The sequence below is a fragment of the Aristolochia californica genome, unplaced genomic scaffold (assembly GCF_029961685.1).
Source record: "Aristolochia californica isolate CCGP_79_NKW_82.1479 unplaced genomic scaffold, dmAriCali1.0.hap1 SCAF_10, whole genome shotgun sequence".
Taxonomy (NCBI): Eukaryota; Viridiplantae; Streptophyta; class Magnoliopsida; order Piperales; family Aristolochiaceae; genus Aristolochia; species Aristolochia californica.
In genome coordinates this window covers 27,511,653-27,579,153 of record NW_027181771.1, presented here as the reverse complement: position 1 = coordinate 27,579,153, position 67,501 = coordinate 27,511,653, and the positions used below count along the sequence as shown (strand labels likewise).

At 36.3% G+C, this 67,501-nt stretch overlaps 4 protein-coding genes across 7 annotated transcripts in view; 1 reads left to right on the top strand and 3 right to left on the bottom strand.

The window, feature by feature from the left end:
* Nucleotides 1-9,330: 9,330 nt before the first annotated feature.
* On the top strand, nt 9,331-12,570 carry LOC137934981 (receptor-like cytoplasmic kinase 176). Of its 2 annotated transcripts, none has more exons than XM_068779598.1 (7): nt 9,331-9,574; nt 9,694-9,906; nt 10,485-10,810; nt 11,098-11,233; nt 11,318-11,460; nt 11,572-11,695; nt 11,817-12,570. In XM_068779598.1, exons 2-7 carry the CDS (start codon nt 9,846-9,848, stop codon nt 12,278-12,280), a joined length of 1,254 nt encoding a protein of 417 aa, XP_068635699.1. In that variant the 5' UTR covers nt 9,331-9,574; nt 9,694-9,845; the 3' UTR covers nt 12,281-12,570. The 2 variants fall into 2 exon arrangements, with proteins under 2 accessions (XP_068635699.1, XP_068635693.1); XM_068779592.1 differs by having other exon boundaries at nt 10,461-10,810.
* A 15,614-nt stretch (nt 12,571-28,184) lies between these two features.
* On the bottom strand, nt 28,185-32,364 carry LOC137941723 (serine/arginine-rich SC35-like splicing factor SCL30). Of its 3 annotated transcripts, none has more exons than XM_068787266.1 (9): nt 32,208-32,330; nt 30,940-31,101; nt 30,746-30,823; nt 29,546-29,710; nt 29,420-29,457; nt 29,148-29,226; nt 28,853-29,029; nt 28,571-28,714; nt 28,185-28,468 (listed from the first exon to the last, which is right to left on the bottom strand). In XM_068787266.1, the coding sequence occupies exons 2-8, from the start codon at nt 31,092-31,094 to the stop codon at nt 28,579-28,581; spliced, it is 828 nt and encodes a 275-aa protein (XP_068643367.1). In that variant the 5' UTR covers nt 31,095-31,101; nt 32,208-32,330; the 3' UTR covers nt 28,185-28,468; nt 28,571-28,578. The 3 variants fall into 3 exon arrangements, with proteins under 3 accessions (XP_068643367.1, XP_068643377.1, XP_068643385.1); XM_068787276.1 differs by having other exon boundaries at nt 32,227-32,271; XM_068787284.1 differs by lacking the exon at nt 28,185-28,468 and having other exon boundaries at nt 28,633-28,714; nt 28,820-29,029; nt 32,208-32,364.
* Nucleotides 32,365-49,987: 17,623 nt separating this feature from the next.
* LOC137942778 (flowering-promoting factor 1-like) lies at nt 49,988-50,521 on the bottom strand. The gene has a single exon (XM_068788518.1). It carries the CDS (start codon nt 50,519-50,521, stop codon nt 50,156-50,158), a length of 366 nt encoding a protein of 121 aa, XP_068644619.1. The 3' UTR covers nt 49,988-50,155.
* Nucleotides 50,522-66,683: 16,162 nt separating this feature from the next.
* Nucleotides 66,684-67,501, bottom strand: part of LOC137966024 (elicitor-responsive protein 1-like) — a 1,579-nt gene continuing 761 nt past the window's right edge. Inside the window, exons 3-5 of the mRNA XM_068812468.1 lie at nt 67,480-67,501; nt 67,233-67,368; nt 66,684-66,737 (exon numbers count right to left, since the gene is read on the bottom strand). The exon at nt 67,480-67,501 is cut by the window's right edge and continues 117 nt beyond it. Coding sequence (XP_068668569.1) covers nt 66,684-66,737; nt 67,233-67,368; nt 67,480-67,501 — 212 coding nt within the window. The remainder of the gene's footprint in view (nt 66,738-67,232; nt 67,369-67,479) is intronic.

The following is a 67,501-nucleotide window of genomic DNA, read 5'->3' as shown; positions in this document are numbered from 1 at the left end:
ATAGAAGTAAACTATATGCTTGGTCTAAGCAGCCCAAAAAGGGTCATGCAAATACCAAATTATTTCATTTAATCAGGACTATGAGACACTCTCTTGTACATTCAAACCTTTGTATTGTCTCTTAGGTCAATTATATGCCTTAATACATATAGGGAGACAAGCTGAAAATGATAACAATGTCTTTCTAAGTGCATTCTTAGCTAAGTTACAAAAGTAATGAGAGTGTTTGGATAAGTTTTAGTAAGGTTATGATAGTCTTTGTTTGCTTTTGTCTACATCTGCCTTGTTTTGATTTTCCAATCTTCAGCACGACTCCCATCTATCTTTTCAATGCTTTTTACGATATACTTTTATAAGGGTTGTAGAAATGCTAATCCACCATCACACATGGCCTAGGTGATAACTCCATCTTTTGGGGTCTTCATATGATATCCTCATTTAATATGCAAAGAGATAGATATTTCATCCACAAAAGCACATGTCTCTTCTCAAAAGACATTATCGTTCCTTCTGCACACCCCCAATTAGGCCAATTTTTACTGGTCTCTCTTCTTTTTCAAAGTGTTTGTTTGATTGCTTAAAACGACCCCTCATCAGATAAGCTTCACTACTCTTTCTTCTCATCAATGATCAGCGCCCACTAATTGCATCTAATCAAATGACATCATGTGCGGCCTAAGCATTCTTGTAGCTTCTCAGACCAAACTCACCTTCCTTCCCAAGCGATTACGGAGGACACGTACATGTAAAGAAGCTCTCTATGGCATCAGTTAGTGCATGATAAATATTAACCTATGGCACAAGCAAAAGATCATCCCGTATATTCAGAGACTCCTCGATGGAAAAGTCACGAATGCTTTACCGGATCCGTTGTTCCCATTTTTTCCATTAAAAGAGAGAGGTCACAAAATGCCTATCTTATCTACAAGAGATAATGGGTCATTTATGAAAAGCAGAACTGTTATCTCTTAAAGGGATAAGGGTTATCCTTGAAAAACAATGAACCGCTAACATTCTTCCACTTGATCCATTTAATACTTTATATATATTATTTAATATTGATACATTTTTAACACCTTTTCCCATAGACATAATATTCTCATACCCAAACAAAAGAATTTAAATTGCATGATTCGTGATAGTAAGTCATTTAGAGCAAGTATTACTTTCCAGTATCACAATGCAACAATTTTTTTGTTTTTTTGAATGAGAACCATATGTGCCATATATATTTATGAATAAACTTTCAAATTCTCATTAAAGATCATTAAATTTAAATTGTCATTCTCTCAACTATATGTATGCAAGTAAATGAGATAAGACAAATATAAAATTAATGCAATTTTTCGATTGACCAAAAATGCAATACATAACATAAAGGGAATTTCAATTACCTAGTAAAACTGAGTCACATGTGTTCAATATATCCCTTATAAGCAATGGGTGGTAGACCTTTTGTCAACAGATCAACAATCATTAATCTAGTGTTGATGTGATGCACAACCACTTTGTTTGTTTTGACATGTTCCCGAGTAGCCAAATACTTGATGTCATTATGTTTAATATGACTTCCACTCTTATTGTTCTTGGCTCAAAACACTATAGTAGAATTTTCGCAATAGATCATCAATGACTTGGAAATTGTGTCAACAATTTCAAGTCCAAAAATAAAACTCCTCAACCACATAGCATATGATGTCGCTTCAAAACATGTTACAAACTCTGCCACTGTGGTAGAAGTAGCAATGAAGGATTGTTTTGCACTTCTCCAATAAATGACCCCTCCAGCTAATAAGAATACATATCTTGATGTTGACTTTCTTGAATCAAGGCAGCCAGTAAAATCAGAGTCTAAATATCCAATCACTTCCAGATGATTAGATCGATTGTATATAAGATTGTAGTCTTTAATCCCTTGAAGGTATCACGTGACTTTCTTTACAGTTTTCCAATAGTCCAAACCAGGGTTACTTTGATATCTGCCCAACATTTCCAATGTATATGCTATGTCAGGTCTTGTGCAAACCTGAGCATACACTAAACTCCCAACTGCAGAATAATATATAATGTTTTTCATTTATTCCATTTCTAATTCATTTCTTGGACTTTGTTCCAATATTAATTTGTCACCTTTGACAATAAGTGCAACACCAGATGAACAATTCTTCCTACGAAATCTCTCTAAAATTTTGTGGATATAGGTTTCTTGAGACATACAATCATAATGTCCCTTGGGATCTGTCTCTATCAATTTTTATGCCTATGACATAAGAAACTTCACCCATATCTTTCATATCAAATTGAATCGAGAAATCGTTTAACCTCATGAAGTAATCATAAATCACTTGAAGTAAGTAGAATATCATTTATATACAGAACTAAGAAAATGATTCTACTCCCACTGACCTTATGACATATAAATTGATCCATGATATTCTTCATAAAAACAAATGAAGAAATAACATCATGAGATTTTAAATATCACTGACGGGAAGCTTGTTTCAGTCCATATATAGATTTTTTAAGTTAAAGACCAAGTGATCATTCCCCCTCTTAAATGAAACCTTCAAGTTGTTTCATGTAAACATCTTATTCTAGGTTCCAACAAGGAAAGTGGTTTTCGCATCCATTTGATGTAACTCCATATCAAAATGAGCTACTAATGCCATGATAATCCGAAATGAATCCTTATTTGAAACAGGAGATAAGTTATTGTGATAATCAATTCCTTTTTTTTTAGTAAATCATTTGGATAATATCTTTCAATATTGCCTAAAGAGTCTCTTTTGGTTTTAAAAACCCACTTACAACAAATGACCTCCCCCCCTTTAGGCAATTGAACAAGATCCCAAACTTGGTTTAGCCATTGAATCGAAATCTACATCATTGCATAAAGATGCATATATTGTGTATATTGTGTATAGTCATCAGTAAAAGTAATGAAATATTTTTGACCATTTAAATATGCATCATAAACACCCGAAATATCAATATGTATAATTTCAGAAGTTTTCCTGGGACCTTTCTTGTATTTGTTAGTTTGCTTTCCCTTAATGCAATCTACACAAATACTAAAATAAGCAAAGTCAAGTGCCTCGAAGACTCCATCATTTACTGAAGTTTTAATTTTATCAATGAAGATATGACTTAATCTCCTATGCCATGACATGGAGGATTTTTCAATTATAACACTATGCTTAATGCCAACATTTGAACCATGCATAGTTGTAAGACTACAATCGATGGTAGTGTTTAAAAGAAATTTAAATAATCCTTCATCCAAAATTTCATTTCCAACAAAAATATTGTCTTTATACAATTGAAGGGAATTTCCAAGGAAATTGAAGCTGAATCCAAAAGGTAAACGTCTAGAATCTAAGATAAGGTTTCTAGAAAAGGATGGAACATAAAAGGTTCTTTCAATGTCTAAAACAAAACTAGTATTGAGGACAAGTTTGTAAGTTCCAACCGCCTCCACATGTGAACCCATCTTATTTATTGAATAGATGGAAGATTCACTTTTTGTCGGTTTTCATTGGTTTAGGAAACATTGCATGGTGATGGCATCAAGGATTGTAGTACCAGAATCAATCCACCAAGTGTTATAAGAAGCATGAGTCATATTAGATTCAAAATGATCCTTAACAGCTTGAAGATATTCATTTATTTTGGCACAATCGGGGATGGATCCACAGATATTCTTCCCAATATGAGACTTGATAAACATCAAACTTAAGCGATTGGATCGTTCCCAAAGATTAAATGATGTTTTCTTAATTTGGGTACTGGATTCCATGGGCCTTGGAGGTCTATCCAGTCGAAATACCAAGACAAGGTCCATGCACCCAAATGATAGGAAAATATTTTCCTTCCACTCAATATAATTTTCTCCATTCAGAGGAATAATAGACGAATCAAATTTTAGGACAGACAAAGTTTGAAGAACTAGAAAGTAAACAACAAGCTTACTAAAACATGCAATAAAGCCAATTTTTGAATATTTACCTATGTAATTAAATTCAAACAAATAAATCAGCGTGTCATTATAATATGTCCTATGGGCTTAGATTATAACATATATGCTATTTATGTTACTTTATGTGGGGATAAAAAATTTGTTCGTAAAGGAACATTCTAGGGTTGCGGGCAACTATATTTTTTTTGAATATTTCTACCATATCCTGATTAATCACTTAAATATAATATTTACCCAATGGGGTTAAATTATTATATCTCCATGATTAATCGCAATTTTTAATGTTATTAACTTTATGTGACTAAGCTTAATGTCACTAGACATTTTCATAATTAAGAATGTTGTGGCAATTACTCAATTATTTAAATGTAAACCAAAATTATGACATCAAAATAATTGACTAAAATTGATGTCAATTATTAATTCCTTATATTTAGGTTAACCTAAAATATGCATGAAAATTAAGTATGCATAAAACCTAAATAAAATTTTCACAATTGAAAATTTTAAAATATATGCACATTATACGACTATATATGCATGCATAATGATTTAATTCATATGAATTAAAAGAAAAAATTGCATGAAAAATAATTATATTGATTTTCTAGTGATTTAAGCATCAATCAAGTGTATCCAATGATAACACATAAGGGTGAGATGACTTAATGGTCATTTTACTGAACTTTAAGTTGAGTTTGCGGGTTCAAATCATGCCCTCAATAAATTTCTTTTATGAGAATTGACTCAACCCATCAAAATGGACTTGCCATTTAAATGTCGATTTTACCATATGATTTCGATTTTTTTTATGTTCCTATGCATTGGAGGTTGTCTTCAACCTCCAACCACATGTAGAGAGGGAGAGCCCTCGCTGGCCTCCATTCCAACCTCGATGTTGGTGTGATGGCTATCTCTGACGCATGACACCTGTGCATCCCGTGCCAGCCAGTGCCACCCAACATTGGTCGGCTTCAACGCAAAGAAGGTAGCGATCGATCTCAATGCTAGCCTCTTTGCCTCACCAATCCTTGAACTTGGAACCTCATGATCAAATGCACATCCTTAGCCATCTGACCCTCGATGGATTGGCTAGAACCCAGCGCACCGACGTCCTTCATGATGGTGACGTTGTCGCACCTGCTTCCTCCGATGCATGACGATGGTAGAGAGCACGGTTAGGATTGTTGTAGAATGCAAAAATCGGTGCTCCCGGCCTAGTTTCGCTCTTCCGAGAGCCTACCTAATGTTGGCGCACACAATGCCAGTCAGCTTCGCACACTGGTGCATTGAACCGGTGTGCCTCCGTAAAGCGTCATTGCGCCACTTCTTTTTCTTTGGCGCAACTGTGTGATAGGTGTGCGTCTTATTTGCAATCAACGGTGCATTGGTGCCTCCATCGATGTCTCACTGCCGAGGGTTTGACTTGCGCTACCAAGGTCGATTGGTATGGCAAACTAGTCGCATGTTGTGCCTAGAATAGCGTTGCAAAGAGAGCTTGCTCAATTTCTATAATGAAATTTATAGAAATTGAAAGGCAGGCTAGAGGTATCGCTCTGATACCAAATATAAGCCTAAATATGAATTTCTATATCATTATGAAATTCATAAAAATAGAATTAAACGGAAGTGTGAAAGAACGCTTACCTCTAGCCATGTCGATCAAATTCCCGAAGCAGAAGATCGACTCGTTTATTTGGAAAAGTCGCATGCACTCTGCTAGACCAGATCCGTAGTTCTTAAATCTATTTTTTTTAATAAAAAAAGAGAAGTTGCAAAATACCTATCTTCTCTACATTAAGGGATAATGGGTCATCCATAAAAATCAGAGAATGTAATCTCATAAAAAGAGATGGGTTATTGTGTAAAGTAGGTACTGCTAACTGAGGATCCCAAGTTACCAAAGTAGATTCGGAGCCTTCAGAGTCACCATAGAGTGAGTTCTTATTTGATCAGCACATATACACACTTGCTCTCCGTAGTCAAAGAGTTTGTCTCGAATCACACGCCTTAATGAATATTTCAAAACCGAAATGCAATTTTTCTCACCTTCTTCACCGAGCGGGCATGACTCCCCCCGGTGAAGATAACTCCGTACGAGGTTATCAGGAACACTGTAGCATTTCATCTGCAAGCTTACCTGGAAAGAAAGAAATCAGAATGAGACCACTAGAGAAAATAAACGAAATTTGAACAATTTGCAGATTCAGTAATTCATTCGGGCACGTGAAAAACTAGCTGTCAGCGCCCTTACTTCTTGGCAACGCCACTGTTTATTAAACCAAAGACGTTCAATTTGGTATCCCCGACTTGGAGAAGAGAGCCGAAAGAGAATTCCTTGCTGCCATCAATCGTTTTTTAATATAAAAAAGGCATACATTAATGTTCCCAAGAGACGATACAACGATGTTATCCACCAATCTAAATTGAAGATGGGCATGGAGGGCGTCAGCCGTCAGCCTCATGCATCTCGACTATCCTAATAAATTGTTGTGTGGTTGCCGACTTTTTCAGCCAATTCCTAATGCCAGGCTTGAAACCAAATTTCTCTGCCAAATCTTAATATCTTTTTCCCAATTTCATGCATTTTCTACACCCCTTCACCAACCAAACCACCGTAGCTGGTTTCACTTTCTACACCGGACACTGAAAGAGATTGACAAGAAAAACCTGAATTTCCTCAAGGGTCTAACACTAGTCATTACTGTCTCAGCTTGCTTTCAAAGAAAACACAGTTTGCTTGATGGCAACAAGCAATTTTAATCCAAGTTTTTGTTTTTTTTTGTTTTCTTTAATCTCTGAATCGCCTAACCGCTACTAATTCGGAAGAGACGACGTTGTTAGGGTTTGTTTCGTCTGGTTCCAGCCATTGTTTTGACCTCATCCATTTTGATTCTGACCATTTAAAACCCTGTTTCTTATGAAAAACAAATAAAGAAATGCATTTTCGGTTTCCATCATTACATCCCTGTCGAACAACAGCACGAGGCAAAGGTATTTACAGAGATTGAAATGGTGGGATTGTGAAAGAAACGAATTAATTATTCGTTCTACCATCAGTTGTCCGCGTGGGATGTTCGAATGCACTGTCAGAATGAACATGATTTTTAAAATATCCGGGACTGTTAAGAAGATAAACAGATTTGAAGAAGATTCTTTGCTCACCGGTTCAGGGAACGTAAGTACGCAATAAAAGTCTGAGCGGTCAGGACTGCGTAAAGAAGAAGAGAGCTAGTTTCTTGCTCTGAGTGCAAATCGACCGACTTGCTGCTGCATTTGGCAGATTTCACATTTTCACAAATAGGATTTGGACGGAGTGTTTTAGTGGGATCAAACATACAAACTGACTTCGGATGGATCTCCATTAACATGATAATATAAGCCTGGAGAAATTAACAGGAAGAAAAGCAGGTAACGCGCCGTATCTTTCTATCAAGGTTATCAATGACAAGAATCAATGGCGCCTGCTGCTATTTAAGGGTCAGGATCGCCTTACAAGCTCTCCCCTTCAATGGGATTAAGAGTCGTAAAGTAGCGAATAGTCAAAAAGTGTTGCTGCTGCCTCTGCCTAACAAAGAAGCAAAAATACAAAAAATAAATAACGATCAAACTCAAAAGGTTTCAACACCAGACCCCTTTTACGTCTGCCATGACTTCCACCCATCTAGAAACCCTGCAATCAAAGCTCCAAACTCCAACAAAGTCAACACTCATGGGTGTCGTAGGTGGATGCCGCTTATCCCTCTCAACTTGATGGCATCCCAATACCAGAGAAATTAATTAAAAACAACACCAACCACCCGTTTTTTTGGGTCCAGAAAGGCAAAATGATGATCAAAGACAGTTTTCTTACGCTCCCGATTAGCAAAAAGAGAGGGTTCACACTAATTGACACTTCACACCTGGTTGCTTCGTCGAAGACACCTGCTTCAGATAGGGACTGAGCGCAATTTTTTGCCGATCAGAGGAAGAAAAGAAATTCAAGATCCATGTAGCCTTTCCTTTCACGGGAAGAGCAAGGTTCAAACAGTTGAGAGTTGAGTCCATCTCCAGATTTCGTTTCCAGGAATTTTTTTTTTTTTTTCTTTTTCTTCTGGGCGACTCCTGCTTGCAGCTTGCTTCACATTTATGGCAAGAAAACGAGCCATTTTCTAAAATATTCGAACAAATTTATCAGGCAATCTACTGTAGAAAAAAAAGGTGAACGATCTCCATCACTCTTTCTCTCTTCGTCGGCTTTGACCTTTTCATCGTCTTGCTTTTACGCGTGTGGTGGTTTCCATCTTTAAACAATGATTAATTACCAAATCAGCAATAGTTTCCATTAACGTGTCCCCCGGAGACGAAGCGAGGTACGGCAAGACACACGTGTCATGGTATCATGAAGGTGCGAAGTGAGAAGCCGCTGGTGCCTCGCCCAGGGCATGACACCTGAAGAGCCGTTTAGCGCGGCGCCGTCTGCCGAAGGCTTGCTGGCGAAGGACCCACATCCTTAATTAACTGAAATTTTTTATTATTTAACTAAACCTCTTATTTAATGCGCAAGCAGGGTCGGTGTTGGGAAAGATTAATTAGCCGAATTAGTAGATCAAAATCGATGGTCAAGTCAGTATATCTTAAGAAAGGTCAAGTGGACCCACACTAAGAACTCTTTGACCTGGGGGAAGGTTCATTGCATCTCTCAATAAAAACCACAAAACCACTTTTGTGGCTGTCCTTTGGAGCCGTTTGGACAGTAGTCCAAGCTGCGGAAGGAGTAGGATTCCAAACGGCGTCACGTCACGTCATGGTTGGACACGGCGGTGCAGGATGCGGGATCGTTTACGCTGTTCCGGTCGTCTCTGTGGTCCATTAAATGGATAGGGCGGATGCCTAATCTTTGACCGCTGAAGTAGCGAAATGCCTCCAATAATTGATGACGTCATTGGGTTAGATGTGATGCGTCAGCCATGTGGGGGCAGGATACACTCGGTCAAAGAACCATCCAATGAGGAGCAAAATACTCGCACCGACTGTTTGAAACACGTGTGTGCGTGTTTCTAGAGAGAAAATGAGGATAAGAAGTAAGGCTAGTAGACAGAAAGCGAGTCCAGAGAGAAGCCGAGCCGCAGCCGGCTCCTACATAAAATTATGGGGAAAGTTCTGTCCGTTGGATCATGATCGAAAGGCTGTGATGGTGTATTTTTCAGCCGGCGTCTAATCTGTCTACGTCAAAAACTGTGTTGGAGAGGCTCGGGAAACTAAAAGTAGAGTTAAAATACATGGAAAGATAAATGGGGAAAAAGGAGAAAAAGGCTTTCAAGGTATAAAAGGATAAGATGAGAAGGGCAGCAGTCGCCCGCCATTAATGGACACTTTCTCTGTCTAACTTTTTCTTCAACTTGCGGAGCCTGGTCAATCTTCTCGTCTTCATGGAGATCTGAAACAGCTTTCCGTGGGGTGGAGGATTAAAACACCCTCAAGGTACCCTACCTCTTTTCCCTTCCCATCCCCCCTCGCTCTCTCTCTCTCTCTTTGAATCCTTTGAAGCTCTCGCGGTGTAATCCTCGAGTCCGAAGCTGACACTCACCTACCTCACCGGAGAATCTTCCCTAAGAGGTGATTTTCGTCTCCGAGATTGTACTTTTTTTTTTTTTTTTTCTGTTGCCCCCTTTTCTTATTGGGTATCGTGTCGAAAAGCATTCAATTCAGTGGGTTTATGGAACTCCGCTTTACAGGGAAAAAGCTGGTGTTTTTTTGCCGGATCTACGGTGGCGCGATAGTCTTCACGGATCTAGTTTACTTTTCGAGTTAAGTGTGACTGAAGCCTCGGTCTTCTGAGGTTTTTAGGAGGGGCAAACAATCAGAATTGTTTTTTGGGGGTGTTTGAATGGGGATTTGTTGGAGTGCTCGAATTACCGAGAGCCCATTTCATAGTTCGTCAACTTCAGGTATGAGCTCTGACGCATTTTTAGTGTTCGTCTGTACTACTTTGGTTGTTCTTCTGGCATTTTTGGTGTTTTTTTTCTTTCAATCTGTGAACTTTGTTGGTTCCGATGCTATTGGATCAGCGTTTCCATTGTAAATTGTTTCATTCTGTTCTTTTTTTAATCCTCTGAGTACAGTTTGCGCATGTTTTCTACTTGTTGTTACATCTGTTTCGTTGTCGATTTTCTAGCTGCTAAACCCCTTTTGAGTTCTGCCATTCGGACAATGTGCGAGGTTTCTTGTTTCTTTATTTTAGATTTTATAAGCAGTGGCTTGATGTCGTAAATGGGAGTTAAGCTTGATAATTTGTTCTGTTTGCTATTCAGCTGGAAAATATCCAGAAATTTTAGTTTCTTGCACTGTTTGCTATTCAGCTTTAAAATATCCAAAATTTTTAGTTTTTGTCTCTGTTTCTTAGACTACTTTCCTGTTACGGATTTATTTCTGCTATTCATGATTTGTTGCTACTGCATATATGATAATTAAATTTTTTCCTTTTGATTCTTCCTGATGATAGAAGAATCCTGCTTGGGTTGTTTAGGGGCGAATTCCAAATACGTTAGCGGAGATAGAAATGCGCTTAGCAGCTCAAGCAGCAAGGTCTCTTCAGCATCTGCTCCCCCTACCCCACGTAGCGAGGGTGAGATCCTGAATTCTTCCAATTTGAAGAGCTTCAGCTTTAACGAACTTAAAAATGCTACGAGGAACTTCCGCCCCGATAGTGTCTTGGGAGAAGGTGGATTTGGTTCCGTATTCAAAGGTTGGATTGATGAGCATTCTTTTGCGGCGACAAAGCCGGGTACGGGGATGGTGATTGCCGTGAAAAAGCTGAACCAGGAAGGTTACCAGGGTCATAAAGAATGGTTGGTGAGTATCCATTTCCTCGCTCTTCCTTTTAATGTTTCTATCATCACTTTCTGTTTACTTTTAGGATTTGTTGTTTCAAATATATTAGCGTGCTACTGGTATTTTTGGCATTCATGGGAGTTCTGTTACTTGTGATCTAGTTGGAGAACATTTGAGATACAATTTCACTAGATATGTATTCGCCTTTAACTTCTCCTGCGAGAAGGCTGATCTGGTTTTGCTTAAATGCTGGTAATTCTTATAGGCATTTTACACATTAATGAGATGTCATTTGTGTGATTCAACAGGCGGAAGTGAATTATCTTGGGCAACTTTACCATCCCAATCTTGTGAAATTGATAGGCTATTGCTTGGAGGATGACCACAGGCTACTGGTATATGAATTCATGCCTCGAGGAAGTTTGGAACATCATCTCTTTCGAAGTAAATTCCTTGTCCTCTCTGCATTTGAATGCCTGGTCATACTTAAGAAATCTTTTTTCTGAAGGTGTTAGTTTCTTAACGCAGGGGGCTCTTACTTCCAACCACTCTCATGGAACCTCCGGATGAAAGTAGCTCTAGGTGCTGCAAAGGGTGTTGCTTTTCTCCACAGTTCGGAGATTAAAGTTATTTACAGGGACTTTAAAACCTCAAATGTCCTATTAGATTCAGTAAGTGATTTGTTGTCTTAGATTGAACCCGCAACCGCTGTTGCATTGGATTTGCCTTGTCCATTTTTCTTTCATGAGCTGTTGTTCACTTACCTTTCTACAACTCTACAGAATTACAACGCCAAGCTTTCTGATTTTGGATTGGCTAAGGATGGCCCGACCGGTGACAAGAGCCATGTCTCCACGAGGGTCATGGGAACCTACGGGTATGCTGCTCCAGAGTATCTTGCTACAGGTAATTTCCTTGTCAAATTTTCCTCATTTGAACCCTTCACTTGATTTTGAATGCGGTTATATTGTCTGCTATTGGTTCTTTGTTCTTTGTTCTAAAATCCATATGTTTGATAATTTTGAAGGTCACTTAACTAGCAAGAGTGATGTGTATAGTTTCGGAGTTGTTCTTCTGGAAATGCTCACGGGACGGAGAGCCGTTGACAAGAACCGGCCTTCAGGTGAACACAATCTTGTGGAGTGGGCTAAACCATACCTGACCCATAAACGCAGAGTTTTCCGAATACTGGACAGCCGTCTGGAGGGTCAATATTCACAGGTGGGGGCACAAAAAGCTGCATTGCTAGCACTCCAATGCCTCTCAACTGAATCCAAGTTCAGGCCTACCATGGACGATGTGGTGAAGACATTAGAACAGATGCAAGAATCCAAGGACGTGGTTAAGAGCCCACTATGCGAACCGAATTCCAAAGTTCACAGCGTTGGTAGCAGTGGGCAGCGTTCTCGCAGGAGAAGTTTGGACGAAACTGGCAGTAACGTCAAAGCATCAGCGTACCCAAGGCCATCAGCTTCTCCGCTTTATTCTTGATTAGGTTGAGACGGAGAAATGCTGTTTTTTGTTTGTTTTCTCTTCTAAAATTTTCAGAGATTGCGAGCTTCCACATGTATGATCGCTGTACAGTTTCTATCTTAGACGACACGCTTCTCGGCCAAAAAGAGAAAAAAAAGAAAAAAACAATAGGATGGAGACGGGAGATTGGAAGGGGTCAGGGGAGACCCATTGGTGTTGGTTGTTTCTTCAATTTCTTCCTGTTTGTACTTGTTGTATGATGGAATGCTTTCTTGCATTAATTAAATGGGTTTTGCTTCCTTTTCATAGCTTTGGGTATATCCTGCACCTTGGGCGGCTGTCTCCGGACACCCAGCCCGGAGTTAAATTATCGTGTATTGTCTCTTTAAAATCCTTCCTAAAAGAAAACTGGAAGAGGAATTGCACCTCCCTCCTGCGATCCTCGGAGCACTCCAACCGTTTTTCTTTGCTTCATTTTCGTTCCCACTTTCAAACTTCAAAAGCCAGAAAGGTGGTTCTGTCTAAAGTGCTCCGCCTACTGAATTGAAGAAGACCGGAATTTGGAAGAATTTCTTCCTCGAATTATGCAACAAGGAATGTGAAAGCAAACTGTACCCAGCCTCTCATCTACTCTTCCTACACGTCTGGATCCTTTTTTCTTTTAACCTGCTCGAGTATTGCCTGCAAATCTTACAATCTTTCTTTCCAATCTGGAACAGTTTAGAACTTTCATAACACGTCGATTATCCTCTTTATTATATGACTAGTAACCCTTTTCAGTCAAGATTCTTAAAAGGCTTTTTCCATTTTTGTTTTAATACGAGCTGTGCATTATTTGACTACACCTGCAGAACTCAAGCTTAGCTTTCTTTCCTTTTCAAGGAAAGCAGTCTTATTAGAGACTGTATCTTTCACATGAGAACATTCTAATCCTTCCATGCACCTTATCTTCCTTCCACAAGTTTAAATTAATTTCCAATCTATAGGCAAACTGGAAACTCATGGCTACAGCCCATTTAGTTTAACCTTGTCTCTGAAGTGCTAGGCTTGGCCCGCAGGTTTCATGTGCTAAACTCCGACATACTGCCATGAAGAAGAATACAGGATATTTACAGTGCTTTGTAAAAGACTTCTATTTAATTTTGTGTGTGTTGGCCCAGGTAGTGTCTCAAGGGTCTAAATTGAGAATTAAATTAAAAATGAAGTGCTTGAAGATGAAGTCAAAATAAAAAAAAGGGAAAACTTAAAAGCACATGCACACAATCACAAAAGAGGCAAATATTTTTTATTCTTCTTGTTCTCGTAGTAGAAATCATTGCCCAATAACCCTTACTCCGAAAAACTCACTATCTTGCTCTATTAAAGTCAAGTATAATACCCAATTATACTTATCCCAATCTTTCCCCAAGAGATTTTCTATAACTGGATTCTAGCTCTAGGTTCTCCCTTTCTAGACTCAAGGTTCCTGAGAACATTTTTAAAAGAAGGTGAAAATACAAAACAGGTGAAACTTGCACCTTTGTTTCGAAGAGATAACCAACTCCTAGTGAGATCTAAACTTTCAATCCTTTAGGGGGGGTTAGTGCACATGACTCAGGACATGATCTTCATGCGCATTACGCAGGTCATGTCCTGATGTCGTTAGGGAGCGCCCAAATTCATGTCATATACATGAATATACATGAATTAAGAGTTCATGTCTCAAGAGTAACGGGTGGAAAGTGCTTTCCGCCCGATTTTGAGAATCATCTACATGACTCTCGCGCGGGGCTGTCTCTCGGGGCTCTCTCTGCCGCACACCCTCTTTGCCATTGCATTCCCGTAGCCCTCTCTCTTTCTCTACTCCCTCTCTCGTCTCCGTTCCTGCAGCCCTCTCTCGTCTCCGTTCCCGCAGCCCTCTCTCTTTCTCTGCTCCCTCTCTCATCTCCGTTCCCGCAGCCCTCTCTCATCTCCGCAACCCTCTCTCGTCTCCATTCCCGCAGCCCTCTCTCATTCTCTGCTCCCTCTCTCATTTCCGCAGCCCTCTCTCATTCCCACAGAGCACGGGAGGTCGAGCATTTGCAGAGCTTCTCGGCCTCCCTCTCTTCTCCCTCTCGGTGTACCGTCGGAGCGCCGCCTCTGTCGGCATTGCCCGCCGCCGTCGCCGGCCATTGCCTTTGCCTAGCCGTCCCCGTCGCCATCGCCCCGCTGGCTCGCTGCTGAGGAAGACGAAGATGTTTAATTTTTCCTAAGTTAGGAAAAATTAAACTATCTTCATAAAAATTATTAATTTATAATTTTTATTTATAAAATAATTATTTTTATTTATAAAATAATTATTTTTATTTTACAATTACTATATTAAAATAGTGATTTAATAGTTATAATTAAAATATTGTTAAAATAAATATTTGATAAATTATTTTGGCATAATTATCCGATTGTTATAGTTAATTAAACCAATGGTTTTAAATTTTGTGATAATATATTATTAATTAATAATACATAAAATATATTATGTAAAAATATATAGTGTGTTAAAGTTATGATTAGATCAATTTTTTCTCTTAAATTATTCATTTTTAGGTTAAAATATATCATATGTTATTAATAAATTAATAACTTAATGTATTACTTTTGTTTTTTTATTTATAATGTTATTTATTTATTATTTGTAATTAATCATATACGTATTTCATTGGCTCATGTAATTACCATATTAATGTACAATAAAATATCTAATTCAATTAATAAATATATTAGTATATTTAATTATACATTCAATAACTTATTCGTGTAGTAATAATGGTTGTTTTACGTAATTTGGGGTTTAAGGATTATGTTGTAATTAAGTACACTGTAAAGGTTTAGAAATTCTCTTGTTTTTTATGTTTTTCTCATGTTGGGGCACTAACACTGGAAACTGTTTTTCAGTGCACATGAAGTCATCAACACTAACACAAATTCTTACCTGATCTTCATGTACATGACATGACATGATCTTCATGTTGGACATGACTTGATCTTCAAGAATCCACTTTGGGGCACTAACCCCCCCTTAGCAAACAATGAAGTATGTGGAGCTTGTTGGAACTAGGAATGCCAATAGATATGTAGAGAATTTAAAAAATATGACAGATTTAGGTTTTTTCTCATGCAAAGGATAAAAAACATTTTTGGCACTAAAATATTGGAAGACTTTGATATTGCAACAAAGGTTCATTCAATGTTCTCGAATGAGTTTGGGTTATTTTTACCATTGTAGAAAAAGCTACTTTGGAAAGATGATCAATTATAAATTTTCATCGATCGATCATTCGGCTCCAACAACTATATTATTTTTTATTCCTTGAGGCATAATAGTCGATCAACCATTGATTGGATCTTTTTCAAAGTTAGGAAAATCCAAATGATAGATCATGTTTTATACCCAATGAATAATCATGTTTTATAGACCTACATAGTAACATTCTGGATGATTGTTCATGCATATAAATGATAATGAATCATACTTTATAATTCCTGTCTTGCAGCATTTTGGATGATCAATCATATGTCCAAGTCAATGTTCAATCATACGTTTTAACAACGTATGAAATTAGGCTCTAAGCATGGGTAAGGCCAAATAAGGAATTAACTATTTCCAAAACATTTGTATGAGATTTTAAAACACGGTTTTATAAAACATTTTACACTCTAATGCTCCAAAACATACTTTTACTAAAGAATTGTAATTTAGTTGGCTATCCTTTTACATAGCAAAAGTTCTTTAAATTATTTTTTTATGAAATTTAGACTTTAGATCTTCAAGTCTTCATATTTATTTGTTTGTAGGTGCTTCTTTAAGAGCACTTGTTCTTCCTTTAGCTTGAAGTCTTTTGTATTGATTTGACCAGCTCTTCAATGTTGAATTTCTGAAAAAGAGAAAAACTTCACTGAATTGATGTAATTTGAATACAATGAGTCTCTATTTGTAATAGAGTAAACTAGTAGAATTCAGTTACTATTAAACTTCCCTTATCCCAGTTAGGCCCAAAGTTAAACACTAAAAGATAAGTCCTATAACAATTGAACAACTGAACATAAATAGAAGACTAACATAATTAAAACACCTTTAATTGAAACTTTTCTATGGGACCTCTTCCTGTGAGACATCTATAAGACTCCACCATATTAGTTATTGCTCTTTGAAACTTCTTACTATGAGACTCATATAAAACTCTTCCATATTTTCTTTTCAATACTCTCCCTCATGTTGGAGTTCATAACTTCAACTTGCAATGAAAACGATTTTGGGTCTTCAATTTTCTCTTGCTAAAAATAAAATCTTCATATATTTTGGTCACATAAAAATTACCACAATATTTTAAACAAAATATATTTTTCTTGTACTTCTTCTTCTACTTTTCTCCCTCAAGTTGGGAATAAAAAGGACATAGAGACCGAGCTTGGACAAGACACAATATGGGAGAAGAAAATCACTCCTAGTCATACGACAAAGCTCCATAGACTAGTAAAAAATGGTCATAGTCTGAAACACACTCCGCTCAATTTTAAAGGCGAAAAAATAGCCCAACTTTAGGATACAACAAAGTGACTACTCAATTTTTAAGGGTAGCTCAAACACAAATTACCTTTTGGGTAAAGAATAAAAGTCTTGACTCAAGCTAGATGTAGGTCTATGCATTGCTATGAAGTGATAAAAACACAAGATGATAAACTAAAAAAATACTAGAAGAAAACAACTTTAACCAAAAGGAGGCATCTATGCAACATTCATACTTCCATAGTAACCCTTTAAAAAAAGACTAGATGAAACTATAATGGTAGAACAAAATAAATTTGACTAAATATATCTTTTTTTAGGTGACCTCAATTTTTTGTAGTTAACTATACGTAAGATACACAACAAAGTAACAAAAACGTAAGACTTGAAAACAACATCGAAGCATGATATTGCATACCATGAATAAACACATCATAGAGTGATTAAGTTTGACTAAAATTCTTTAATTAGAAGAGAAATTTGGCTAAAAAATTAAATTTTAGGAGAAAAAGAAACTCAATTCATGTTAATGCATGGACAGGTAATAGGAGAGAAAATAGGAAAAAAATAGAGATTTTCCATAGAACTAACCTTTTGTACTTCTAATATAGATATCTCCAAAAATATATAACATAATCACAAAAGGTTTGTTTCTTAAGAAACTAGACTCAAACTAGAAAAATCATATTGAGAATTGGTTGGATAGGTAAGAAAATAGACTTACAAATATTTTTTTATATATATAATTCTCTATATAAATTCTCATTCTTGATGGTATAAAATGGCTAGAAAGTTGAAGCTTTCTGCTGCTACTCGAACCTCTCTTGTAGTCTAAACTTTGTTGCTTTATATATTGATTTCTCTTTGAAGAAAACTCCGCTTGCCACAATTCTTTTTGTATTCAAAAGTAAAATTGAAGATATTTCTTTAAATATATAATTTGTAATATGAAAAGGTCATTATGGAGTTGCAAATGCCAAGAAGAAAACGGGTATTGGGACAGGAAAAGAATGAAAAAAGATAAAATACGAACCTAAACTACTAGAGATGATAGATCAGAAAAGGATAACAATCTTTGTTGGTTGATCGAGTCAACTTACAAAACCCGCTCTTATACCATGTTGAATTTTTGGAAAAAATAAAAACATCACTGACTTGATGTAATTTGAGTACAATGAGCCTCTATTTATAATAGAAGAAATTAATAAAATTCAATTACAATTCAAACTAACCTTATTCCAGTTACACCCAAAGTTAAACACTAAAAGATAAGTCCTACAACAATTAAACAACTGAACACATATAGAAAACTAACATAACTAAAATACCTTTAACTGAGACTTTTCTATGAGACTCCTATAAAACTCCTCTATATTAATTCTTACGTTGTGAGACTTCTGACTGTTCTAGGGCTTGAGTTATGTAAGACTCTTCCATATTTGCTCTTTAAAATTTCTCATAGACCTTGTGTATGAGTCTCTTGAAGGTAATGCATATTTCTTTATCCCGAAATGCTTAATTTACAATATCAACTCACTAGCTTAAATTTTATTAGCATCAAAATTAGGACTTGAGTCAACCTAGGTCAATAATGTTTTGGTTCATTTGGGTAGCCTATGCGTGTTCAAATGCTTCCTATAATAATAACTTCATAGTAAAATATTTCATACTATGTATATTACTATAAATTGTAAAAACTATATGTATTAATTAATTAATCAATTTTAATCAAACTTAATTTATTATGTATATGTAATCAATAATTAGTTTTATTTTTTTCATAATCAATATTGCATATTAAATTATCATATCGTAATATCAGCTTAGAAACCTACTAACCTTAAACTTTAGGGTAGCCACATAATTTAATTTATTTCTAAAATAAATTTTATAGATTTGTGGTGAAGCATAACGTATGGTATGGGTCGTGTGGGGGCTAATAAAGCATTGACGTACTGGCGGATGCTTCATGGGCTCGCAGCAAATCCAAAGCGGACGAGGTGGGGTATGCAAGGACACGAGAGAGGCATGGTTTTGAGACGAGTTGAAAATTCAACATGGATGAGTAGAGACAGATTTTCCAAAGAGCCTCAAAAACTGAATTGACTTTGCTCAAGACATTTTGCAGCAATGAATTCACTAATTCAACTCAAGTGTAGAGATGACATGAGGGAGGGGGGGCGTTGGTCTTGCAACCTGATTGCCTAAGGCCAAATCCAAGTTGACTATTATGGGATACATAAAAGATGATTCTTCTATCATTCCCTCGTTTGAAATGTTGAGATAATAACTCAAGACACCATTAAATGAACATCATAATCTTCCTTACGAGCATCAAAGATGAGAGACCTCTACAATGACAACTATACTTTTATTTTATATTTACTATAAAATTTGGTACAACTTTTTTAGATGTATCATATGTTGAACGTTTTTCAAAATTTTAAAACATGTTCATGCATGAAAGTCATGTGCGCACTTGTCGTTTTTCTTAGAGTGTAGTCCCTAAAAGAAATAGGGACTTTGAAACTTAAATACAAAAACACTTCCCCTTGCTCGATCACGTGTGAGACACAAGCGTCCATGCACGTGAGACACCCATGTACATATGTGCGTGTGGTCTCGCACATGACTTTGGCTTCCACACGCATATGCACATACACTTGTGCGTACACAATGACATGGGTTAAGGAATATTCTCACATGTATTAGTGATATCAAAGATTTTGAGTTTATTAGTTGGCAAAAGAGGTTTCCTAAGTGATTAGTCATTTTGAGATAGGCCTTAGATATAATTTAACAACATGTGTGGAGCCAAGTAAGTACAAACTCTACTACCTGGATGTGCCTCAAATAAGTGCCATCTCAACCAAGGAAACTGAGACAAGTCTATGGCACAATCGATTAGGACATCCATCCACACAATCGCTTCATTTTTTCCCTTACCTTTAAGGATATGTCAAATTTAAATGGTGAAGTATGTCAACTAAGCAACCACCAGAGGATCACCTACTCACCTCGTCCAGAACTTAAAAGTGTTACTCCTTTTTTATTGATCCACATAAATGTATGTGGACCATTGAGCATCTCAAACATTTCCCGAGTTAAGTACTTTATTACCTTTATTGATGATTTTACTCGTACCACATGGCTATTTATTTTTAAAGAGTCATATGAAATACAATCCATATTTAAATCCTTTCATGCTATGGTTGTCACTCAATTAGGTTAGAAAATCAAAGTACTTAGGTCTGATAATGCCAAAGAATATACTTCCAGAGATCTTGACTATTTTTGTCAAGAGAATGACATTATCCATCAAACATCTTGTGCCTACCCCCCCCCCCCCCCCCCCCCCAAAAAAAAAATGTAGCAGAGCAGAAGAACCGTCACCTTGTTGAGGTAGCTCGCAACTTATTGTATACCATGAAAGTCCTATACTTTTATTGGCCACATACCATCCTTAATGCATTCTTTCTTATAAATAGGCTACCCTCTTCCGTTCTCGGTCATAAATCTCCATATTTCTTATTGTTTCCACATGGTGATTATTTTTTGCCTCCCTTGAAAGTCTTTGGTTGTACATGCTTTGTTCATGTTACCTCCCTAAAAACATAGTAAACTTGATCCAAAATCTATCAAGTGTATCTTATTAGGATACTCTCGCACGTAGAAATGTTATATTTGCTACAATCTCACTCTCCAAAGGTTACTTGTGTCCAGGGATGTAACTTTTTTTGAAGACTCTTCATATTACTCTGACAATGTTCCTCCAGGTCTCTCTTCTATACCAGCTTCTCCTCGACCGGTTGTGCCCCGTACTACAAAAACTGTTCAACCCCCTGAAGCACTGGTTGACACTACATCTGCAGACTTTACGGTCCCATCGAAGTAAGTCCATCTTCTCTTGTTCTTTTTTTACCACAATATGATACTCTACCCATTGCCTTAAGAAAAGAACCCAAAACTTGCACTAGGCCCTCTTCTTCTTACCCCATATCCAATTTTGTGTCTCGACATCGTTTATCTTCTTCATGTTGTCAATTTCTTGCGTCTATCTCCTCCATCTTAGTCCCATGGTCCTATCAGGAGGCTCTGAAACATCCAGGGTGGAAGGCAGCAATGGATGAAGAAATGCAAGCACTCTATGAGAATCAAACATGGGCTCTAGTTCATCTTCCATCAGGAAAAAAACCTATTGGCTATAAGTGGGTCTTTACAGTTAAAAACAATTTGGATGGGCCTGTTGCTCGCCTTAAGGCCTGCCTCTTTGCCAAAGGCTATACGTAGTGTTATGGGATCGATTATGAAGAAACATTCTCTCTGGTGGCCAAAATGAACTCGGTACGTATTTTATTATCTCTTGATGCTAATTCTTCCTGGCTTGTCTATAAGTTTGATGGGAATTTTTTTTTCTCAATGGGGAGATAAAGGAAGAAATTTATATGCAACATCCACCTGGATTTGTAGTTGAGGGGGAGTCAATTTGTCGATTGATGAAATCCCTTTATGGTCTAAAATAATCTCCTCGTGCATGGTTTGATAAATTTAGCCAAACACTCATATAGACTGGATTAATATCAAAGCAAGTACTCGTATGTGGGTATTCCACCCAAATTATCCACGTACCTACACATGAAGGCCTCCACCCAAATTATCCACCTGCATACACATGAGGGAGTGTTAAGGATTAGTCCCACATGGATTAGTGAGATCAAAGATCTTGAGTTTATTAGTTGATAGAAAAGGTTTCCTAAGTGGCTAGTCATTTTTGGATAGGCCTTAGATCCAATTTAACATGGTATCATAACAAGTACTCTTATGTGGGCATCCTGCCCAAATTATCTACGAGCCTACATGTGAGGGGGAATGTTAAGGAATAATCCCACATGGATTCGTGAGATAAAAAATCTTGAGTTTATTAGTTGGCAAAAAAGGTTTCCTAAGTGGCTAGTCATTTTGGGATAGGCCTTAGACCCAATTTAACAACATGTGTAGAGCCAAGTAAGTACAATCTTTTAAAAAATTATTAGAATACTATAATTATGGGGATGAAGTTGATCATAGTCGTTAGATGAAAATGTTGGCTTAGGTGACTTCCCAAGAGGGGGTTGCCTTACTTTGTGGGACTTTATAAAATTGCTTCCTTGTAACCCTCTTTTTTCTCATCACTAGTGTCCATCCTGTAAGGACTATAGATACCACTTATCTCCACATTGGTATGATATTGTCCACTTTGGGCCTAAGCCCTCATGGATTTACTCTTGGGTTTTACCCCTAAAAGGCCTCATACCAATAGAGATAGTGTCCACACTTATATATCCAAGATCCTCCCCACTTCTAACCAATGTGGGACTTTTGGTCGTATACCCAACAATCATCCCCTCGAACAAAGGACCATCGAGCCTCTCCTCAAACAATCATCCATCCGTCCACTCTCTACCAACCCAGATTTTCCACTCCAATGCGTTGGAAGCACACGCCTTACATGGAGTACCACCTGTCTCGAGAGCATGCTCTATCCAAATCAACTTCTCTTCACCGTGTTGGGACCAAGACACATCCATGAAAAATCCATAGCACACCACCTATCCAATGGATCACATCCACGAATCCCTTTGCTATCTAATTCGAGGCCCACCACCTTCGTTCTGCATTCAGAGGATTCATCCACCATAGCTAACTCTGGGGCATAGCTCTGATACCATTTGTAAGGACTATGGACACAACCTATCTTGACATTGGAATGATATTATCCACTTTGGGCCTAAACCCTCATGGATTTACTCTCGGGCTTTACCCCAAAAAGCCTCATACCAATGGAGATAGTGTCCGTACTTATATATCCAAGATCCTCCCCACTTCTATCCGATGTGGGACTTTGGTCGTATACCCTCCAACAAAGGACCACCGAGCCTCCCCTCAAACAATTATCCATCCGTTCACTCTCTCCCAACTCGGATTTTCCACTCCCTTTGCAACTCACTGCTCTTGTCTTCATGTTAGAAGACCAACTGAAGTTGCGCACAACTTCAGTTTCTCAAGTGTAACACCCTTTGTCAACATATCAACATGGTTCTTACTTCCACAAATTTTCTCAAGTACCAATTATCCATCATCTAACAATGATCGTATAAAATGATAACTGATGTGAATGTGCTTTGTCCTGGAATGAAGTGTTGGGTTCTTGGCAAGGAATATGGCACTTTGACTATCGCTGTAGAGAGTGCCTAATTCCTCCAAGAAGCCCTATAGCCAGATCATCTCCTTTGCAGCTTCTAATAGCAATGTACTCAGCTTCTGTGGTAGACAAAGAAACTGTTTTCTATAGATTTAAGCCCCATGAAACTGCAGTACCACCCAAAGTGTAAACAAACCATGTGGTACTTTTTCTGCTATCAATATCTCCAGCTAGATCAGCATCAACATAGCCCCTCACCTCTAAGCTCTTTCTTGAAAAACAATAGCACATATCTGAGGAGCCTTTTAAGTACCTCAGAATCCACTTCACAATTTCCCAATGTTGTTTTCCTGGGTTACTCATATATCTACTCACAACTCCCACTACATGGGCAATATCCAGTCAAGTACAAACCATAGCATACATAAGTGAACCAATGGTTGAGTTATAAGGAACCTTACTCATGTAATCTAGTTCCTCCTCTGACTTAGGTGACTGATCCTTGCTGAGTCTGAAGTGACTGACCAAGGGTGTGCCAACTGGTTTGGCCTTATCCATATTGAACCTGCTGAGTACTTTTTCATATACTCAGCCTGCAAGAGTCTCAACGTGCCTCTGGCTCTGTCTCTGACAATTCTCATACCAAGGATTTGATTCGTAGCTCCCAAATCCTTCATTGCAAAGTGCTCTGACATCTGCTTCTTCAGATTATTGATCTCATCAATACTAGCCCCTGCAATAAACATGTCATCCACATACAGTAACAGAATGATGTAAGAATTGTCAAAATACCTGACATAGCAATAGTGATCTGCCTGAAATCTGATGTAACTTGCACTGGATATAAAACTGTCAAATTTCTTGTACCACTGTCTCAGAGCTTGCTTCAGGCCATACAAGCTCTTCTTCAGTTTGCAAACTAAACCTTCTTTTCCCTGTATTGCAAACCCCTCATGTTGGTGCATGTAGATGTCTTCTTCAAGGTCTCCATGAAGAAAAGTTGTTTTCACATCTAACTGCTCAAGAAATAAATCTTCAGTAGCAAACATGGACAGTACTAACCTGATGGTTGTGATCTTCACCACAAGAGAGAAAATCTCAGAGTAATCAATACCCTGCTTCTGCTAAAAGCCCTTTACAACAAGTCTATCCTTGTACCTCTTACTGCCATCATGCTCAGTTTTCACCCAGTACACCCACTTGTTGTGCAATGCCTTCTTCCCTGGTGGAAGTTCTGTCAACTCCCATGTCTGATTCTCTAAAAGGGAATCCATCTCATCCTTCATTGCCAGCTGCTACTTGCTAGAATTTTCATCTTGCAAGGTTTCTTCGTAGCTTTGCGGTTCTCCACTATCGATCAACATAATATAATTCAAAATAGGTGAGAAACGCTGTGGAGGTCGAATAGTCCTGACTGACCTACGAACTGCAACAATAGGAGTGGACGACTCTGGATCTGACTGTGGAATAATAGGAGTGGGGGCACTGGAACTACTCTCCCCGTCACTCGCATCTCTGCACTGCACTATGGCCTCTGGTAGGTCATCCAATCTCACGAACTCGGACTCCTGAGGAGCTATTTCAGCAATTGTACTGGACTTGTCCTTGTATACAATCTTCTCATTGAAAATCACATTCCTTCTTCTTATAATCTTCCAACCCTGATCATCCCAGAAACGATAGCCAAATGCCTTGTCTCCATAGTCAATGAAATAACATTTCTTTGACTTGGCCTCAAGTTTACTACGAGCATCAAAATCAACAAGAACATAAGAAAGACAACCAAAAAGTTTAAGAAGAGAAAATTTGACCTCTTTGACGCTATTGCTCAAGTAAACTACAATACTAACTGCATCTGCCCAGAAAGTAGGTGGTAATCCAGCGTGCAACCTCATGCTTCTAGCACGCTCATTGATGGTTCTGCTCATACGTTTAGCAACTCCATTTTGTTGCGGTGTCCCAGGAATGGTCTTCTCCATTCTGATACCTTGAGTTGCACAATATTCCTTGAACCCGCCATCAATATACTCACCGCTATTATTAGACCTCACACATTTCAGTTTTAAGCCTGTCTTTGTTTCAACCATGGCCTTCCAAATTTTGAACACATTGAATACCTCAGATTTATGCTTCAAAAAATAAACCCATACCTTCCTACTATGATCATCAATGAACGTGACATAGTAACAAGAACCTCCAAGGGATGCCACTAGGGAAGGTCCCCACACATCTGTGTGCATAAGGTCCAGTTTTCCTTTCTTCAGTGTTCTACCACTTTTCAAGAAACTGACCTTCTTCTGTTTCCCCATAATGTAACTCTCACACATACTGAGATCAACTGATTTTAGTTCTGGTAACTTGCCTCTAGACAACAGTTCTGTCATGCCCCTCTGACTATATGACCAAGCCTGCAATGCCATAAATCTGCTTTGCTTTCTGAAACAGTAGTAGCAATAGTGTTAATCAAACCAGTAGTTGAATAGAGGGTACCGATTTTCTTACCCCGAGCCAGTACCAATACCCCTTTGGTGACCTTCCAGGTGTTATTTGAGAACACCACTGAATGGCCATAGTCATCAAGCTGCCCAACAAAAATGAGGTTCTTCTTCAACTCAGGAATGTGCCTGACCTTTTGTAAGGTCCATTTGTTCTTGTTAGGGAGTGCAATGTCAATGTCTCCCATCCCCACTACGTTCAAAGCCTCTCCATCAGCCAGATACACCTTTCCAAAGTCACCTGCAACATAGTTTTGCATTATCTCCCGAAGGTAAGATGTATGGAAGGAAGCCCCTGAATCAAGTATCCAGTCATCAACTGGATTATGAACTGCAAGCAATAGTGCGTCATGTACTTCTTCAGTTACTACATTAGCACTATCACTCTCAGTCTTCTTAGGGTTTCTACAGTTTTTCCTTAAGTGACCAGCTTTGCAACAATTCCAGCAAGTTGCCTGCTGGCCAGGCCTTGACTTGCTCTTGCCCCTGTACTTTGATTTTGATTTGTTTCTGTTTGAGTTCCTGTCATGTGATCTCCCCCGATAATCAACATTCAATGCTGAACTCGAACCCGGGGTCTCGCCTGAATCTCTCCTGCGCACCTCCTCAGCCAAAATCAAATCATGAATATCATCATATTTCAACTTTGATTTACCAGCAGAATTACTCACAACCATTCTCATGGCTTCCCAACTATTTGGCAACGAAGCCAATAGTATCAGTGCATGTATCTCATCGTCAAATTTAATTTCAACAGATGACAATTGATTTGTGATAGTATTAAAAGTATTTAGATGTTATGCAACAGATGTACCTTCTACCATCTTCAAATTGAATAACTTTTTCATAAAATAAACTTTGTTATTCGTTGAAGGTTTTTCGTACATACCTGACAAAGTCTCTATGAGACCCACATTCGTCTTCACCATACTGACGTTGTGTGCAATGGATCTCGACAGGGTTAGCCGAATAATCCCCAAAACCTGTTGATCCAACTGATTCCAATTGTCTTCCTCCATTTTTTCTGGTTTCTTCCCCAATAGTGGAAGATGGAGTTTCCTCCCATGGAGGTAGTCCTCTATCTGCTTCCTCCAAAATCCAAAGTCTTTGTCATCGAACTTCTCGATCCCCGATACCTTCACTTCGTCTCCAGCCATCATTTTCCCTCAGACCCAAACCTCAGCTCTGATACCAGTTATAAGGACTATGGACACCACTTATCTCCACATTGGTATGATATTGTCCAATTTGGGCCTAAGCCCTCATGGATTTGCTCTTGAGCTTTACCCCCAAAAGACATCATATCAATAGAGATAGTGTTCACACTTATATATCCAAGATCTTCCCCACTTCTAACCAATGTGGGAGTATATTTTTCATTTTTTTGTGTAAATTTGTGAAAGTTTCATTCAGAACCTATAAAATCTAGATAGATAAGTTACTTTGTTGGTTTACTTCATCCAAAGATGGTTGTTAATATGAGGTTATGAATACTGGTCTTGCATCATGAACTATCCACACATATAGTCTGCAAGTGTGATTCTTCTTCTATGCATATGCTTCTCTTTTTGTTCAAGGTGGTGTTATTGTCTCATTTTCACAACGCTTTTATCCGTTGTATCTTTATTTTTCAACGCTTCTTGGTGGTTGCCTTACTTTGTGGGACTTTGATGCAATTGCTTCCTTGTAACCCTCTTTTTTCTCATCACTAGTGTCCATCCTACATCCACATCTCTCCTTGAAAGAGATGTTCTTGGAATTTCAGCTTGTATAAAGGTGGGAACTTCCTATTCAATTCTAAGGATTAATACATCAAATAATTTGAACTTGAATAAGAAGAGACTCACTTCTCAATAATCTGAGCTTTTGGTTAGCATCATTTTATTCGTAACTCTTTTTCGGCACCTTGGCAAACAAAAAAATTAAAGCAACCGACACATCTTCAAGATAGATAATGATACATCTGTGTTGCCAATTCCAGGATGTTGTCTTTCAATACAAATCATCTTTGTATGGGATGTCCAATTACTCGATGAAATTTACAATAATTCGAATCATTAGTCTTCCCAACATCTTTTATACCTTTTAGTTCCAACATCATAGGTACATTGGACTTAGGGAAGAGATAAGATTTTGTTTGTCTTTCTTTTAATGTAAGAATTTCTGACTTCTATCTCCATTGACTTCTTTTTGGTTGCCATTGTTCTTGGGTCTATCCGCAATTTTGGTTGGTTTGGTGACACTAGTTGCATGAGATTCTGTAGATGAATCGTTTGAGGGAGGTTTTGAGTATTCTTTCATTGCGACTTAACCTTTTCTTCAGGGTCATCAATAGGAGTATTTCCTTTATCTTCTTGTTCGATGAGGATTTCCATGTTACGGGTTTCCATCTCCAACTCTTGAAAATATTTAGGCTTCTAGCTGTTAGGTTGAAAAACCAAATTACTCTTATATACGACAAGAAGGATCACCCACATAGCAATCAAGCGGCCTCACTGTTAGGTTGCTCAGGCAGCTGTTTTTTTAAGGGGAGGGTGGGCTAAGAGTGGGTCCCACATGTAATTCTTCTCATAATTTCCATGTACACTAACACATCTTAAGCTACCCAACCCAAATGCCCCAGTTTTAACCACACCTGCCTGTGTAATAGTTAATGAAGAACATCCTACAAGTAGCTAACATTGATATTAACCTTACCAGAGGAATCCAAATATTGATATATTCGGAAAAAAACCTTGTCTTCTACCACGATCAAACTGCAAATTCTCACAAGGAATGATATATTCTGAAACCATACAGAGATAACTGCACTTCAATAGAGCAGTTCAGTCTATCAAACATGATTTAGGCTACGAATGATGAAACAACAAAGAAACCCTATTCCAGCTTTTCTGTCAGAATCTATCACGGAGTTAACTCACAGCAGGTAAATCTCATGCCTCCGTTCTTCTTTCTTACAACTGTCCCTGTGCAGAAATCCCTACTCATTAAAGGACAGTCTCCAACTGCAAGAAACGTAATATAAATTCCAGTTAATATATCATTATTTATTTATTTTTGCCAAAGACTGTGAGCAGCTTTGAACAGAAACAAAAAAGAAAAATTACCTTATTTATCATCTACTACCACGTCTCCTGGGAGATAAATCAGCTGACCTAGAACGTGATCCAGGAGGCGACCCTGCTGATGCACGACCTGGAGAAGATTTCCAATGGGCTCGTCCCTCCTCTTTGCGGTCATAAGAACCTCTCCTGCACAACAAGGACCATAAAGAGCAATAAATGTGATGAATTTGAGAAGCAAAATTTTCAGTTAACATCAATTCGGAAATAAATTTTCAACAGAAGAAAGCTCACATTCATATGGGCACACGGAGCATGGGAACTTACTCGATGTAGCCATTGCCAGCTTCATCACGGTTACCACCCTCATAATCAGGGGAATAAGATCTGTTACGAACACGGTGGTCCTCATCTCGTACAGTAGAGCGATCACGTGGAGATCTAGCATGCCTTCTCTCAGGGGACGGGGAGTACTCAGGCCTCCGAGGAGCAGGAGAGTAGGATCTGGGGATCACATTCATAACATGTAAAATCACTGCTGATTCATCAATGAAAACAATTGATTAATCTCATCCCAAATTTGCCAGATACACAAGGAATCTAGAAACTTTAAAGAGCAAACCTTGACCGGTATCGAGCTCTAGAACGTGAAGGGTACCGAGGAGAGCGTGAACGAGAAACAGAACGAGAGCGTGAATGACCTGGATATTCATCCAAAAATTAATAAGAAACAAGACGGTTAAGGGAGAACCCATTTTATCTTAGGCATGAACTCAAGAGTATGTCTAATAACTAAGATATAGAAAATATTTAAACAACTATTGGAATATAATTCCAGCTCAAAAACAGAAAAAGAAACACAATATTGTGTTCAAACAATTCAGCAAGGCTCACCATAATATGATGATCGTCTTGCTCCATTGCCAGGTCCTCTGTACAAAGATGACACAACAACAGAAATGTATACATGCCAAATGTTGCAAAATTAAAAATTAGAAAGAAGGAAATAACTGTACAGACCTTGTACTAGACCTAGTACGCATTTCCTCCGGTCTTTTTCTGGTCTCTGCAGCGACGACCACAGTTATCTCCCTTCCACCAAAGAGTTGACCATTCATGTGATATTGAGCCTCAGAAGCATCATAAGCATCAACAAACTGAACAAATGCAAACCCTCGAGGCTCCCTGCATAGGAGGAGAATCAAAACTTCGTGCCAAAATTTAAATCAAAAGGTACAACCACCTGAAATATAGCTAACAGAGGTTCAGAAACCAAAATAGCATACTACATGGCAATCAAATGTATGCCCCTGGATATTTGTAATCTGAATATGACACCAGGTTTAGAGTACTTGCGCAAGGAGTGCAAACATAATATAAAATGCACCTACCAGTCTTATAAGCTTTAGCGGCTGACCTTTCTTCTACAATCAGTAGGAAGGAACTTGAAAAAATGTATGAAACTTCAAAATCTTCACAATCTTGTAAATACATGAAGCACTTGAAATCAACGTTGCTCCAATCTTCTCATTCTTGAAAATAAATGAAGCACTTCAATGCCAACTTCTTCACATTCTTGTAAATAATGAAACAATTCAAGGGTCAACTTCTATCTTCTCCACATCAAACTTCTATTTGAGGTGAATTTATATAATTTCTCTTCATAACTTCTTCCATATAGAACATAAGTACAGCCTTGGGCCAAGTAAATTGTTAGGCAATGCAAAAAGAAAGGCTTGTTTTAACTTCAAACCAAGACACTGCCTGAGAACCAGTTGAAAAAGTAACTAACAACCAGAGAAAACAACCAATGGATGTAATAGCAAAGAGCAAGCCTCTTGCTAAAAAGCACCAGTATTCTGCACCTGATACAAGTCCGAACAAAAGCAAGACAAAGAAGGGAGAAAAAATATTCATTGATGGAGGAAGGATTATCTCCAATATGATGAAATTGACAGACAAAAGAAAATATTTATCAAGTATTAGAGAACATGAATTATTCTCTCAAGTCCCTCAGAAACTGGTTGCCCGACTTTGTTTGAAAATATAAAAAATATCTCAGGAAATTAAGCTGCAACAATAATAAGATATTTTTTTGTTCTGAATGATTTAGAAAGTATAAAAAATAACAAACACTAGAATCATGAAAGAAGTAAAATCCATCCAAAACATTGAAATAAAATAAGTAAAAGAAAAAAATACTGCATTTCCTAAGCTCACCCAGAGTAATAGTCTTTAGGTAGATAAACATCTCTTACTGGTCCAAACCTTTCAAATGGGACTCTCAGGTCCTCTGGCCTGCAAACATTAAAGACAATGCAAAAAAATATATCCTGATCAATGAGCAAAGGAAAGCTGAAGAAAAGGTCAGAATACAAAGTAAAACAGCACTCGTCAATTCAACACAAGACTACCTGCAATTCAAGGGAACATTGCGAACCAAAAGACTGCCGTGATTCTGCTCCTTACGCCCTCCATATCCACCGTAACCTCTTCTCGGGGGACTTCTTGCTCTGCCACCGCAACCCCTCCTAGGAGGGCTGTAGTAGGGTGGGCTATACCTCCTCATGGTACAACTGAATAAAGCAAATGCATAAGATAAACATCAGCTTTGTTTAGCATGCTGAAACTAGCAAAACCAATTACCAATTAAAACAGACCAACTAAAAATGAAAGCAGATCAAAAGGATTAAGAGACATCATGATCAGAAGGGCTGTAATGAATATCACCAAATCAGTTTCTCCAGTCATGATCTTACAGATGGTTAGCCCTAATTTAGTGTGCCAAAACTTGTTACTAGAAGATAACATTTTTCTCATATGAAAAACAAAAACAATTCTAAGTCCACCATCAGGAATCACAGCAACAGGAGGTTTCTGGATTACCAACTTGCAGGCAGTCAGTTTGTACATGACCTTCATTGGATAATTGAGCGTAAAATAATCAGATTACATTGTTCTAGCAGCAGAAACCTATGCAGTTCCAAGGAGAGGTCACAGGCATATTCTGTGACATGAACACATTTTCTTCCACCAACTACAAACTATAACAGATAAACATAACAAATTTTGTAATCAAGTGACGCAGACTATTTAGCATTTGCAGCTTATAAGCAATAAGTTCCAGCTCTGGCTTGGATTCAGCCACTACTAAATTTCCACTAGAAAAGAGAAAACCAAAAAGCCAAACGGTTAAGGCATGTGAAATTCATAGGTCATTCTAGTTTTCACAAACCAGCTTCGAAGAGAAAAACGATTAGGGTTATGCGACCCCAGAACCACTCTTCAAAAACCATTCATCCAATCGTTGAGTTACGATAACCAAGGAAAGCTTAAAGAGCCATTAAAACTAAAATCCCGTATACCACCAGTCCACCAGACTCTCCATTGAACAAAAAAGGAACTAAAAAGTACCTGCCCTAAAAAAGCCACCTAAAGTACAGGCGAACTTAGAAAACCCTAAGCCACCCATCTGCAGACCAAAATCGTAGTACCATAAGGTACCAAAGAAAAAAAATAAAAACGCTACAAATCACCCGAAATAACGAATACAGATCAAGGAGAGGTCCTGAAAGTCTGGAACACCCAAAACAAGTAGTCGAGACGGAAGAGCTATTCAAGCATTAAAGATTCAGAGCACACAAAAAAAAATGGAGGAAATTTTGCACCGTATCGTCTCTACCTCTGATAAAGGCTGCAACCTGCGGATTATCAACGTAGGGCAAGAAGCTATCTCAATCAACTTCGACCGAAACCCCTCAACAGGGACACAAACACGAAGTCTCTATATCGAATTATCGATTATAACGAAAGCCCCGACGCACGAACTAGATCACTGATCGAGCGCCATCCGCTTAAAAATAGTCAACGGTACAGATCATTCTTGTACATTGTTGGTCCCAGCAAGGGATTTAGCCGCTAATCGAGTTAAAAAGGTTGACTCACGGGCGCAGGGGGTTTCTTTACAAAAGGGCAAGAGCGATCTCCATGTGAAATAGTGTCATACTTAATACACCTGCCACGTGTCGAGAAGTTAACGATTCCACTCAAATCCGAATCTAATGTTGCGTTTGGCTTCCTTAAAGTAGTTCCTTTCGGAAAGGAATTGTTGATTAATTACAACTATTTTAAAAGAGTATATTACGGGAAGGAATTCAAACTTGAGAAGTATAGGGTTAAAGAGAATAGGAAGAGAGAAAAAGAGAAGAAGAGAGGGAAGAGAGATGCTCTTGTGAGATGAAGGACAGACTTAGGCAAAAAAAAGAGAGGTTCCTCAGTATGAGTTTAGCTCCTCTAGAGATATTATTTATAGAGTTGGGTAGAAACCCTAATACCTAACAAAGATTAACAAAACTTAAAATCCTTAGTAATTATAAGGTATGCTACTCAACCTCTTAATTACAAGATATGTTATTAGTGTTTTTTTAACAGGAGTCTGGTAAAATCTTTCAAGAGCAATAACTCTCGTAAACTAAGATGAGCTTTTAATTCATATTCAAACTCTTCTACATAAACACAATGTTAAAACTTTTCCACGTAAAATAATAGATTTGCATGAAGACTAAATTCTTGTCTTTCTCTTGTATAAGAACTCAATCAACCTGAAACACATGAGACTACAGTGGACTCTCTACCATCATTTTAACCTCTCATATATGGCAACTTTGCGATGTGATAGCAGGTAACAACATGATCTCTTCCACGTGATCCATAACTTACAAAATTAACAACTGATTCTCTCCTCAAGAATCATTATGTATGAGTTGTAGAGTTTGGTAAAAGCAAGCTCCTCCCTTGCACTAGATCATGTACTCCCCACAAGTAAAAAGAAACTTCAATTGAACTAACCAAAATGAGTTTAATAGCTTACTCGACTTCTCTACTCTGAATGAAATTCAATAGGGTTTCAAATTGAAAAAACAAAAACACCAAATGCTTCTCCCAACTGTCCTGCTTTGATACCATGAAACTTTGAATAATGAACCATTATATTAATTAAGTTGAAGCTTTGTTATGTAAGAACAATAAATTGAGCAAATAAAAAAAGAAAGAGAAGAAGTAAGAATTAGAAAGAAAAAAAAAAAGGAAGAGAAAGAAGAGAGCCCATTCAAGGAGATGAACCCCCTCACTTAAGGTTCCTTGTAGGTCATTTAATTTTATTAGTGTTTATAGTATTTAACATACATATTAACCAAACTATCCTTAATGCTACAAGATAAGATAAATTGAGGAATTGCACATAAAGTCATGCTATTTTTCTAAAATGACAAGTGTTTTAAATTGTAACTATACAATAGTAAATAATTTCAAGTTCGGAATGAGTGAAATGGAGTTACAAATTCAAGAGAATAAAGAAGTTGTGATCTAGGAGCAATAGTTTAGGACTTCTCCCATCTAAAATTAGGAATTTCAAAGTATTTATATGGAAGTTTTTATCAGTGTCTAATTTATGTGTGAAACATATTAGTGTTAAGTAGAAAATGGTCAAGAGTTGGACGAAGATTGTTCGCAATAAGCTCTTGAGGGAAGAATATAAGAAAGAGGTTGTGGGTTTTATACGAATGGCATACCAAAACATTGTCGTAGGTTCAGGTAATAATATAGATTATCATTGCAAATTGTATGCTAATAAGGATTTTCAGGATGCCAAATAGAGGACCATTTATACCTAATGGACATTTCTTGGAATATTATTGAGTTATACCTAATGGACATTTCATGGAATATTATTGAGTTATACCTAATGGATATTTCACGAGTAACAGATTGATAGCTATGAGGGAACTCATCAATGTTGACATTCTATAGCTTAGGCCTATCATTGAATAGAAAGTGAAAGTAGTATGCATGATGGAATCCATGATCTCATCCATGATGTATAAGTTTAACAAACCTTTCTCAATGATAGTCAACCATGGTGTAGTAGTCATACCAAATATTCAAGTTGAAATAAATGGGGTTACAAAATTTATTTACCTATTCATGGATGACGATAGGGAGTTATATCTTAGTTGTCAGAGTTTTTCTACGATGAAGTTTCTTATTCGCTTGCTTCATATCAAGACAACATGCAGGATGAGTAATAAGACAAATTAAAATATTTACACTTTCTTATGAAACCCGACGAGTAATGACCTTGCTTCTATTACGTGGCTAAAACTCTTTTATCCAAAGTTGGGATTCCATTATGACTATAAACATGCATGTAAAAATGATTGTCTTATTTTGGAAGGAATATGATAAGGAAGGCAAGTGCCTACAATGTAATAAACTGAGGTATGTACAATCAAGAAACAAATGCAAGTCGGTCTCTTACAAAGTTTTATACTATTTCCCACTAAAGCCACAACTTCAACGACTTTTTACATCAAAAGAAACAACTGAGGATATGAAGTGACCTGTCGAAGTGTGTGTAGATGTAACCTATATGATGATACATAAGACTGATTTAAAACTTTGGCATGAATTTGATAAAAGTACTTAGTGGTATGTTGCGAACTCATGGATATATGTTTAGGCCTTGCAAGTGATGGTTTCAACCTAATTGACAATATGAGTATGTCTTATAGCATATGGTTAGTAGAATTGATTTCGTATAATTTTGCCCCCATATAAAATGTATGGAAGATTATTATTTTATGATGAACTTATTTTAGGGCCAAAGATTCCAAACAAAAATATCGATGCCTATTTTCAACTATTTGTAGATGAGTTGACAAAGTTTTGAAAAGTGGAAGTGTAGACTTTTGAAGCGTATAAATGAGAAATTTTTACGATGTATGTTACACTTTTTTATACCATAAATGAATATCTGCTTACGAGTCATTTTCTGGTTGTAGTATAAAGGAAAGTTGGCATGATCAACATGTATGAACCAAACATAAGTTGTGAGGTTGAAATATGGAGGACAAGAATGCTATATGGATCATCAACATTTTTTACCCATGGACGATAAGTGGCAAATAGATAGGAAGTTTGATGATAAATTAGAGCATCATCGAGGGATATATTGACAATAAACCTGAAATAAGATTTAACCAAATGGATTAGACTTATGATAGAAATGTTGATTACCCCAAAGACAAAATATTAGTTTTTATGCACACGACCCATGAGCTGAGTGGAAGAACTAAATTGATTCCTAACTTGTTGTTGCATAAAACAAATTGTGAGTTGTACTAAAAACCTACAATGATATTGAAGATTATCTCTTTTAAGTATTTATAGATTTTTTCCTGTAAGTTTCATTATGAGATTGTCCTTCTAATTATTTAGTACTTATGTTAAACAATAAATAAAAAGATTTTTTTGCAAAGAGAGGGTACAACCAATCGAGACCAACGACATGAAGAAGACTTTGTTGATTGGTTTAAACATAAGGTTAGTTGTATCTATCAAGTATATATGATTTTAAATATAAGGTTAGCTACGTGTTAGTATCCTTGATGTCATCTAATCTATTACAAGTTAAAATTTTGTAGCCTATATCCAAGTTGAATTAAATAGTGATATCTACTGCTTAGGTATTTGTCTTGTATCAAGCACCGGATACTCGATTAGCATCATTAATTGCATGCATATTCACACTAAGTAACTTGAGAAAAATCGTAGGAGTCAAAATAGTGGGTTTGTTGTAAAAGGGTGTTACAAAGACAATTACCTTGACTATTATGGTGTTGTAATTGATAGAATCAAACTACAGTACTTAGGTAATAATTATGTTTATGTGCTCAAGTGCAAATGGTTTGATGTAAGCAATAGAAAACAAAATATCAAGATTGATGATTGGTTCACCAATGTAAAATTTTCATAGACATGGTACAATGGATCAAGCATTGGTCTTTCAAGGGGAATAGGTTTTTTACATGGGGGATCCTAAAAATTGTGGCTCATGATACATAGTTTAGAACGTAGTTATAAAAACTATGTTTCATGTGTGAGGGCAACATCTAACCACAATTAATGAAATCAATGTTTACGGACATAAGTTGTCAAATGATAATCTTTATGTTGTCCAAAGGGACAACAATGTGATCCACTGGTTAGGTTGGGTATTCCTCTAGAATGTATTCTTGTGCCAATTCAAATGGTAAAGAGTGAAAAAAAATATAGGCAGAAGGAGAACACAAGGAAGAAGAAGAAGTGGAGGTGAAAGGTGACAATGAAGAAACTCTATTAGATAATGATGAGTTTGAATAGTTTTCCATAGTTAACGATGCTAGTTTATGTCTAATGGTTTATTTCAAATTAACTGGAGTTACTGTCTATTTATTACTAACATTATTGATATTATAAAAAAGTAAACCAGTTATCTTATATCATGCATTCTCATCCACCTAGTGTACTACCTGCATGTCTTGCATCATCCAAGGATAGTACCTCGAAAAAGCCACTAATGGAGATGCATGATGCTGTACTTGGGGAGGATAATCATGTTTTAGAAACCTAACGTATTAAAGTTAACACAAGTTTATTTCTTTAAGTAAAATAACTTTTGGTTGTAATTTATTTACTTACATTGCATATAATTTCTATGTATATAAATGCATCTCCATCCACATGAATGCTAAAGTGAGGATGTAGCCCGTTGGAAGGCTCTAGAGTGGTTGAAATTATGAGGGAGTTGAGTGGGAAGATCCTAAAGGAGTTCAATGATTCACATAGGAGGACATCGGTAATTCACATTACACTCTTCTTCCATTGGGTGGGCCATATCCTTATGAACCATACGAATGTAAGGGTGGATAGTTTCAGGGCCTACATCGATGAGTAGTTATCACATGGATACCCTCATCTTGAGGTAAATATTAAAAAATTGACAATTAGAAATTTCTTTTTATAGTTGCTTCTATTGTTAATTTGGATCATGTTTTTGTTTTGTGTTATTTCTTTTCTTAAAGAAAATTTTGATGTCAAATTTAGGAGTAACATGGAGGCACGTGCCATTATGTATTTGATATGGAGTGTTGCATTTCAATAAAAACATACTAGTATGTGTCTCTGATATAGGGAGAATAAGTGTCACCCTATAGTATTATCCACACCTTATAGAGGGGTTTCCCTCGAGGATGATAGTAGTTGTGTCAGCATATTTTTTAGGGAGAAAGATTTTAGGTAATTGAAATTACAGGGTCAAGTATAAAAGTTTCAATTACATAAAGTATTAATAATATTGATTAATTCTAAATTACAGATACTTTCCTAAGTAAATGTCAAAAAAGATAGAAAAGAAACAATTTGACATACTATGGACTAAAGTCATTCATGCATATTCGCGAGTAGATCATAAGTATTGAAGTAGAATTATATTTTATTTTATTTTATATTAATGTAACACACTCACTATTGTATATTGAAATTTATGGGTGAAAATATTTTCGAAATTGAGCAATTTATGATTAGTCATCAGTCACCACACGGGAGAATGGAGGACCTAAAAAATAATACATAAGAATAATTATGAGTTCAAAATTTATTTATTTATATGTTCTATTTTAAAGGACAGTAGTATTATTATTTTGTTATGCTATCTTTAATAGGATACCATACAAGGACTGGTGCAAGAGGCAGGAGAGGCCAGTGAGCAGTTTCAGTTGCATAATAAGATGCATCACTTTTTTCATAGATGTGAGGAGAGCATGGAGTCATCGTTCATGGGATCCACCCCAAAGTGATGTAAATTATATTTTGATATGGTGTATATCTTGATATAGATTGGTTGTTTACACTACTACATTTTTAATGTTTTTTTTACTTGTACATTTTAGTAAAATTCAATTATTTATATTTTTTAAAATTTGATCACTATTTTTATTGAATTATTAAATAGGGTAAAACCCAAAAATATAAAAATTATTTAATAATTTATTCTACTAAGAAAAATAAAAAATTTGTTGGCAGAGATTTTTTAAATATTTTCTAATGAAATGGTATTCACTGGTGGCGTTTACATACAAAAAGATTATGGCAATTAATTACTGTTTTGTTGGCAAATGTTTTGAAATTTCTACTAGCAAAAACTACTTTCACTGGTAGAGATTTAAAATTGAACAGTGTATTTTAAAATTCACTGGTAGAACCTACAGTAACATAAATGCACCAAAGTACTCTTCTAGTAATTTTTCGCTGTAAGATTCCACCAACAAAGACTTCAAGAAAAATTTGTTATGAAAACAAATAAAACTACCAGAAAATTCATATTTTTTTATCAAAAGAGCCACAACCAACAAATTTAGAAATTAATTGGCAAAATGTTAAAATATACCAACAAATTTTATATTTTTTTGGTGAAATTTTCTTGGTCCTCAAAAACATTTTTTTCTAGCAAAATGAATTCTTTCATTGGATAAGACTTTTGTTTGAAAAAAATACCCACGAATTTTCCAATTCTTTGGAGGAAGATGGTTGTTGCAATGAATTTCAATATTCACTGATTAAGTTTTTGTTCTTGATTGTATGTTGACTCCATTCTTGATTTTGATGATAACAAAAATTAATAGAGCTGAAAATTGTAAATTAAGTATTTTAAATATTTTTCCATCAAGAGATATGCATTTCAAAGTCTAAGACAACAAAACGAATCAAGCTTCTCGAAGATCTCAAACATCATGGAAGTCAAATCTTGAAGAAGCACCCTTGGAAGATGAAGAAAAAGTGAAGACTAGAGTTTAGGATTTACTGAGATATGTCAAAACTCAGTCTATTTAGAAGAGAATTGTCCAACTCCTTCGATTTGAGGTACAATACAAACTCAGAGCTTTAGAACATGCTTTACATTTGTACATGTTTTAAAATCATCATATATACACTTCAAACACGTTAGAAGCACTTAAGATCATTCATTCTCATGCTTTCAAAGTCAAATTAGTTGAATTGGCATTGGAATGATCGATCAACATCTACCAATAATCGATCATCCAAAAATGCACATGCCCAAATTATAAAGCATGATCAATCAACCTAAGTCAATTAATAGATCATCTAGAACATGGTCAAACCATGCTATAAAACATGGTCAATCAACCTAAGCCAATTGATAGATCATCCAGAACATGGCCAAACTGTGTTATAAAGCATGATCAATCATCCCACTTGGAGTGATCGATTAATACTATCTAGGCTAGTGAATTATATACTGATCGATCAACCTACATGACTGACTGATCATACAAAACTTTGCCTTTGAGTGACATAAAGCGTGATCAATCATGGGAAGTTCATTGATCGATTATAATTTCATTGCATTGCCAAAGCAATTCTGATTGATCGATAATACCATTGATCAATAAGACATATTCTGATAGAAAATAGTCATTACACTTGATTGATCGATCATTCACTTTATAGTGATCAATCGATGTAAACACTAATATTTGCAAACGGGCAAAAAATGGCTAGTTTGGCTCGGGGAACTTATAAATACCCCGACAAACCTCCCATTAAGAAGTTAATGAATATTTATTGATATAATCTTAAGCCTTTATTCTAAAATCCTTAAAAATCTTCTCAAAGTGCTTTTGAAAGAAAGAGTGGGTGTACTTTCTCGAAATTCCCACACTCGTTTCTCTATTCTTCTCCTTTGCATATGCATTTGACAAACTCCTACATTTACATTGTGCTACAAAGTTGTAGGGTTGAATTTCTCAAGGAGAATCTACTCTCCAAGTATCAAAGGGTGTAAGTTGTTTTATCCTTTCTTTCTATTTTTCTTTTGTGAAAATGTTCATTTAGAACCTATTGTAATCTAGATAGAAAGGGCCTAGCTAAAGCTAGAATCTTGCCAATCTCTTGGGGTGATTGATTATAGAAGTGTGTATTTGAGCTATATGTGGCTTAAAGAGAGTCAAAATCTCTTTGATGTCAATTGCAGCTATCAAAGTTGAAATAGTGGAATTTCCAAAGCATAGCTTTTGGGTGTGAATACCAATAGGAGAACATCGATAAAAAAAATCTTATATTATCTGTGTGGTGTGTAAATTTTTTAATGCAAAACAATTGGCTTAAATTCGGATTTTTCTATGCAATAGGATAACAACATGACCTTCGATTATTCCAATGCGAATATATCTTAAAATATAGATCAGATTGACATGAAAATTTTTCCTTTTGAAATTAGAATTAAATATATTTCATCCAAGTATAACTTCTCTTCATAAATTATAATTATCAGAAGACAAATAATGTGATAGATTTTGGTTTTTGTCATCTGGTCGAACTAAGTATTGTTTCTCTTTTTTTCCAGCATGAACATTGACTCTTTCAAGATCAATATATCCTTATAAAAATCTCAGATCGAGAATTGGTTGAATAGGTAAGAAAATAGATTTATAGATATTTTTTTTCATATATAATTCTCCATATAAAGTCTTGTTCTTGATAGCATAAAATACCTCGAAAGTTGAAGCTTTCTACTGTTGCTCGAAATTTTTTTGCAATCTGACCTTTACTGCTTTAAATATCGATTTTTCTTTGTAGATAACTCAGATAAAAAATTTGTTGAATAAGTAAGAAAATAGACTTACAAATATTTCTTTTTATATATATTTTTCCATATAAATTCTATTTCTTGATAGCAAACAATACCTCGAAATTTGAAAATTTATGCTGCTACTCGAACCTCTTTTGCAATTTGACCTTTGCTACTTCAAATATCGATTTCTCTTTGTAGATAACTCCGATTGGAAAAATTATATTTTCCTTGGAAAGTAGACTCGAATATATTTCCTTAAATATAAAATTTGAATATGAAACGCTTATTATAGATGTAAAAAACATAAAAAACCTAATGGGTGTAGGGACTAAAAAAATATCTACGAACCCTAACTGCTAAAGGTGATAGACCAAAAAAGAGAATCTCATTACCTCTTTGGTTTGACCATGTCAACTCACATAACCTAGCTCTGATACCATATTGAATTTATAGAAAAGAGAAATACTTCATTGACTTATTCATTGACTTATTATAATCAGAGTACATGAACCTCTATTTATAATAGAGGAAGGTAGTAGAGTCCAATTACAATAAAACTACCTTTGTCCCAATTACACCCAAACTCTAACACTTAAGGATAAGCCCTAGAATAATTAAATAACTCAATATAAATAAAATACAAACATAACTCAAACTAGAACTCTTCTAGAACGTGCCCATAAGATAAAGATGTCAGCTCGTGGTTATCTTTGTGAGTTCTTCTTGATCTTCCAACTAGCTTATGGTTATATTTGTGAGTCCTTTTTTATCTTCCAACTTATGTGATAAGGATGCCAACTCGTGGTAATCATGGTGGGTCCTACTTCTTATGTGATTGGGCCCATCTTACAATATTCTTAGATATGTGACCTTCCTTGGTCATGTGGCCCATCTTACAATACTCTTAGATATGTGGGCCTTCCTTGGTCGTGTGGGCTTGGGCCCTATCTTCCATCATTAGGTAAGGAGAGAATTAAGCAAGACAATTAGTAATCATAACAAAGAAGTGGATCTTGAATAAGCTAGAGATTCCTTTAAGAAGAAAACTTTCCTTCTAAGATTTTGGTGCCAACTACCATCCCAAAACACCAGCCTTTGCTTCCTTTTTTTTCTTCTCTTTCATTTTTTTGGGATACTACCCAATGAGAAGAACAAAACGGCATATTCTCTATCAACCAAAAAAAAAAACATATTTGGCGCTTAAAAAAACTTTCACCAGTTCAAACAAAACAATCTTCTTCAAGTTATCAACTTATCACCAAAGCAATGAACCTTGATAGGTTTTAATTGTGCACTTATAGCCTCATGAATAACTCATAAACTCATGAAATCATCAATAACCGAGCATGGCTTCAATCAATAATATCCATCATTTGATAATCATAAACAAACTTAAGCCAACTTTGAAGAGAGCATGAAGTGATCATATCGAAGAGACAACTTCTAGGCTAAAACTAGCATATAGAGAACAATAATTCTGAAATTTTCTGAGCAAAGAATGCTAAATAACTCTAACTTTTTGAGTCATGCATCATCAACCATTTTTAAAAAAGAAAATTTAAAGAGAATACTTATCTTTCATCGAGCAAAAATACACTCAAGATTGATCATTTGCTCAACACTTCTATTCTACCCAAAAGATTAAAAAACCTTGATCATAAGCATCATAACTTCAGGATCCTAAACATAATGTTCGGATAACATGTAAGATTTAGGATCCCATGTAGTGAGTAATAACATATCTAGTTTAGGGAGAAGAGAGATACAAGAGGAAGAGAGAAAGAAGAGAGGAGGAGGAGACAATATAGTGAGAGAGCAAGGAGAAGGAGAGAGATCGGATAAAAGAGTGAGAGTGAGAGAAGGTGGGAAGGAGGATTAAGGTTAGGTGATGTGCCAAATGCTCTCCCTCAATGTATATTTATAACAATGAGAAGAGTTACAATTAAATCATTACCCTTAACCATAAGAAGGGTGAGAATGGACAAAAATAAGAGAAAGTTTCAACATGCCCCCTCCACCCACCCACTGGTTACAACACTTCTTACTAGTGAGTCCAAAATCTCTATTTTTTCAAATATGTCACATTTTTGTATTTATGGTTCCTATGGAGCTACATTGCAAAAAATCTTCTTTTTTTGTAGCATTGTTTCTTGATCGTACGAGCACTGGTCGCCATAGCCCAAACAAAAGTAAAACGACCTCTAGCTCATAGTTCGATTGGACATGTTGCTTTGCCTATAAATTAGTAGTAATGTTTTCTTTTAATAAAAACCTTAAAATGGTAGAGCATACGTGTGCTCAAATGCAGAGAAAAATTTCGCTCTTTTTTTTCTTGCTTGATCCTTCTTCTCTATTTAGATGTTTAAACTAGCATTTTGAAATGATTAGAGATCAAATTAATTAAATGAGTGAAATATCTTGACACCCAAGCCCATTCTTTCCTGGAATAAGCACAATAAAATATATATTCTTCCATTGTGGAATTAGTGATGAAATTAAGGTAAAAGTCATTAAACATTTGTTAAATGTTATGACAGAAGAAATCCCAACTCTTTCAATAGAAATCAATGTTATGGAGGAATGACATTGAATGTGCCCCACAGTAATGGGATTAAATACCTACTAGCAGAAATGGGATTTAACAAAAATGGCCCGATGGAACTTCACTACGATAATCAAGGTGAAATTCATATTGCTTCCAATCCAGTCTTTCATGAAAGAACTAAGCATATCGAAGTTGACTATCACTTTGTCAGAGAGAAACTGCAAGCAGACATTATAAGTTTTAAACATATCTCATTTCACAACCAACTTCTGGATGTACTTACAAAATCAGTTAACTCAAAAGTTCTCTCCACTATGATCACCAAGCTGGGGTTATATGATGTCTTTTCACCACCAGCTTGAGGGGGAGTTTTAGAAGACACCCATGAAGGGTGGTACAAAGGGTAAAAAGAGAGAGAGAGAACTCCTCCGCCACGTCTAGAGGTGGCAAGGGAGGTAAATAAAGTGATCTTCATAAGGATGACATAAGCATGTAATTATGTAAGATGATGTATGTCCATTTATGTCATTTCTTTCATGAAGCTTGTAGCCCTAGGGGTATTATAGTCGTTGTAAATCTCCTCTAACAACTATAAATAAGAGCTTCAAGGCATGGGATAGAGCATCAAGTTCGCTTCTCAGATTTAGTCCCTAGCCTATTCTCTATTTTCCCAAGAGCTCACTCCTTTTTTGTCTACCAGCCATCCCTCTCTTTCTCCTCTCTTTCCCTTTTCTTCTCTTCTTCTTCCTCCTCTCTTTCTCCACCACCTTGATCGAAGTCTTCCACAATGGAATCCTAAATTGCACAACATGCTTAGTTTAAGGGAGGGTTATAGAATCCAAGTTAAACTAGGCTTGCCACCACATAGTTGTAGTTGTAGTAGGAAGCCAACTGAGGATGCATAAAAAAAATAAAATAAAATTGTAATACATTGATTTTAGATTAAGGTAAAGGAGATTGATTTTCAAGTTTAAAAATAGGACTTCTAGTTTAATTAGAAATATGATTCCCGTAAGACACCCCGATTACATCATTCCTTAGTAGTGCCCCTAAAATCTCTATTTCTGCAAATATGTCACATGTTTTTATTTATGGTTCCGATGGAGTTACATTGCAACAAATCTTCTTTTTCTGCAGCATTGCTTCTATGATCTTAGGACCACTAGCCGCCATGGCCCAAACAAAAGTAAAAAGACCTCTAGTTCATAGTTCGATTGGACATGTAGCGTTGCCTATAAATTAGTTGTAATGTTTTCTTTTAATAAAAACCCTAAAAATGGCAAAGCATAGGTGTCCTCAGATGCAGAGAAAAATTTTGGTCTTTTTTTTTCTTGCTTGATCCTTCTTCTCTATTTAGATTTTTAAACCAGCATTTTGCAATGACTAGAGATCAAATTAATTAAATGAGTGAAATCTCTTGACAGTCAAGTCCATTCTTTCCTGGAATAAGTACAATAAAATATATATGCTTTCATTGTGGAATTCATGATGAAATTAAGGTAAAAGTCATTAAACATTTGTTAAATGTTATAACAAAAGAAATCCCAACTCTTTCATTAGAAATCAACGTTCTAAAGGAATGACATTGAGGGGGGGGGTTAGTCAACATGACTCAAGACATGAACTTCAGGCACATTACTCAGTTCATGTCCTGATATCGTTAGGGAGCGCCAAACTTCATGTCATGTACATGATCATCCATGACTCAGGAGTTCATGTCCCAAAAGTAAACGGCGGAAAGTACTTTCCGCCCGATTTTGAGAATCATGTACATGACACTATTGTGGTGCTCTCTCTGCCGCACACCCTCGCTCATTTTCTGTCGTTTCGTTCCCACAGCCCTCTCTCTTCTCCACCGTCCCTCTCCGGTCTCCCTCTCTACGGCGCCAATCTCTCTCTGCGAATGTCCTTTCATTTGGTTCCTTTCTCTCCTGCTCTCTTCTCTCTCGGTCTCCTTCTTCCTGTCTCGGTCACCTTCTTCCTCTCACATTTTCTTCTCCCTTTTCCCTTCTCTCTTCTCCCTCTCGCTTCTCCCTTCTCTCTCTCGGCCAACCTCTCCCTTCTCCAACCCGAAATAGCTCTCGCCTTCGGGAAACTGGTCACCGAGTGCTTTCTCTAGTTTTGAGCTTGCGACTCCCATGACCATGAACAACGTCAAAAGAGCATGAGAATGAGGCAATTTCCCTCAGCAACACCGTATCTTGCACCATGAAAGTACAGACAGAAAACTCTGCCGTCTCAAATTGGGGTTTTAGGGTTTCAGAATAAGTAAATCAACAATGGAGGATGATGCAATCGAGCTCGCAGGAGGAAATTAAAATTATTGTATTATATTAGTGATTTATTTATTCATTATATATATATATATATTTTTAATTACTGTATTATTTTAGTGATTTAATAGTGGTAATTAAAATATTGTTAAATCAAACATTTGATCAATTATTTTGGTTTAATTAACCCATTTTATAATTAATAAAACCAATGGTTTAAATTTAACAAAAATATTATTAATTAATAATACATAAAAATATATAGTGTGTTAAAGTAAACATTTGATCAATTCTTTTTGTTTAATCATTCATTTTTATGTTAAAGTATATCTTATGTTATTAATAAATTAATAACTTAATTTATTATATTCGTTTATGTTATTTTTAACTTTATTATTTATTATTAATGCACAATAACATATCTAATTCAATTAATAAATATATTAATATATTTTAATTATACATTAAATAAGTTATTTGTGTAGTAATAATGATTGTTTTACCTAATTTGGCGTTCAAAGATTATGGTGTAATTATAAGTATACTGTAAAGGTTTAGGGATTCTCTTGTTTTTTATGTTTTTCTCATGTTGGGACACTAACACTGAAAACTGTTTTCCAATGCACATGAAGGCATCAACGCTAACACCAAGTGCGAAGATGATCTTCATGTACATGACTAACAAGATCTTCATGTTGGACATGAATTTGAACTTCAAAAATCCATTTGGGGGACTAACCCCCTGAGTGTGCCCTATAGTAATTTCATCAACAGAGATTTTTTTTTTCAAAAGGCTGGTGGCTTTCAAGGGAGAGGGAGACAAATGGAGACAGGGAGCGGAAGTTCTGCAAAAAAAAAAACACAAGAAATCAAGCCTTTAGTGAAAAGATAGTATATTAACTCGGAATAGAGAAGAAGCCAACGCATGAAAAAGCTGCGTTTTGCATGCCCGTCGTGCAAACATTTCTAGTGAAATTCACACCTTTTAGTTAGCTAGTCATAGTCAAGAAGTAGGGGTGGCATCGAGCCTAGCCGAGTCGAGCCGAGCCAAGCCCGAACCTGCTTATGTTCGAGCCGATCTTGATTTAAATATTTCGAGCCGAGCCTCACTTCTAGCCTAAAATTGTTATCGAACTCGAGCCCAACGAGTTTGAGTCGAGCTCGAGCCTCAACATACATTTAAAACTTTTCAAAAAAAATATATCAAATAAAATGTATATAAAATTATGCATACATTTTACATAAAATTGGGCATGACCTCTACATAAAATTGGGCATAACCTATATATATAATACGTGTATAAGATTGAGCATAACATCTACTTAAAATTGAGCATAATCTATATATATAATACTTGTATAAAATTCGGCATGACCTCTACTTAAAATTGGGCATAATCAATATACATAATACCTGCATAAACACTCTATAAAATTGTCTATACATTTCATAACCACTCCATGAAATTGTTTATACACTCCATACACTGCATAACATTATAAACAAACTCCATACAATAATCAAACACAAAAAAATTAAATGAAATATCACTATCAATTTACAATCACCCAAATAAAAACTATAAAATCCTTTAAATAAAATCCTAATACTATTAGAGAGTTACTAGAAAATTACAAGAAATATTTTAAATTTTTCTTAGGAAAGTTAAATGGACCTCTTATTGCCTTTTCTAAGGAAATAAATAAAAATTAATAATTAATCTAATATATTATTATATTTATCGATAAATTTTTAATCACATAAAATGTCAAACACAAAATTGCTATGAAAATTGCCTCATGCTCAAAGTATTATATCATTAACTGTCAAATACTTATTCAAAATTTTTCTATATGGTTTTCTAACCCATCTTGGCAAGAAAATCTTACTTAGAAAATTATATGATTTTTTAAAAATAATTTATAATTAGAAAAATATTTTGAAAAAACATGAGGCACTAATGGTCCCTATATTTCTACTAAAAATGTCTTTCAAACATTTATTAAAAAAACCACTAATAGTCTCTAGAAATGTATTTCTACTAAAATATATTTTCAATTTCTTTAAGAGCCATGAGGAAGGGACAAAGAGTTTTTTTTTTCCTTGTTTATGATCTCGCACGTAGGGGTGGCTTTGAATAAATTATATATAAAATTATGCATAAATTTTTAAAAAATATAATGATAGGGGAGGTTCAGGATTGAATTTCAATAATGGATTAAAATGCACCAATATTAATTTTTTTTACTCCAATTGTTGTCTAGCTTGTTTTGTAATTTTTGAATCTGGCCATAATTTATTATGGCCTTCTTAGTGCCCCTAGATGAAAATTTATATGCTAGGAAAAAATAAAAATATTTTTCCTATGATACATATTCCCAAAAAAAACTTTAAATAAAATATTATTACTATTAGTGACTTATTAGAAAATTAAAAGAAATATTTTAAAATTTTCTTAGGAAAGTTAAATGGACCTTTTATTGTCTCTTCTAGGGAAATAAATAAAAATTAATAATCAATCTAATATATTATTATACTTATCAATAAAATTTTAATTAAATAAAAAATAAAACACAAAATTGCAATGAAAATTGCTTCATACTAAAATTATTACAGCATCAACTGTTAAATACTTATTCAAAAATTTTCTATACAGTTTTCTACCCATCTTGGTACAAAAATCTTACTTAGAAAATTATATGATTTTTAATAAAAAAATTTAATTAAAAAAATATTTAAAAAAACCTGAAACACTAATAGTTTATAGAAACTTATTTATATAAAATTTATTTTTAAATTTTTCGAGAGGAAAATTCCCCTCCCCCCCTTGCTCTTGATCCCGCTCCCGCTCCCGATCCCGATACCGATCTGACTCACCTCGAGCCGCCTCGCAAGCCGACAAACCGAATCTGGCTTCGATCGAGCTCGATAGATAACGAATTGAACCGATCCGAACTCGAGCCGAACTCGAGCCGCTCGCGAGTTGGCTCGGTTCGAAGCCATCCCTATCAAGAAGGATAGACAACAACAGTTAAAAGACTTCTTCTATACGTTATTTTATGTTAATCAGAAGAAGTATTTATTCATAAATAGTAGTTTAAGGCAAACTTTCCTTGACTATCTAAGGTACAGTTTGCCCTGAATAGAAGGGGCAAATTGGACCCTTGGTCTAACTCACCCCCTCTTAAATAAACTTGACATGGCCCAGTCATGAGTGGACTCAACCGAGTGGGAAACCATGTTCAAGGGTGACAAAAACCTGACTCGAACGATCAAAGTCAATGTACCAATGGACAGACAGATTGATCTAGGTTGACTCCAAAAATCTCTGAAATCGCAGGACACTTTTTTCTTTTTTTTTCTGATCGGCTCGTTTCACCATTAGAGTTTAGAAATGTCCAGTTCAGTGCAAGTCTTATTTTCCGCGTAGAGTATAATCTTGTCAAGTTTGACCAGGTCAACTGACTTCTGTCCAACGTTACTGACACCTTAACGATGCTCGTGATGTCTAATCATAGCCATCATCTTCGGCTTGGTACTCTTTAACTCTGCCAACCCACCCAGCTCGTCTTCTAGTAGTCATTTCTTCTTCGTACTCTCTACTAATTCTGCCACCCTGCGCAGTTTCTAGCGTACGTTCGATCTTTTCTCAGAGTTTTCAGTTCCGCCATTGCCATGAAATGTCTTTCTTTTCCACTGTTTGGATCAGTATAGTACTCCAACTGCTTGCTCGTGCTGACGCTGACAGATCAATCAAATGGGAAGAGTCAGTGAGATTGCATGCGGAGTGAAAGGAGACCAAGCAGTGAGCGAGAATTTTTCTTTTTTCTTTATTGCATGCGGAGTGCAAGGAGACCAAGCAGTGAGCGAGAGTTTTTCTTTTTTCTTTTCCTTCGCTTCTGTTATTTACGTGATATCTTTGAAATTTTGGCTTTTTTTCAAACAGTCCCTTTGATTGTTGTTTCCATCTTGTACAGCTTGAAATAACAGTACTTAACGTGGTTGTGCTCATTCTCCGAGCAAAGACCCTAGGGAAAGTGTTCGGCAATCAGACAATAAAAAACATTAATGTAAAACCATGAAAACATGCATCTCTTGAAATTCACTATAGAAAGATCTGTTTCATTAAGTTACTTAGATTCAACAAACTGGAGACAAGCTATAACGTCAGAAGAGAGCACAACATCTAGCTATAGAACTAGTAGGTTAACAGTGAAACTCGACTGAAAATCTGCAACAGAACGACAGGCTAAAAACTCTAAGACTTCAAGTGCAGCAAGACTGCAAGCACAAACACCCCAAGTGATACATTCTCTCAACATAGACGGTGGAGAAGAGCAGCCTAAGCCGGCTGGTCGCGGACCTCAAAGAAGGAGCGGTTCTTGACGACGATGTCGTACATGTGAGTGGAGCGGAATTCGGAGAAGTTTTTGGGAAGGGAGATGAGATGGATGGAGGATGGCGAGCGGTGAAACTGTATGAGGTCTGGACGGTGGCAGCCGGCCTCCTCGTAGCGCTGCCACCCAAGCTCCTGGAGTCGCTGCTCCAGCTCCGCGTAAGAGGAGATAACTTGGTTGCACGGAAGGTAGACGAGAACACGGCGGCGGCGGACACGGGCGGAGTCGACCAGGTGCTGGTCAAGGGACTCCTTAGATGGGTCGGCGATGAGGCGAGCCACGCCGTTTTTGAACACCCATACGCCGGACATCTCCCTCAGGTAGGAAAGATTAATAAACCAAGGAGACGGAGAAAGAATCAGATGGGAATGTTCCCAGAACTGCGTTCAACAGCTCCGGGAGTGGGTATCACTGTACGAGTGCGAGTGAGGGAAACGAAGATCCTGGTGCAGGAGATTTATAGCACAGTTAGGGCGGAGGAAAGGGGCTTAGAGAGACACGAAATGACCGGAAGAACCCTCTCATGGTTTTCCGGTTTCGGTTGGCGAGGTGTACGGACGTGACATATCATGTGTCCGGATAGAAACGCCTGTCGGATACGTTTGTTCAAATGCGTGGAACTGCCAAACGAGAATCTTTGAATGAGGCCACAAGATTTGCCTACGTAAACAAGCGAAATACCAAAACTAGCCCTGAATTATTAGGAGAAAACAACTTACAGATGGAATTAACGAAGTACCTGAATGCGGGTATTCTTGTAATTCTACACGTCAAAATCATAAGGGTCGGATTACCTATGTTTAATAGCATGACGTAGGGGGAGATATGTTTCTCTGAAAAATAAGAAGGGTATTTTGGTAAAAAGGAGAGAGGACGATGGAGGGTTGAGAAACATGTGAAGGGTGGTGGGGAGAGAGAGGTGAAGAGGAGCACGAGAGAATGGTCTTCAATTGACTTTAGCATCTTCCTTTTACTTGGACCGTTACCATCCTTCTTCCTGCCAAATGTGACATTTCTTTGTTTCCTTCCTGAGTGAATGAGGTACATGCCTAGGTATCCATAACGGGTTTGTACATCGTATCATGGAATCACACGTGGCAAAAAAACGATACCCACTCATTATTGTGAATTAAATCAGGTTATGAACTAACATTTTTATCTATCTGCAGATGTTTTAGATTAAATCGGGTGACTTTGGAATCCATAATTGATCAATTTCCATGTAGATCAGATCGGATGTGAATTGGAGCAAAGCATTTTTTCAGTTTATTTGATTTATTTTCTTCTTAAATTAGTCGGTTATAAAATACTATTCCATTTAATTACAAAGGCAATTGTACCCTTCTAAGAGTTGCCAAAATAATCTAATTACAACTTGAGTAGTGATGATCAAAGAACCATAGAAGACACTCATAATATTTCTAGTGTTTGGTTAATGAGGTCGTCCTGGGCACAAAAATAAATATTTTTGTATTTATTGGAAGAGTTACGTCAAGGATTGTCCCCAGGGCTTTAAAGAGAAGTTGTTCAGGAGATTCAACTTTGGAGGGTAGGGGCATATCCATGGAGTCTTTTAAAGCTTTTAGATCTTTAATTAGGGCTTGGAGATTGAGACAACTAAGGAACCATCCAATCTGTAACTAGAAATTGATTGAATTAGGAAGGAAATGCCTAGTTAAAATGTTGGATATTAGTGACCTTGGGTATATAGTCATAGTCTTTAATATATTACATGTATAATTAATTAATTCTTATATATTATTTATGGATCAGGTCGGATATTTATAGATATGATTGGGTTTAAAATTTTAAAATCCAGTATAGTCTATTTTAATTTATTGATTCTAGTTAAGTTTTCCTTGTGACTCATCCAACCTTCCTACGTACTAAGTCCAAGTAAAAAAAAATTATCTACTTAATAATATAATCCATTAACTTATATTAAATGAATTTGGTGATTAGGAGTCGTTTGGCATTAAACCAATCCACTTGCTGCCTCACTAGTACTTAGGCTATGTCTGGAATAATAAAAGTGGAGAGAAAAGAACTAAGAGCTAAAACATCTAAATTATTAAAATATCATCGATAGAATTTTGTTATCAATTAAAACCAATATTATCAATTATTTATAAATTTTATAATAGTAATGATTATTATTTTAAAATAATATTGCTTGTTGGACGAAGTAATCTACTTAATAGTGGCGATAATGTAAAATTTCTTCAATTCTTGTCCCTTTTCTATCCTTCGTAGGGTAAAGGGCATTGATGTAATTTTTAAGACTTTTAATATGATAAATAGATGTTAAAGGGGAGGATTAGGGATGTAACTCACAACCTTAAATCCTCCTTCCTTCTATCTGTCAATCTCTCTCACCTAGCCGTCCACTTTTTCTTCTCCTCCTCTCTTTCTTTTCTCTTCTCTTCTCTTTTCTCTTTGGCTCCATCTTTACTTAATCTAGTTTTTCTTCTTTTAACATCATGGGATCCTAAATCCAATATGGTATCAGAGCTATGGTTTTAGGATCCCAAACTTAAGTTGTTGATTAATCAAGGTTATTCATCAATTTTCTTGGTGGAGTCTTGTGGCTGAACAAGGTTCGAAGTTGAGCATCTTGTGCTCATGAAAATATAAGATTTTCTTTAATTTTTCCTTTGAGGTGATTACTATTTTGTGTCTCAAAAAGAAGGACTATAAACGAGGGTGATTTATCTGAGATTGAATAAATATCAAGTGTTAATTCTATCTTATGTATTAGCTTATGACTACTTGTTTTGGTTTCTTCAAATCGATTCAAGCTTCAATAAAAGAAGCAATTTTATGTTAGATAATGCTGTTCTATATTTGATAATGCTATGAAACCTTGGAAATTCAGTTTCTGGATCAAGGTTTGGTATTTTTTTACTGTAGTCATGGTATTTTATGATCATAGCCAAGTCTTCATGCATTGAAATTCCTAGAGGATTGAAGGTTGTTGCTGGCTCTTGCTTTTTGAACTCGAGTTGTTTTCTTGATTTGATGCAAGAGAACAATTTTTATTTTTATTTTATTATTTTATTATTTTATTATTTTGAGAAAGGAAACTGCCTTATTTTGTCTTGTTGAAGGCTTTCATATTTTGATTTAAACTCTAGGAGTTTTTTACCTAAATTTTCAAGAGAAAAAATAATTAAAAAGGTTGTGAAAGTTTCATAAATTGATCTTTGCACATAGAAGGAAAATTTCCTTTTTTAGAATGTTTCCAAGTTATCTTGAGTTGTGACTTGATTTTAAGACTCTTTCTTGATTAAGGAAGTTTTGAAACCTGGTTGGTTGTTGTGGGCCAACACATGGACTAATTAGCCCTTTATCAAGCACATAATTGATGTTCTTTATTAGTTAAGCTCGAGTTGACTTATATTGATTTATATTGCCTTGGTTTGATCCTTTTGGTTGATATTATGCATATAATCATTGGCTAGTTATTATTTGATAGTTGAAGATTGTATGGCGGGTAAAAGTGATCTACATAAGATCACTCCTATACCCTTAAGAGGGTTATGAAATTATTTAAGTTGTCTCAATCAATTAAGAGGTTCCTTATCACTCGGGATCTCTTAAGACACTTAACTAGACCATCTCCACCCGTTGTTGAAGAATATACCCCTTATACTAAGTAGTTCAAGAATGAAACTCTTGTTATCAGTTGGCTAATTAAAAGCATGGAAGAGCATGTCGCAAATAATGTGGTCCACCTTGAAATAGTGAAGCAAATATGGGACACTTGTGCCAAATTGTATTCCAGTACCGAAAACTTTCAAAAGTTATATGATGTCTTTCAGACTATGTTCAATAATAAACAAAGGGAATATTTGCTTGAGTATGTAGCTCGATTTGCACTTATTAAGGAGAGGAAAATTGGTTAGCCTTATTTTACTGATATTTCAGTTCAAGAAAAATAGTGGAGGCATTAGCGGTGGCTATATGTCTAGCTAATATTAAGCCATACCTTGAGGTGGCTAAATCACAGCTCAGTTCCACTGCACTTCCATCTTTTGGTGATGTAAGTGCCACATTACTTCGGATCCCAAACCCCTCTTCCCCTACTCAGGCTGAGATATCTTCAGTTATGTACTCTAGTAACTGAGGTACTACTTCAACCAATAGTGGGTATAGTAAGAACTCTAGAAGAGATAGAGGACGAGGTGGTAGAGTTGGTTCAAGCTCCTCGAGGACTGATAATCAATTATGCACTCATTGTGGAGGATTAAATCATCTGGTTGATACTTGTTGGAAGCTTCATGGCAAGCCAAATTGGGCTATTGTAAATCAGGCATCAGTTAATAATACTGAAAAGTATTGAAGAAAAAACTAAGACACAAAAAGGAAAAAATGCACAATTTCAGATGATGATGTTGAGTTATTGCAAAGGCTGAAAAACTTTGATGGTGCCCAAATCCACATCTTCCTCCACTACTATTGCTGCTACTAATGTCTCAAGTATGATGTTTGCCACTAGCTCTCCTTCATCTTGGATAATTGACTCTGGAGTCTCCGAGCATCTCATATCTAATAAAAATATTTTACATTCTTTGTCTCTAGGTCTACCTAGATAAATTTGTTACCATAGCTAATAGATTCTATACTAAGGTTCTTGGGATGAGGTCCTTCTCTACTACCCCTACACTTCAACTTAATGATGTCTTATTTAGGATCTAGCGATGAAACAAGTAATGGGTGAAGGCCATTAAAAGGGGATCTCTACTAGAATTTGCCTCAAGTGACTATGACTTCTATCTCTCATACAGAGGCAAAACAATGGCACACCATATTAGGACATCCATCATTATCATCACTTCAACACCTGTTTCCTTCCTTAAAGTCTCTTTCTAGTTTAAATTATGAAGTGTGTCAATTGAGAAAACACCAAAAAACTACTTACTCTCTTCGAGCTGAAGCCAAGGGTCCTTTTCTTTTGTTCATTTGATGTATGAGGGACCTTTGAGTATTTTAAACTTTTCTCAAAATTGGTAATTTATTACATTTGTTGATGATTTTACTAGAGTAAGATGGGTATTCTTATTCAAGGATAGATATGAAATCTTTTCTATTTTAAAATCATTTTATGCCATGGTTTCAAATCAATTCAGCCATAAATTAAAAGTACTTTTCTCATAGTGTGTGCATCTCTGGTTTTCCGTTCTAGATGGACCAATCCTTCCACCTCTTCCTCGGCCTCCTCTAAAACTTCTACCACGACCTCGGTTCATGGAAGATATGCCCCTACTACCGGAGTACATGGTTGATGATACTTTATTATGAGAGGTGAAAGAAGAATCTAGAATTTTGAGTAAGGTGGCACATACATCATCAAATGTTGGAATAGCGGAGGAGCTAAAGAGTTAAAGTTTGGCCAACCTCAAGGTAAGTCTTGATGTTTGCTAGACAAATAGAGGTTGCTAAGGCCTCCCTTTATTTTTCTTGAATAGTGACATCAATGGAGTAAGGCTATGCTAGCTTCCACTCTAGAATGAGACCTCTGAATCTTGCCAAGTACTCATGTAAGTTGTCTCTTTGTTTGGTAATGATTATATTTTGTAAAATATCATATAACTTTTGGGGACTTTCAGTTCTTGAGTATAGTTTGAGACATGTATCCCAAATTTGTTTAGCCGTCTTTAAATGGATTGCATTATTAGCTACTTGGTCATCCTTGTTGTTTATAATCCAACTAATCTCCAAGGTATCATTTTTCAACCAATTATTGTAATTCATATCTTCTTCATTCAATAGGTGGTCCTAGCTTGGTTAGGTGACCTAACAGGTCTCGCGTAATAAGGATTCTCTCTCCTCACCGATTTTGACTAGCTCAGGTAATTAGATAACCCTCTAAAGGGTATGGTGGTAATCCTAAGAACATCATTCTTACTCCCACTATGTTTTTAAGCCATGGGAGGCGAGTAAAACTTCTAAAGGATGAAGGAAGAAAGTAATTTCCATGCCTAACCAAACCAAATCAAAGAGCTCAAATAAGTATCAATTGAACCAACTCGGCTCAAGGGAGAATTTGAGCCCAATCTTCCAATTTCAACTTGAACTCAATTATTGACTTTAGTCAATTAATCATGCACTTAATGAAGGAAACTCTTGGGTGGCCAAAAAATCATGCCTTCTTAATAAAAAAGTGATCATCAAATTATCTACCAAATCATGATTTTTAGAAGATCTTTCATCAAATCAACTACTTTGAAATATAAATAAGGGAAATTTCCTGTATTATGGCAACAGTTCCCAAAAAATAAATCTTTAATTGATTTAATAGTCAAAGATATCAAATTAGACTCTTGTAATCTTTCCAAATAAAAAACAAAGTCTCACAAAATTCGTGGTTGGCCAAAGAAGTTCTAAAAACGAAGTTTCCTTCCATGAATGGCGCCAAACTTTGTAGTAAAAAAAAATAGTTTTTCTTGCCTTTTTTTTTCTTGAAATCTTTGGGCAAGTACATTTTCTATTGTTCCCAATGTGAGAGGGAGAGAAAGGAGAGCAATTCTCAAAACAAAAAATGACCAATTATTTATGTTCATGCTCCTTGTTGGAAGATCGGCCCAAGCACACACGACCAAGGAAGGCCCACACATCCAAGTGGGGTTCAAGCCCATAAGACCAAGGAATGCCCACTCATCCAAGAGATGTGGAAGATGGGATCAAGGCCCACATATCAAGGAGAAGGTCCATAGGCCCATATAGTGATGACAAGATGGTAAATAAATAGTTATCTCATAGAGATGGCATTGATGTAATAAGTTTAAGTTCCAAGGGTATTATTATAATATTATAATTTTATCGATCTATAAATTGAGCTTCAGGGGGAGGGTAGGAAACAAATCCATAACCTCTTTTATTTCTTGTTTTCTCTCAATGGGTATCTCTCTCTATTTCTCCATGAGTTAAATCCATGGAGTCTTGAAAATAACCATTCCTTAAACCAGAAGAACTAACCTTCATGTTTGATATGAGAAAATTGATAAGAGTAGGATAAACCGGATTTAAAGCAAATATTTCTAGACCAAAAATCAGTCCTTCAACCATAGGAAATAGAGATTAGTCTTATGCGAATACCAACTTAGTCTTCTAAAAATTTTCCATCACATAAAATGATAACCTTCCTGAAAGTAACAAAACTTGATAAAAAAAACTTCTACACCGAGTAAACAAGATTATAACTTCTTCTTCAAATACCAAGGAATAACTTCATGATCATTATATGAAAATCATCACTTCTTGACTCAAAAAACATAGATCAAGGGCTCGACAATCTTGTTGTAAAAGAGTGTAAAAGATGTATATCAAGAAAAACTTATCTTTCCCTTAACTTGATTCCTTGCTTCATGAGACTTTGATCGCTAAAAAAGCTTGAACATCACTTCAATGTCGGGATTCTAAATCCTATACTCTGATACCATGTTAATTTTAGGATCCCTTGATATGAACCTCGATCAAGGTAGTGAGAGAGGGAAGAAGGAGAAGAGAAGAAGAAAAGAAGAGAAGAAGAGAAGAAGAGAGGAGAGAAAGAGCAAGAGTTAGGCTAGTGATGACAGAAAAGGGAGAGAGAGAGAGAGACAAGAGAGAATGCTTGAACGAATTGAGAGAAGAGAAGACAACTTGATGCTTTACACCCAAGCCAAGGACCTTTATTTATAGTTTTTAGAGGGTGTTACAATGTCTATAATGCCCTTAGGGATAAAAACTTTACATAAGAAAAGACATAAGTAGACATGTTCTTCTTGGCTAATTACATCCTTGTACCATCTTTATGAGATGACTTCTTATTTACCATCATGCACCTCTCTTAGACATGTGGACCATTTCCTTGGTCATGTGTGTTAGGAATTAGACGCCCTAATTCCAAACTAACGAGAGTAATAATAATAATCTTAGAAGAAGAAAAAAGCAAGCATGAAAAATACACAAGATTTATACAGGTTTGCCTTAAGGTGAGACTACGTCCTATCTTCCACCGCTGCATTAATCCACTATGAAGATAAAATAGTTTACAAGGAAAATTGTACACACTTACAAGTGTTTTTATCTAACCTCTCTTGGGTCGCAATTGAAGATCTTTCTCTGATGATAAAAACTTAATACCGACTCGGTGTAAGGCATTGATAGGCTCCACAAATTAACAATCTCCCACTTGGAGACTAATCCATCATCAATGCCTCATCCGCAGTGGAAATAACTTCTCAAACCTTAGAGAGAAGTCCAACTGATGTTGCACACAATTTCAATTTCTCGATCATAATAGTCTTTGTCAACATATCAGCCGGATTTTGACTCCCTTGAATCTTCTCAAGTGCTAAGACTCCGTCCTAGTAAGTCGATCTGATGAAGTGATAACGTACACATGTATGTGCTTTGTTCTAGCATAATAAATAGGGTTATTTGCTAAATAAATAGCACTCTGACTGTCATTATACAACACATTCTTTCCTTGCTTGATACCTAATTCTTCCAAGAAAGACTGCAACCATACCATCTCTTTACTGGCTTTGGTCACGATGACATATTTTGCCTCAATAGTGGAAAGAGCAACTATCTTCTGTAACTTAGACCCATCTAAATGTTGTACCACCCAGTGTGTATATATATCTAGTGGTACTCTTCCTACCATCAATGTCTCCAGCTATGTCAGCATCTACATAACCCTGTAATCCTCAGTCTGACTTTTTGAAACATAAGGATGAATCTGCAGTGCCTCTCAAATACCTGAGAATCCACTTCACTACTTCCCAATGTTGTTTACCTAGATTACTCATATATCTGCTCACAACTCCCACTGCATGAGCTATGTCTGCTCTAGTGCACACCTTAGCATACATGAGACTACCAATAGTAGAAGCATAAGGCACATTGGCCATGTAGGCTCGTTCCTGTTCTTTAGAAGGTAACTACTCCTTAGATAGCCTAAAGTGACTAGCCAAAGGAGTACTCACTGGTTTTGCATCATTTATGTTAAATCTACTTAGCACCTTCTTAACATATTCTTCTTGTGACAATTCTAAGACATCAATATCTCTCGTAATCCTCATCCTAAGGATTTGTTTTGCAGTACCCAAATCCTTCATTGCAAACTTCATGGACAACTCCCTTTTCAACTTATCTATTTCCTATTTGTAATCACCTACCATCAACATGCCATCAACATATTGCAGTAGAATGATGTAGGAGTCATCAAACTTCTTCACATGATGGCAATGATCCACCTGGCACCTCAAGAAACCAATACTACTCATGAAGATGTCAAACTTCTTATACCACTGTCTTGGAACCTATTTAAGACCATACAAGCTCTTTTGAAGTTTGCACACCATTTTCTTCTTTCCTTGTGCTTTGAAACCCTATGGTTGCATCATGTAAATTTCTTCCTCCAAATCACCATGAAGAAAAGTTGTCTTTACATCCAATTGCTCAAGTGCTCTTCATCTGCCACTTGTCCAAGCATTGTTATAATAGTAGTCAATTTCACTACCGAAGAGAAAATCTTAGTGTAGTCATTGCCTTATTTTTGTTAAAATCCCTTTTCAACTAGACTTTCTTTGTACCGTTTGTTGCCATCATGTTCGTCTTTGATTCAGTAAACCCATTTATTCTGTAAGGCCTTCTTCCCTTTTAGTAACTTGGTCAACTACCATTTCTGATTGGATAACAATGAATCCATCTCATCTCGTATGACCAACTCCCACTTGGTTCATTTATCAGCTTGCACGACTCCCTCATAACTCTCTGGTTCATCTTTATCAATCAACAAAATATAATTCAATGTAGGGCAGTATCTCTGTGGTGGTCTACTAGTTTTGGTAGATCTTCTGAGTTCTGTCACGAGAATGTCTTGATTTACTTCTGGGAGTATGTTTTCCTGGTCTTCCTAAGCAATATTCTCCATCTCAATGACTAGAAAATCTCTCAATTGAATCACTTCAAACTTCTTAACTTCATTACTTGTGCTTCAGAATCTGTTCTTAACCTGTCTGTATAAAATACAACTTCTTTGAGGATCACATCCTTGTTCCGAATACCTTACGACTTTGGTCATCCCAAAAGCGATAACCAAACTCGATAACACCATAGCCAATAAAAAAATATATTTTAGATCTAACATCAAGTTTGCAATCCAATGGTGTTGAAGGATCTCTATTGATCAAATAGGGAGCGATGCTAATAGCCTCAGACCAGAACATCTTTGGAATTCTCGCATGTAATCTCATGCTCCTAGTACGCTCGTTCAAAGTCATGTTCATCCTTTCAACCACACAATTCTGTTGAGGTTTTCCTGGAATAATCTTCTTCATCTTGATTCCATTATCAACATAGTATTGCTTGAAATCATCATCAATGCATTCTCCTTCATTATCTGATTGCAGACACTTCACCTTCAAATCTTTCTCATTCTCAACCATTGTTCTCCATCTCTTAAAGGTATAAAAAATATTAGACTTCATTTTCAGGAAATAAACCCACCCCTTTCTACTTGCATCATCAATAAATATCACATAGTAAGTATAACCACCAAGGGAACTAATAGTTGAAGGCCCCCACACATCTGTGTGAATCGACTCCAATTTTGATGTCTTTTGATGCTTTCTAGTCTCAGAAAAGCTAACCTTTTTTTGCTTTCCAAATATAGCCTTCACACAACTGTTGTTTACAGTTTTCAACCCTGGTAGCTTCCTTTGGACTGAAGCACATTCATTCCTTTCTCACTCATGCGACCAAGCTCATAATGCCACAAATCAGAATTAGTAACAACATCAACAACTACAATCGTATCTCTTCAACTATAAGTGATGTAAAGAGTTCTAATTTTAACTCCTCATGCAACAACCATGACTCCTTTTGTGACTTTCAAGACAATACCATTAAAAGTCACATTATGACCTTCATCATCAAACTATCCTACTGAGATAAGATTACTCATCAGTTTTGGCACATGTCTCTCCTTGTGAATTTTCCACTTTGACTCGTTTGACATCCTCAAACTAATATTACCAATATCGATAATATCCAAAGGTTCTCCATCAGTAAGATACACCTTCCCATGATCTCCAACAATATAATTCTTCATGATCTCACGGTTCGCAGTGGTGTAAAAAGAAACTCCTGAATCTAGCACCCAAGATTTAATAGGGCTATCAACTGACAAGAGTAAAACATCTTGTACTTCTTTAGTCACCCCATTTGCAACATTTTTTTTCTTTTCATCATTCTTTGGTGCATTGCAGTTCTTCTTTATGTGATAAGACTTGCCACAATTCCAGCATTCCATATTCCTTCCGAATTTGGACTTACTTCTACCTTTCCTTGACTTCCATCTATTGTTGCCCTTATTGGAATTCCTCTTGAAGTTCCTGCCCCAAGTATTGACATTTAAGCCAGAATTAAATGTTGACGATTCCCTGGAGTCCTTTTTACGAACCTCCTCAGCAAGAAAGATATCCTGAACATCATTAAATATCAACTTCTTGTTGCCTACAGAATTGTTGAACACAACCCTCATAAGCTCCCAACAATTTGGCACAGACACCAAAAGAATTAAGGCACGAACCTCATCATCAAATTTAATTTGAACGGAGGTCAATTGATTAACAATCATGCTAAACTCATTCAAATGTATTGCCATTAATGTATTTTTTGTCATATTTAAATTGAAGAGTTTTTTCATGAGAAGTACCTTATTGTTTGCGAAAACCTTCTCATATGTATTCGATAGAATCATCATCATCCTCGATGTGGTTTTCTCCGATGTCACGTTATGAGCGACATTCTTTGACAGTGTTAACCGGACCACTCCCAACACCTGTCTATCAAGGAGATTCTATTAATCATCATTCATACCTTCTGGTTCCATATCCAGAAGTGGTGAATGCAAGTTTTTACTGTATAGATAATCTTTGATCTGCATCCTCCAGAATGCAAAATTCATATCATCAAACTTGTTGATTCCAAGTGTCGATCCTTCTCCAACCAGCCACTGCTTTCACTCATGAACGAAACTCTGATACCACTTGTTAGGAATTAGATGCCCTAATTCTAAACTAACAAGAGCAATAATAATAATCATGGAAGAAGAAGAAAACAAACATGAAAAATACACAAGATTTATACAGGTTCACCTCAAGGTGAGACTATGTTTTATCTTCCGCCGCTATAGTAATTCACTATGAAGATGAAATAGTTTACAAGAGAAATCACACACACTTATAGGTTTTTTTCTCTAACCTCTCTTGGGCCGCAATTGAAGATCCTTCTCCGGTGATAAAACCCTAATAGCGGCGCCCCCAATATAAAAGAAAAATTAGGGCAACCGTAATACAAGAGTGAAATTCTCAAACTACCCTTAAGGTCGATCCGCATACCGACTCAATGTAAGGTGTTGATTAGGCTCAACAACTTAATAATGTGGACCTCTATCATCAAAATCAAGATGAGAGTCAACACTTGATCAACTATATCCTCTTTGGCTTTTGTTGTTGTACTATTTGATTTTTGAGTAGTTATTCTAGTATCATTGACACATCGGAGTTGATAAGATTTTTCCTTCCTTTCCTTCAATGTATGTCTTTTAATTTTTGTCATTTACATATGATTTTGGCAAGTGCAACAATACTAGTGGCATGGGATTCCTTAGATAGTGGGGTGGGGGGAGGAGATGTGGGGGTTGAGCCTTTCTTTAACACTTTAAGACTTATTTCAAGGATCTCTACGAGGATTTCCATGTTATGTGCCTTTGTAGCCAAAACTTTAAAATCTTTGGGTTTTGATTAAGTGAAGTAAGTTTTAATGCCTCTCTCCAATGCACATGTCAATTTCAATCTTAGTCACAGGACACTTTCTTTGCGTTTCATAAAATTGTCTCAAGAACTTGAGCTACAATTTCTCCCAACTTTGAATCAATTTTTATGGAAGTTCAATGAAACAATCAAATGCATTTTTCTTTCATAGATCTCCTGAACTACTTCGTGAGAAGATATCCATCGTTGTTGGCATTATTGCAACTCTCGATGAAGTGGGCGGTGTATTGTTTGGGATTTCCATCATAATTGAATTGCTCAAACTTTGGTGGGTCATACCCAAGTGACATCTTGAGTACTTGGATATGTTGATTATAGGGTCTTAAGTTCGCTTAAGATACTTGTCCCCTATCAACTAGAGGATAAATCTGAACAACATTTTTTATGATTTCACTGAGAGCTTCGATGGTAATGGTGCTGCCATCAACTTGCTAAAACCCTCCAGATATCTCGTGATGGTTAGGAAATGGATTAGCCGAAGTATTCATGGATGCTTTGTGTTTATCTATCACATGGGAAGGTTCTCTCATATTAGCCACAAGGAATTATAACTTGTTCATGAACTTATGAGTTTGGGCATCTTTGGCCAAGATTTGTTCCTCTCACTCCTTCATCACTTGATGGAGTTCAGTGATCTACCTCTCAACTATGTTTTGCTTGAGTCATCATTGCAATTGATGATAACAAAACTTGACCATGAATGTACTACTTTCAATCAAGCACTTCATATGCAATTCCTTCAAGAGCCACAATGACTAAAGTTTGCACAAAGAATCAACAAACATCAATGCATGACCTCGAGCTCAATCGTGTGTCAAGTCATCTTGAAGAAATACCTGCAAGCAAAGAAATGAAGATTTGAAGACTAGAGTCTAGGTTGCAAAGAAATATCTCAAGAACTCTAGCCATGTAAGAGGATAACCCCAAGCTCTAATTTTAAGGTACATAAGAGCTTTGGAGCTTTAATGCATGTCATTTATCAAAATCATGTTCAATCACTACACTACGATATTTTAAACTTCTAAAACCCATGAGCTACATCATGGTCATGCTGAATTTTTTTTTTCTAAATCTTGCATAAAGCATTATCGATCAACCTAGGTGGGATTGATCAATCATACAAAATGTAGTTTGGCATAAACACATAAAACATGATCGATCAATATAACTTACAGATTGATCATATGGAGAAATTCCATATTGAAGTATGAAACATGATTAATCATACCTTGTTCTATGATCCATCATCTAGAACACTACATAGCTAACCCTATAAAGCATGATCGATCAACCTACTTGAATCAATCAACTGATCATTTTTGAAAAGTTGAGAATTTGACTGATCGATGGCTTGATTGATCGGAAAGCTTGGGGAACACAAAAATATAGTTGTTCTACATGGTTGATCAATCACAACTTTCCATCGATCGTTTAACACTTTTTGTTGGTTTTTGAAAATGGGAAAAATCAGTTAGTTTGATGGGGAAACTTATTAATGCCCCTCCAAAACATTGGCAATTTATTGTATTAAATCATTTTTTATTTGAAATTCCTTTTACAAATCTATTTTGGGTGGATAGAGACACAAACTTGCAAAAACTTTCCATCTCTCTCAAATTCTCCATGCATACTAGCAATTCAAGCTCCAAATACTCATCTCTTGTGCATCAAAGGTTATAAGTTTTCCTTTTATTTTTGTTTTTTTTGTTTCTAGAGGCTAATCTAGAGGCAAGAAATGTAGATAGCAGAGTTTGCTAGAGGTAGAATCTAGCTATGTAATCTCAATGAGAGATTTGTATGGTGTATTAGAGCATATACGTGGCTTAAAAGAGAGTTAAAATTTCTTTTATGTAAAATTTAAGCTAATAGAGTTATTATAAAAATTTCGGGAGCAAGGGTTCCTAGGTGGTGACTACCAATAGAGGAACAACAAAAAAAAAACTTTTTGTCTTCTATAGTGGTAAGTGCTTGTTAATTATTTAATTGGCTTTTAATTTTGCACATAAGCACCTAATTTTAATTGTAAAATCTCAATTCATCTCCCCTTGAGCAGCCACCTGGGTCAACAGCAGTAACCTTGACTAAAGGTGACACAATGGGTGAAACAACCTTTGAGGGGAATGAAAGATCCGATTCATTGCTTGGAGAAGCAACATTGCAACATTTCTCAAAATGCTTGATCATTGCAAGCACTAGAGATGTGCTTAAGAAATGAAATTTCACCTTTGATGGGTTGTTGAGAGGTCTATGCTTTAGTCACGTTGCCACTACAATTGAATAATTTTGTCGTCCTTGAGTCTTTTTTGGAGAGAAGATAATGCTTTAGTTATTGTTCCTTCGGTTGAAAGAAGGTTGGTTGAGAAGAGATTCTTTGTCTTCACATGAGTGACTAGTCCAACATAGATAATGGAAGAAGCACCTACAAGAGCCCTCTTTTGAGATAAATGAGCACTCAAATGCATAGTGATTGGCTTGAATACATGTGGGTAGGCAGCAATAGGCTCGAAGAGCCTTGTGTTTAGGTGAGTAGGGATTGAGCCAGTGGTGTTAACTCCATTTCTTTTACCATCGTCTGATGATGCCATTGAATTGAGAATGTGCAAGTGGAGAAGGAGGTGAAAGGTAGAGAGGTCTCACCAAGTATGTAAGAAATGCCAAAATATAGAGGGATCTAATTCGTGAAGCGGCACTATCGTGAGTAGAACAACAACAAGAAGTTGCAAGAATTTAAGTAATGTGAGGTTTCATCTCTCAATAGTGCCTTGATTTGATCTCCATGCACAAACTTGATTCGAGCCATGCTTAATTTGATGAATATATTTGAATTCCCTTGGTTAAGTTGCTTTAATTTTGTAGTTAGCCTCCACTTGGTGCTTGATGATAATGTTTGATCTCGTACTATGTGTACTGGCTCCAAGGATAATACCATAGTAGTAGCAAAGATGATTAATCTTAACTGTAGGAATCTGAAAAGGTTCAAGCTGATTTGGGATTTGAAGTGTTAGAAACACAGTTAGAGCCTTTTCTTTTTGCATGAACATAGTTTTGATAAAGTGAAACTTGGAGAGCTTCCCTAGGAATTTTCGTCTCCTAGACAATTTTCTTCTTCCCAAAAGTTCTCCACCTCACCTACAGTGGGTCCCTATTTATAATATGGTGGAGGTGGTTCAACCACCCCACCTTTTTTTCTCCTTTTATCTTTTCCCTCTTCCCTTGACTAGGTCTATATGCAATGGGAGAGAGACATGTGACAACATTTAGAAGTTTGTTGTTTTAATTGATTATCCTTGTTTTGTTAAAACTATATCTAGTGGGAGACTACCAATGCTTTTTCATGTGGTAATTCTAAGGACATGTTTACATCAATTTGTTACAATGACAAACGTTTCATGCTTTACATCGAATAAGCTTGAGCATACTCGATGTCACGCTTTACATAATGTTTTATCCTCTCTTAAAAAATACATGAAATACATGAAATATGTTTTATTACATCAATTTGTTACCAATGCCCGTTATGATGTCACAGGGTATCACAAAAGAATTTGTTTATTCAAGGCTAAAGTAAACATATAAATGCTATCTCGATTCTTGATATCTATTTACAAATGAATACAAAGAAGAAAATTCAAGACAACCTTCCGCATCAAGCGCTATGTTTCCACCCTCCATATTCCTCTTGATCGTTCATTACTTCAACCTGGTTTTCACCACAAAAGCCACGACCGAATTTTAATAATTAAACTAGCACTTGTCTAAACTAAGAAATATAATATTCTCCAAGTTGCTTTATATCATTACATAATAGAAAATTATTGATACAAATATAGGTCCATTCCAGTGTGTAAAATCCGGATTAAAGCGGCTAGTTGAACTGAACATTTTTTCATGTCACAGTTCGGTAAATGAAGAAGAGAAGGGGCGACCACCCCCGTCTCCTCTCCTTATGCACCGATGGGAAAGGAATCCCAGCCTTTTCCAGCAATCGTACTCCCTCTTTGTAGGAAAAAGAGCTCATCAAGATCAGAACTGTGTTCAGAACCGATCACAATACTAGGTAGATTTTTTGAACAATGGTTTTGAAAATATGTCACCCTCGGTTTTTCTATCTCAACTGAAGAAATCAATAAAATAGCTTCCAAATCCTAACTGCTAAAAAATTCCCTCTTTGAGTCTCTGAGAATTATCGATGTACCTTTCGAGTGAAGGAGACGCCGACCCGAATCTCCCCATAGTAAGTTTTATCGGCAAGAGTTACCCTTAGTCTGGCAGGAAGAAGCTCCGCTTTTCCCCGCTCCACTCCTAGCGCCAACAATTCTTCTATATACATCCTGCATTTCATTCATTCCTCTGATTCAGATTAAATATCGCAACAACGATGAACCGGAAACTTTGTTTTTTTTTTATTGATCGACATAATGTCCGAAAGTTTAAATTCTTACGAAGCTTCGCCGACGAAGTCAT

Excerpts from the sequence above, each read along its gene's own strand:
- LOC137934981 (XM_068779592.1), top strand. The coding sequence starts at position 9,846 with ATGGGGATTTGTTGGAGTGCTCGAATTACCGAGAGCCCATTTCATAGT. Across the intron at positions 9,907-10,460 it reads TCATAGTTCGTCAACTTCAG|AAGAATCCTGCTTGGGTTGT; the intron begins GTATGAGCTCTG and ends TCCTGATGATAG. Across the intron at positions 10,811-11,097 it reads AGGGTCATAAAGAATGGTTG|GCGGAAGTGAATTATCTTGG; the intron begins GTGAGTATCCAT and ends GTGATTCAACAG.
- LOC137941723 (XM_068787266.1), bottom strand. The coding sequence starts at position 31,094 with ATGAGGAGGTATAGCCCACCCTACTACAGCCCTCCTAGGAGGGGTTGC. Across the intron at positions 29,227-29,419 it reads AAGACGATCATCATATTATG|GTCATTCACGCTCTCGTTCT; the intron begins GTGAGCCTTGCT and ends ATGAATATCCAG. Across the intron at positions 29,030-29,147 it reads AGAGCTCGATACCGGTCAAG|ATCCTACTCTCCTGCTCCTC; the intron begins GTTTGCTCTTTA and ends TGTGATCCCCAG.
- LOC137942778 (XM_068788518.1), bottom strand. The coding sequence starts at position 50,521 with ATGTCCGGCGTATGGGTGTTCAAAAACGGCGTGGCTCGCCTCATCGCC.